The following is a 72,089-nucleotide window of genomic DNA, read 5'->3' as shown; positions in this document are numbered from 1 at the left end:
GATATGCTGTTACTTGGCTAGCAATGAGATCTTTTTATATACATTCTAATATAGGTGCTAGAGTTGTGTAGAGATTGGTAGCAAAGGAGGCTTCGGATTGAGAGAAGTATGCAAGGTTGAAAATAAAATTGAGATTTAAATTCTTTTTGAGCTGTGGATTTTCACAATATCACAGACGTCAAAGTACTGATTATTAACCCTTTATCAAAATCTGTTTGTTGTTGTGTTGCATTAGTTTGGAATAGACTAACAGTGGACTTTTCCATTTGCAGGTTATATTCAATGACCAGCAGGGGCAGTGCTGCAGACGAAAATTTCTAGGAGTTGCTGAGAACCAAAAAAAAACGTTCAGCAGCCGTCTGCTTGATTTACCAATTTACATGGTGAGTCAAACTCTCAATTTATCATTTTGCTTGTCCTTAAAAGAAGTTAATAGCATCTGACTGCTCTCAGCACCTTTTATTGGGGTCTTTCGCATGAATATTATTTGTCAAGACTGAAGCGATCAGGATGACGCTATGAGCATCATGAAAGCTTCTCAAAGATGCTGACTGTCTACAAGGCTGACAATCCTATTTTAGATACTTGTGCTAGCAATATAACATCAGAGGAAGTTTGTGTCTTTGAGGCTGGAATGAGGTGTCTCATGTTAGAGCAAATGACTTACTTTCACATGGAGGGAAGCTAATTTAACCTTCCTCCCTTCACTCTGAACGTGGGACTCTTATACTCAAGAAGGATTGCTCTTTAGGATAACCTTGTTCTTGTACCTCCTGCCCCCTTTCAAAAGGGGAGCACAATGCCTTCAATGTTGCAGAGTCCTTTCCCACTACACCTTCTACTTGCCATGCAGATATAATTACAGATTGTTACCTAGTGCGGAATTTCTAATGCCTCATTCTTCTGTGTAATTGTCACCCATGGCAATTGGTCAAGTGGTGCCCTGACATCATAAAGCTACAGCAGGATGTCATCTGACATGAGTGCAAGCAATAGGATACATTTATCGTGGTATAGAAATGGGTAGCAGGCTAGACAAGACTCCCAGCTGATGGCAAATATAGTGAGATAAAAGAAACAAGGGCATTATTTGAGACTTATTCATTTGTTTAAAGGTGTTGGTGATCATAATATTCTCAGGTTCTCTATAGGTTAACTGATAGGGATGTGCAAGAATGAAGATGTCAGAATCTGTTTTTCATAGTTTTTCTCATTACCAATAACTGTAGCATAAACCTTCCTCCATAAACCTATCAGATCACTTAATGGTTATTGGTGTACCATAAGCTCAAAGAATTGCAGTGAGCGGGATATGCTGTTACTTGGCTAGCAATGAGATCTTTTTATATACATTCTAATATAGGTGCTAGAGTTGTGTAGAGATTGGTAGCAAAGGAGGCTTCGGATTGAGAGAAGTATGCAAGGTTGAAAATAAAATTGAGATTTAAATTCTTTTTGAGCTGTGGATTTTCACAATATCACAGACGTCAAAGTACTGATTATTAACCCTTTATCAAAATCTGTTTGTTGTTGTGTTGCATTAGTTTGGAATAGACTAACAGTGGACTTTTCCATTTGCAGGTTATATTCAATGACCAGCAGGGGCAGTGCTGCAGACGAAAATTTCTAGGAGTTGCTGAGAACCAAAAAAAAACGTTCAGCAGCCGTCTGCTTGATTTACCAATTTACATGGTGAGTCAAACTCTCAATTTATCATTTTGCTTGTCCTTAAAAGAAGTTAATAGCATCTGACTGCTCTCAGCACCTTTTATTGGGGTCTTTCGCATGAATATTATTTGTCAAGACTGAAGCGATCAGGATGACGCTATGAGCATCATGAAAGCTTCTCAAAGATGCTGACTGTCTACAAGGCTGACAATCCTATTTTAGATACTTGTGCTAGCAATATAACATCAGAGGAAGTTTGTGTCTTTGAGGCTGGAATGAGGTGTCTCATGTTAGAGCAAATGACTTACTTTCACATGGAGGGAAGCTAATTTAACCTTCCTCCCTTCACTCTGAACGTGGGACTCTTATACTCAAGAAGGATTGCTCTTTAGGATAACCTTGTTCTTGTACCTCCTGCCCCCTTTCAAAAGGGGAGCACAATGCCTTCAATGTTGCAGAGTCCTTTCCCACTACACCTTCTACTTGCCATGCAGATATAATTACAGATTGTTACCTAGTGCGGAATTTCTAATGCCTCATTCTTCTGTGTAATTGTCACCCATGGCAATTGGTCAAGTGGTGCCCTGACATCATAAAGCTACAGCAGGATGTCATCTGACATGAGTGCAAGCAATAGGATACATTTATCGTGGTATAGAAATGGGTAGCAGGCTAGACAAGACTCCCAGCTGATGGCAAATATAGTGAGATAAAAGAAACGAGGGCATTATTTGAGACTTATTCATTTGTTTAAAGGTGTTGGTGATCATAATATTCTCAGGTTCTCTATAGGTTAACTGATAGGGATGTGCAAGAATGAAGATGTCAGAATCTGTTGTTCATAGTTTTTCTTATTACCAATAACTGTAGCATAAACCTTCCTCCATAAACCTATCAGATCACTTAATGGTTATTGGTGTACCATAAGCTAAAAGAATTGGAGTGAGCAGGGTATGCTGTTACTTGGCTAGCAATGAGATCTTTTTATATACATTCTAATATAGGTGCTAGAGTTGTGTAGAGATTGGTAGCAAAGGAAGCTTCGGATTGAGAGAAGTATGCAAGGTTGAAAATAAAATTGAGATTTAAATTCTTTTTGAGCTGTGGATTTTCACAATATCACAGACGTCAAAGTACTGATTATTAACCCTTTATCAAAATCTGTTTGTTGTTGTGTTGCATTAGTTTGGAATAGACTAACAGTGGACTTTTCCATTTGCAGAATATATTCAATGACCAGCAGGGGCAGTGCTGCAGACGAACATTTCTCGGAGTTGCTGAGAACCAAAAAAAAAATAATTCAGCAGCCGTCGGCTTGATTTACCAATTTACATGGTGAGTCAAACTCTCAATTTATCATTTTGCTTGTCCTTAAAAGAAGTTAATAGCATCTGACTGCTCTCAGCACCTTTTATTGGGGTCTTTCGCATGAATATTATTTGTCAAGACTGAAGCGATCAGGATGACGCTATGAGCATCATCAAAGCTTCACAAAGATGCTGACTGTCTACAAGGCTGACAATCCTACTTTAGATACTTGTGCTAGCAATATAACATCAGAGGAAGTTTGTGTCTTTGAGGCTGGAATGAGGTGTCTCATGTTAGAGCAAATGACTTACTTTCACATGGAGGGAAGCTAATTTAACCTTCCTCCCTTCACTCTGAACGTGGGACTCTTATACTCAAGAAGGATTGCTCTTTAGGATAACCTTGTTCTTGTACCTCCTGCCCCCTTTCAAAAGGGGAGCACAATGCCTTCAATGTTGCAGAGTCCTTTCCCACTACACCTTCTACTTGCCATGCAGATATAATTACAGATTGTTACCTAGTGCGGAATTTCTAATGCCTCATTCTTCTGTGTAATTGTCACCCATGGCAATTGGTCAAGTGGTGCCCTGACATCATAAAGCTACAGCAGGATGTCATCTGACATGAGTGCAAGCAATAGGATACATTTATCGTGGTATTGAAATGGGTAGCAGGCTAGACAAGACTCCCGGCTGATGGCAAAGATAGTGAGATAAAAGAAACGAGGGCATTATTTGAGACTTATTCATTTGTTTAAAGGTGTTGGTGATCATAATATTCTCAGGTTCTCTATAGGTTAACTGATAGGGATGTGCAAGAATGAAGATGTCAGAATCTGTTGTTCATAGTTTTTCTCATTACCAATAACTGTAGCATAAACCTTCCTCCATAAACCTATCAGATCACTTAATGGTTATTGGTGTACCATAAGCTAAAAGAATTGCAGTGAGCAGGGTATGCAGTTACTTGGCTAGCAATGAGATCTTTTTATATACATTCTAATATAGGTGCTAGAGTTGTGTAGAGATTGGTAGCAAAGGAGGCTTCGGATTGAGAGAAGTATGTAAGGTTGAAAATAAAATTGAGATTTAAATTCTTTTTGAGCTGTGGATTTTCACAATATCACAGACGTCAAAGTACTGATTATTAACCCTTTATCAAAATCTGTTTGTTGTTGTGTTGCATTAGTTTGGAATAGACTAACAGTGGACTTTTCCATTTGCAGGTTATATTCAATGACCAGCAGGGGCAGTGCTGCAGACGAAAATTTCTAGGAGTTGCTGAGAACCAAAAAAAAACGTTCAGCAGCCGTCTGCTTGATTTACCAATTTACATGGTGAGTCAAACTCTCAATTTATCATTTTGCTTGTCCTTAAAAGAAGTTAATAGCATCTGACTGCTCTCAGCACCTTTTATTGGGGTCTTTCGCATGAATATTATTTGTCAAGACTGAAGCGATCAGGATGACGCTATGAGCATCATGAAAGCTTCTCAAAGATGCTGACTGTCTACAAGGCTGACAATCCTATTTTAGATACTTGTGCTAGCAATATAACATCAGAGGAAGTTTGTGTCTTTGAGGCTGGAATGAGGTGTCTCATGTTAGAGCAAATGACTTACTTTCACATGGAGGGAAGCTAATTTAACCTTCCTCCCTTCACTCTGAACGTGGGACTCTTATACTCAAGAAGGATTGCTCTTTAGGATAACCTTGTTCTTGTACCTCCTGCCCCCTTTCAAAAGGGGAGCACAATGCCTTCAATGTTGCAGAGTCCTTTCCCACTACACCTTCTACTTGCCATGCAGATATAATTACAGATTGTTACCTAGTGCGGAATTTCTAATGCCTCATTCTTCTGTGTAATTGTCACCCATGGCAATTGGTCAAGTGGTGCCCTGACATCATAAAGCTACAGCAGGATGTCATCTGACATGAGTGCAAGCAATAGGATACATTTATCGTGGTATAGAAATGGGTAGCAGGCTAGACAAGACTCCCAGCTGATGGCAAATATAGTGAGATAAAAGAAACGAGGGCATTATTTGAGACTTATTCATTTGTTGAAAGGTGTTGGTGATCATAATATTCTCAGGTTCTCTATAGGTTAACTGATAGGGATGTGCAAGAATGAAGATGTCAGAATCTGTTGTTCATAGTTTTTCTTATTACCAATAACTGTAGCATAAACCTTCCTCCATAAACCTATCAGATCACTTAATGGTTATTGGTGTACCATAAGCTAAAAGAATTGGAGTGAGCAGGGTATGCTGTTACTTGGCTAGCAATGAGATCTTTTTATATACATTCTAATATAGGTGCTAGAGTTGTGTAGAGATTGGTAGCAAAGGAGGCTTCGGATTGAGAGAAGTATGCAAGGTTGAAAATAAAATTGAGATTTAAATTCTTTTTGAGCTGTGGATTTTCACAATATCACAGACGTCAAAGTACTGATTATTAACCCTTTATCTAAATCTGTTTGTTGTTTTGCATTAGTATGGAATAGACTAAAATAAAATTGAGATTTAAATTCTTTTTGAGCTGTGGATTTTCACAATATCACAGACGTCAAAGTACTGATTGTTAACCCTTTATCAAAATCTGTTTGTTGTTGTGTTGCATTAGTTTGGAATAGACTAACAGTGGACTTTTCCATTTGCAGGTTATATTCAATGACCAGCAGGGGCAGTGCTGCAGACGAAAATTTCTAGGAGTTGCTGAGAACCAAAAAAAAACGTTCAGCAGCCGTCGGCTTGATTTACCAATTTACATGGTGAGTCAAACTCTCAATTTATCATTTTGCTTGTCCTTAAAAGAAGTTAATAGCATCTGACTGCTCTCAGCACCTTTTATTGGGGTCTTTCGCATGAATATTATTTGTCAAGACTGAAGCGATCAGGATGACGCTATGAGCATCATGAAAGCTTCTCAAAGATGCTGACTGTCTACAAGGCTGACAATCCTATTTTAGATACTTGTGCTAGCAATATAACATCAGAGGAAGTTTGTGTCTTTGAGGCTGGAATGAGGTGTCTCATGTTAGAGCAAATGACTTACTTTCACATGGAGGGAAGCTAATTTAACCTTCCTCCCTTCACTCGGAACGTGGGACTCTTATACTCAAGAAGGATTGCTCTTTAGGATAACCTTGTTCTTGTACCTCCTGCCCCCTTTCAAAAGGGGAGCACAATGCCTTCAATGTTGCAGAGTCCTTTCCCACTACACCTTCTACTTGCCATGCAGATATAATTACAGATTGTTACCTAGTGCAGAATTTCTAATGCCTCATTCTTCTGTGTAATTGTCACCCATGGCAATTGGTCAAGTGGTGCCCTGACATCATAAAGCTACAGCAGGATGTCATCTGACATGAGTGCAAGCAATAGTATACATTTATCGTGGTATTGAAATGGGTAGCAGTCTAGACAAGACTCCCAGCTGATGGCAAAGATAGTGAGATAAAAGAAACGAGGGCATTATTTGAGACTTATTCATTTGTTTAAAGGTGTTGGTGATCATAATATTCTCAGGTTCTCTATAGGTTAACTGATAGGGATGTGCAAGAATGAAGATGTCAGAATCTGTTGTTCATAGTATTCTCATTACCAATAACTGTAGCATAAACCTTCCTCCATAAACCTATCAGATCACTTAATGGTTATTGGTGTACCATAAGCTAACAGAATTGCAGTGAGCGGGGTATGCTGTTACTTGGCTTGCAATGAGATCTTTTTATATACATTCTAATATAGGTGCTAGAGTTGTGTAGAGATTGGTAGCAAAGGAGGCTTCGGATTGAGAGAAGTATGCAAGGTTGAAAATAAAATTGAGATTTAAATTCTTTTTGAGCTGTGGATTTTCACAATATCACAGACGTCAAAGTACTGATTATTAACCCTTTATCAAAATCTGTTTGTTGTTTTGCATTAGTATGTAATAGACTAAAATAAAATTGAGATTTAAATTCTTTTTGAGCTGTGGATTTTCACAATATCACAGACGTCAAAGTACTGATTATTAACCCTTTATCAAAATCTGTTTGTTGTTGTGTTGCATTAGTTTGGAATAGACTAACAGTGGACTTTTCCATTTGCAGAATATATTCAATGACCAGCAGGGGCAGTGCTGCAGACGAACATTTCTCGGAGTTGCTGAGAACCAAAAAAAAAATAATTCAGCAGCCGTCGGCTTGATTTACCAATTTACATGGTGAGTCAAACTCTCAATTTATCATTTTGCTTGTCCTTAAAAGAAGTTAATAGCATCTGACTGCTCTCAGCACCTTTTATTGGGGTCTTTCGCATGAATATTATTTGTCAAGACTGAATCGATCAGGATGACGCTATGAGCATCATGAAAGCTTCTCAAAGATGCTGACTGTCTACAAGGCTGACAATCCTACTTTAGATACTTGTGCTAGCAATATAACATCAGAGGAAGTTTGTGTCTTTGAGGCTGGAATGAGGTGTCTCATGTTAGAGCAAATGACTTACTTTCACATGGAGGGAAGCTTATTTAACCTTCCTCCCTTCACTCTGAACGTGGGACTCTTATACTCAAGAAGGATTGCTCTTTAGGATAGCCTTGTTGTTGTACCTCCTGTCCCCTTTCAAAAGGGGAGCACAATGCCTTCAATGTTGCAGAGTCCTTTCCCACTACACCTTCTACTTGCCATGCAGATATAATGACAGATTGTTACCTAGTGCGGAATTTCTAATGCCTCATTCTTCTATGTAATTGTCACCCATGGCAATTGATCAAGTGGTGCCCTGACATCATAAAGCTACAGCAGGATGTCATCTGACAATAGTGCAAGCAATAGGATACATTTATCGTGGTATAGAAATGGGTAGCAGGCTAGACAAGACTCCCAGCTGATGGCAAATATAGTGAGATAAAAGAAACAAGGGCATTATTTGAGACTTATTAATTTGTTTAAAGGTGTTGGTGATCATAATATTCTCAGGTTCTCTATAGGTTAACTGATAGGGATGTGCAAGAATGAAGATGTCAGAATCTGTTTTTCATAGTTTTTCTCATTACCAATAACTGTAGCATAAACCTTCCTCCATAAACCAATCAGATCACTTAATGGTTATTGGTGTACCATAAGCTCAAAGAATTGCAGTGAGCGGGATATGCTGTTACTTGGCTAGCAATGAGATCTTTTTATATACATTCTAATATAGGTGCTAGAGTTGTGTAGAAATTGGTAGCAAAGGAGGCTTCGGATTGAGAGAAGTATGCAAGGTTGAAAATAAAATTGAGATTTAAATTCTTTTTGAGCTGTGGATTTTCACAATATCACAGACGTCAAAGTACTGATTATTAACCCTTTATCAAAATCTGTTTGTTGTTGTGTTGCATTAGTTTGGAATAGACTAACAGTGGACTTTTCCATTTGCAGAATATATTCAATGACCAGCAGGGGCAGTGCTGCAGACGAACATTTCTCGGAGTTGCTGAGAACAAAAAAAAAAAGTTCAGCAGCCGTCGGCTTGATTTACCAATTTATATGGTGAGTCAAACTCTCAATTTATCATTTAGCTTGTCCTTAAAAGAAGTTAATAGCATCTGACTGCTCTCTGCACCTTTTATTGGGGTCTTTCGCATGAATATTATTTGTCAAGACTGAAGCGATCAGGATGACGCTATGAGCATCATGAAAGCTTCTCAAAGATTCTGACTGTCTACAAGGCTGACAATCCTACTTTAGATACTTGTGCTAGCAATATGTCATCAGAGGAAGTTTGTGTCTTTGAGGATGGAATGAGGTGTCTCATGTTAGAGCAAATGACCTACTTTCACATGGAGGGAAGCTAATTTAACCTTCCTCCCTTCACTCTGAACGTGGGACTCTTATACTCAAGAAGGATTGCTCTTTACAATAACCTTGTTCTTGTACCTCCTGCCCCCTTGCAAAAGGGGAGCACAATGCCTTCAATGTTGCAGAGTCCTTTCCCACTACACCTTCTACTTGCCATGCAGATATAATTACAGATTGTTACCTCGTGCGGAATTTCTAATGCCTCATTCTTCTGTGTAATTGTCACCCATGGCAATTGGTTAAGTGGTGCCCTGACATCATAAAGCTACAGCAGGATGTCACCTGACATGAGTGCAAGCAATAGGATACATTTATCGTGGTATAGAAATGGGTAGCAGGCGAGACAAGACTCCCAGCTGATGGCAAATATAGTGAGATAAAAGAAACAAGGGCATTATTTGAGACTTATTCATTTGTTTAAAGGTGTTGGTGATCATAATATTCTCAGGTTCTCTATAGGTTAACTGATAGGGATGTGCAAGAATGAAGATGTCAGAATCTGTTGTTCATAGTTTTTCTTATTACCAATAACTGTAGCATAAACCTTCCTCCATAAACCTATCAGATCACTTAATGGTTATTGGTGTACCATAAGCTAAAAGAATTGGAGTGAGCAGGGTATGCTGTTACTTGGCTAGCAATGAGATCTTTTTATATACATTCTAATATAGGTGCTAGAGTTGTGTAGAGATTGGTAGCAAAGGAGGCTTCGGATTGAGAGAAGTATGCAAGGTTGAAAATAAAATTGAGATTTAAATTCTTTTTGAGCTGTGGATTTTCACAATATCACAGACGTCAAAGTACTGATTATTAACCCTTTATCAAAATCTGTTTGTTGTTGTGTTGCATTAGTTTGGAATAGACTAACAGTGGACTTTTCCATTTGCAGAATATATTCAATGACCAGCAGGGGCAGTGCTGCAGACGAACATTTCTCGGAGTTGCTGAGAACCAAAAAAAAAATAATTCAGCAGCCGTCGGCTTGATTTACCAATTTACATGGTGAGTCAAACTCTCAATTTATCATTTTGCTTGTCCTTAAAAGAAGTTAATAGCATCTGACTGCTCTCAGCACCTTTTATTGGGGTCTTTCGCATGAATATTATTTGTCAAGACTGAAGCGATCAGGATGACGCTATGAGCATCATCAAAGCTTCACAAAGATGCTGACTGTCTACAAGGCTGACAATCCTACTTTAGATACTTGTGCTAGCAATATAACATCAGAGGAAGTTTGTGTCTTTGAGGCTGGAATGAGGTGTCTCATGTTAGAGCAAATGACTTACTTTCACATGGAGGGAAGCTAATTTAACCTTCCTCCCTTCACTCTGAACGTGGGACTCTTATACTCAAGAAGGATTGCTCTTTAGGATAACCTTGTTCTTGTACCTCCTGCCCCCTTTCAAAAGGGGAGCACAATGCCTTCAATGTTGCAGAGTCCTTTCCCACTACACCTTCTACTTGCCATGCAGATATAATTACAGATTGTTACCTAGTGCGGAATTTCTAATGCCTCATTCTTCTGTGTAATTGTCACCCATGGCAATTGGTCAAGTGGTGCCCTGACATCATAAAGCTACAGCAGGATGTCATCTGACATGAGTGCAAGCAATAGGATACATTTATCGTGGTATTGAAATGGGTAGCAGGCTAGACAAGACTCCCGGCTGATGGCAAAGATAGTGAGATAAAAGAAACGAGGGCATTATTTGAGACTTATTCATTTGTTTAAAGGTGTTGGTGATCATAATATTCTCAGGTTCTCTATAGGTTAACTGATAGGGATGTGCAAGAATGAAGATGTCAGAATCTGTTGTTCATAGTTTTTCTCATTACCAATAACTGTAGCATAAACCTTCCTCCATAAACCTATCAGATCACTTAATGGTTATTGGTGTACCATAAGCTAAAAGAATTGCAGTGAGCAGGGTATGCAGTTACTTGGCTAGCAATGAGATCTTTTTATATACATTCTAATATAGGTGCTAGAGTTGTGTAGAGATTGGTAGCAAAGGAGGCTTCGGATTGAGAGAAGTATGCAAGGTTGAAAATAAAATTGAGATTTAAATTCTTTTTGAGCTGTGGATTTTCACAATATCACAGACGTCAAAGTACTGATTATTAACCCTTTATCAAAATCTGTTTGTTGTTGTGTTGCATTAGTTTGGAATAGACTAACAGTGGACTTTTCCATTTGCAGAATATATTCAATGACCAGCAGGGGCAGTGCTGCAGACGAACATTTCTCGGAGTTGCTGAGAACCAAAAAAAAAATAATTCAGCAGCCGTCGGCTTGATTTACCAATTTACATGGTGAGTCAAACTCTCAATTTATCATTTTGCTTGTCCTTAAAAGAAGTTAATAGCATCTGACTGCTCTCAGCACCTTTTATTGGGGTCTTTCGCATGAATATTATTTGTCAAGACTGAAGCGATCAGGATGACGCTATGAGCATCATCAAAGCTTCACAAAGATGCTGACTGTCTACAAGGCTGACAATCCTACTTTAGATACTTGTGCTAGCAATATAACATCAGAGGAAGTTTGTGTCTTTGAGGCTGGAATGAGGTGTCTCATGTTAGAGCAAATGACTTACTTTCACATGGAGGGAAGCTAATTTAACCTTCCTCCCTTCACTCTGAACGTGGGACTCTTATACTCAAGAAGGATTGCTCTTTAGGATAACCTTGTTCTTGTACCTCCTGCCCCCTTTCAAAAGGGGAGCACAATGCCTTCAATGTTGCAGAGTCCTTTCCCACTACACCTTCTACTTGCCATGCAGATATAATTACAGATTGTTACCTAGTGCGGAATTTCTAATGCCTCATTCTTCTGTGTAATTGTCACCCATGGCAATTGGTCAAGTGGTGCCCTGACATCATAAAGCTACAGCAGCATGTCATCTGACATGAGTGCAAGCAATAGGATACATTTATCGTGGTATTGAAATGGGTAGCAGGCTAGACAAGACTCCCAGCTGATGGCAAAGATAGTGAGATAAAAGAAACGAGGGCATTATTTGAGACTTATTCATTTGTTTAAAGGTGTTGGTGATCATAATATTCTCAGGTTCTCTATAGGTTAACTGATAGGGATGTGCAAGAATGAAGATGTCAGAATCTGTTGTTCATAGTTTTTCTCATTACCAATAACTGTAGCATAAACCTTCCTCCATAAACCTATCAGATCACTTAATGGTTATTGGTGTACCATAAGCTAAAAGAATTGGAGTGAGCAGGGTATGCTGTTACTTGGCTAGCAATGAGATCTTTTTATATACATTCTAATATAGGTGCTAGAGTTGTGTAGAGATTGGTAGCAAAGGAAGCTTCGGATTGAGAGAAGTATGCAAGGTTGAAAATAAAATTGAGATTTAAATTCTTTTTGAGCTGTGGATTTTCACAATATCACAGACGTCAAAGTACTGATTATTAACCCTTTATCAAAATCTGTTTGTTGTTGTGTTGCATTAGTTTGGAATAGACTAACAGTGGACTTTTCCATTTGCAGAATATATTCAATGACCAGCAGGGGCAGTGCTGCAGACGAACATTTCTCGGAGTTGCTGAGAACCAAAAAAAAAATAATTCAGCAGCCGTCGGCTTGATTTACCAATTTACATGGTGAGTCAAACTCTCAATTTATCATTTTGCTTGTCCTTAAAAGAAGTTAATAGCATCTGACTGCTCTCAGCACCTTTTATTGGGGTCTTTCGCATGAATATTATTTGTCAAGAATGAAGCGATCAGGATGACGCTATGAGCATCATCAAAGCTTCACAAAGATGCTGACTGTCTACAAGGCTGAAAATCCTACTTTAGATACTTGTGCTAGCAATATAACATCAGAGGAAGTTTGTGTCTTTGAGGCTGGAATGAGGTGTCTCATGTTAGAGCAAATGACTTACTTTCACATGGAGGGAAGCTAATTTAACCTTCCTCCCTTCACTCTGAACGTGGGACTCTAATACTCAAGAAGGATTGCTCTTTAGGATAACCTTGTTCTTGTACCTCCTGCCCCCTTTCAAAAGGGGAGCACAATGCCTTCAATGTTGCAGAGTCCTTTCCCACTACACCTTCTACTTGCCATGCAGATATAATTACAGATTGTTACCTAGTGCGGAATTTCTAATGCCTCATTCTTCTGTGTAATTGTCACCCATGGCAATTGGTTAAGTGGTGCCCTGACATCATAAAGCTACAGCAGGATGTCACCTGACATGAGTGCAAGCAATAGGATACATTTATCGTGGTATAGAAATGGGTAGCAGGCTAGACAAGACTCCCAGCTGATGGCAAATATAGTGAGATAAAAGAAACGAGGGCATTAGTTGAGACTTATTCATTTGTTTAAAGGTGTTGGTGATCATAATATTCTCAGGTTCTCTATAGGTTAACTAATAGGGATGTGCAAGAATGAAGATGTCAGAATCTGTTGTTCATAGTTTTTCTCATTACCAATAACTGTACCATAAACCTTCCTCCATAAACCTATCAGATCACTTAATGGTTATTGGTGTACCATAAGCTAAAAGAATTGCAGTGAGCAGGGTACGCTGTTACTTGGCTTGCAATGAGATCTTTTTATATACATTCTAATATAGGTGCTAGAGTTGTGTAGAGATTGGTAGCAAAGGAGGCTTCGGATTGAGAGAAGTATGCAAGGTTGAAAATAAAATTGAGATTTAAATTCTTTTTGAGCTGTGGATTTTCACAATATCACAGACGTCAAAGTACTGATTATTAACCCTTTATCAAAATCTGTTTGTTGTTTTGCATTAGTATGTAATAGACTAAAATAAAATTGAGATTTAAATTCTTTTTGAGCTGTGGATTTTCACAATATCACAGACGTCAAAGTACTGATTATTAACCCTTTATCAAAATCTGTTTGTTGTTGTGTTGCATTCGTTTGGAATAGACTAACAGTGGACTTTTCCATTTGCAGAATATATTCAATGACCAGCAGGGGCAGTGCTGCAGACGAACATTTCTCGGAGTTGCTGAGAACCAAAAAAATAATAATTCAGCAGCCGTCGGCTTGATTTACCAATTTACATGGTGAGTCAAACTCTCAATTTATCATTTTGCTTGTCCTTAAAAGAAGTTAATAGCATCTGACTGCTCTCAGCACCTTTTATTGGGGTCTTTCGCATGAATATTATTTGTCAAGACTGAAGCGATCAGGATGACGCTATGAGCATCATCAAAGCTTCACAAAGATGCTGACTGTCTACAAGGCTGACAATCCTATTTTAGATACTTGTGCTAGCAATATAACATCAGAGGAAGTTTGTGTCTTTGAGGCTGGAATGAGGTGTCTCATGTTAGAGCAAATGACTTACTTTCACATGGAGGGAAGCTAATTTAACCTTCCTCCCTTCACTCGGAACGTGGGACTCTTATACTCAAGAAGGATTGCTCTTTAGGATAACCTTGTTCTTGTACCTCCTGCCCCCTTTCAAAAGGGGAGCACAATGCCTTCAATGTTGCAGAGTCCTTTCCCACTACACCTTCTACTTGCCATGCAGATATAATTACAGATTGTTACCTAGTGCAGAATTTCTAATGCCTCATTCTTCTGTGTAATTGTCACCCATGGCAATTGGTCAAGTGGTGCCCTGACATCATAAAGCTACAGCAGGATGTCATCTGACATGAGTGCAAGCAATAGTATACATTTATCGTGGTATTGAAATGGGTAGCAGTCTAGACAAGACTCCCAGCTGATGGCAAAGATAGTGAGATAAAAGAAACGAGGGCATTATTTGAGACTTATTCATTTGTTTAAAGGTGTTGGTGATCATAATATTCTCAGGTTCTCTATAGGTTAACTGATAGGGATGTGCAAGAATGAAGATGTCAGAATCTGTTGTTCATAGTATTCTCATTACCAATAACTGTAGCATAAACCTTCCTCCATAAACCTATCAGATCACTTAATGGTTATTGGTGTACCATAAGCTAACAGAATTGCAGTGAGCGGGGTATGCTGTTACTTGGCTTGCAATGAGATCTTTTTATATACATTCTAATATAGGTGCTAGAGTTGTGTAGAGATTGGTAGCAAAGGAGGCTTCGGATTGAGAGAAGTATGCAAGGTTGAAAATAAAATTGAGATTTAAATTCTTTTTGAGCTGTGGATTTTCACAATATCACAGACGTCAAAGTACTGATTATTAACCCTTTATCAAAATCTGTTTGTTGTTTTGCATTAGTATGTAATAGACTAAAATAAAATTGAGATTTAAATTCTTTTTGAGCTGTGGATTTTCACAATATCACAGACGTCAAAGTACTGATTATTAACCCTTTATCAAAATCTGTTTGTTGTTGTGTTGCATTAGTTTGGAATAGACTAACAGTGGACTTTTCCATTTGCAGAATATATTCAATGACCAGCAGGGGCAGTGCTGCAGACGAACATTTCTCGGAGTTGCTGAGAACCAAAAAAAAAATAATTCAGCAGCCGTCGGCTTGATTTACCAATTTACATGGTGAGTCAAACTCTCAATTTATCATTTTGCTTGTCCTTAAAAGAAGTTAATAGCATCTGACTGCTCTCAGCACCTTTTATTGGGGTCTTTCGCATGAATATTATTTGTCAAGACTGAATCGATCAGGATGACGCTATGAGCATCATGAAAGCTTCTCAAAGATGCTGACTGTCTACAAGGCTGACAATCCTACTTTAGATACTTGTGCTAGCAATATAACATCAGAGGAAGTTTGTGTCTTTGAGGCTGGAATGAGGTGTCTCATGTTAGAGCAAATGACTTACTTTCACATGGAGGGAAGCTTATTTAACCTTCCTCCCTTCACTCTGAACGTGGGACTCTTATACTCAAGAAGGATTGCTCTTTAGGATAGCCTTGTTGTTGTACCTCCTGTCCCCTTTCAAAAGGGGAGCACAATGCCTTCAATGTTGCAGAGTCCTTTCCCACTACACCTTCTACTTGCCATGCAGATATAATGACAGATTGTTACCTAGTGCGGAATTTCTAATGCCTCATTCTTCTATGTAATTGTCACCCATGGCAATTGATCAAGTGGTGCCCTGACATCATAAAGCTACAGCAGGATGTCATCTGACAATAGTGCAAGCAATAGGATACATTTATCGTGGTATAGAAATGGGTAGCAGGCTAGACAAGACTCCCAGCTGATGGCAAATATAGTGAGATAAAAGAAACAAGGGCATTATTTGAGACTTATTAATTTGTTTAAAGGTGTTGGTGATCATAATATTCTCAGGTTCTCTATAGGTTAACTGATAGGGATGTGCAAGAATGAAGATGTCAGAATCTGTTTTTCATAGTTTTTCTCATTACCAATAACTGTAGCATAAACCTTCCTCCATAAACCAATCAGATCACTTAATGGTTATTGGTGTACCATAAGCTCAAAGAATTGCAGTGAGCGGGATATGCTGTTACTTGGCTAGCAATGAGATCTTTTTATATACATTCTAATATAGGTGCTAGAGTTGTGTAGAAATTGGTAGCAAAGGAGGCTTCGGATTGAGAGAAGTATGCAAGGTTGAAAATAAAATTGAGATTTAAATTCTTTTTGAGCTGTGGATTTTCACAATATCACAGACGTCAAAGTACTGATTATTAACCCTTTATCAAAATCTGTTTGTTGTTGTGTTGCATTAGTTTGGAATAGACTAACAGTGGACTTTTCCATTTGCAGAATATATTCAATGACCAGCAGGGGCAGTGCTGCAGACGAACATTTCTCGGAGTTGCTGAGAACAAAAAAAAAAAGTTCAGCAGCCGTCGGCTTGATTTACCAATTTATATGGTGAGTCAAACTCTCAATTTATCATTTAGCTTGTCCTTAAAAGAAGTTAATAGCATCTGACTGCTCTCTGCACCTTTTATTGGGGTCTTTCGCATGAATATTATTTGTCAAGACTGAAGCGATCAGGATGACGCTATGAGCATCATGAAAGCTTCTCAAAGATTCTGACTGTCTACAAGGCTGACAATCCTACTTTAGATACTTGTGCTAGCAATATGTCATCAGAGGAAGTTTGTGTCTTTGAGGATGGAATGAGGTGTCTCATGTTAGAGCAAATGACCTACTTTCACATGGAGGGAAGCTAATTTAACCTTCCTCCCTTCACTCTGAACGTGGGACTCTTATACTCAAGAAGGATTGCTCTTTACAATAACCTTGTTCTTGTACCTCCTGCCCCCTTGCAAAAGGGGAGCACAATGCCTTCAATGTTGCAGAGTCCTTTCCCACTACACCTTCTACTTGCCATGCAGATATAATTACAGATTGTTACCTCGTGCGGAATTTCTAATGCCTCATTCTTCTGTGTAATTGTCACCCATGGCAATTGGTTAAGTGGTGCCCTGACATCATAAAGCTACAGCAGGATGTCACCTGACATGAGTGCAAGCAATAGGATACATTTATCGTGGTATAGAAATGGGTAGCAGGCGAGACAAGACTCCCAGCTGATGGCAAATATAGTGAGATAAAAGAAACAAGGGCATTATTTGAGACTTATTCATTTGTTTAAAGGTGTTGGTGATCATAATATTCTCAGGTTCTCTATAGGTTAACTGATAGGGATGTGCAAGAATGAAGATGTCAGAATCTGTTGTTCATAGTTTTTCTTATTACCAATAACTGTAGCATAAACCTTCCTCCATAAACCTATCAGATCACTTAATGGTTATTGGTGTACCATAAGCTAAAAGAATTGGAGTGAGCAGGGTATGCTGTTACTTGGCTAGCAATGAGATCTTTTTATATACATTCTAATATAGGTGCTAGAGTTGTGTAGAGATTGGTAGCAAAGGAGGCTTCGGATTGAGAGAAGTATGCAAGGTTGAAAATAAAATTGAGATTTAAATTCTTTTTGAGCTGTGGATTTTCACAATATCACAGACGTCAAAGTACTGATTATTAACCCTTTATCAAAATCTGTTTGTTGTTGTGTTGCATTAGTTTGGAATAGACTAACAGTGGACTTTTCCATTTGCAGAATATATTCAATGACCAGCAGGGGCAGTGCTGCAGACGAACATTTCTCGGAGTTGCTGAGAACCAAAAAAAAAATAATTCAGCAGCCGTCGGCTTGATTTACCAATTTACATGGTGAGTCAAACTCTCAATTTATCATTTTGCTTGTCCTTAAAAGAAGTTAATAGCATCTGACTGCTCTCAGCACCTTTTATTGGGGTCTTTCGCATGAATATTATTTGTCAAGACTGAAGCGATCAGGATGACGCTATGAGCATCATCAAAGCTTCACAAAGATGCTGACTGTCTACAAGGCTGACAATCCTACTTTAGATACTTGTGCTAGCAATATAACATCAGAGGAAGTTTGTGTCTTTGAGGCTGGAATGAGGTGTCTCATGTTAGAGCAAATGACTTACTTTCACATGGAGGGAAGCTAATTTAACCTTCCTCCCTTCACTCTGAACGTGGGACTCTTATACTCAAGAAGGATTGCTCTTTAGGATAACCTTGTTCTTGTACCTCCTGCCCCCTTTCAAAAGGGGAGCACAATGCCTTCAATGTTGCAGAGTCCTTTCCCACTACACCTTCTACTTGCCATGCAGATATAATTACAGATTGTTACCTAGTGCGGAATTTCTAATGCCTCATTCTTCTGTGTAATTGTCACCCATGGCAATTGGTCAAGTGGTGCCCTGACATCATAAAGCTACAGCAGCATGTCATCTGACATGAGTGCAAGCAATAGGATACATTTATCGTGGTATTGAAATGGGTAGCAGGCTAGACAAGACTCCCAGCTGATGGCAAAGATAGTGAGATAAAAGAAACGAGGGCATTATTTGAGACTTATTCATTTGTTTAAAGGTGTTGGTGATCATAATATTCTCAGGTTCTCTATAGGTTAACTGATAGGGATGTGCAAGAATGAAGATGTCAGAATCTGTTGTTCATAGTTTTTCTCATTACCAATAACTGTAGCATAAACCTTCCTCCATAAACCTATCAGATCACTTAATGGTTATTGGTGTACCATAAGCTAAAAGAATTGGAGTGAGCAGGGTATGCTGTTACTTGGCTAGCAATGAGATCTTTTTATATACATTCTAATATAGGTGCTAGAGTTGTGTAGAGATTGGTAGCAAAGGAAGCTTCGGATTGAGAGAAGTATGCAAGGTTGAAAATAAAATTGAGATTTAAATTCTTTTTGAGCTGTGGATTTTCACAATATCACAGACGTCAAAGTACTGATTATTAACCCTTTATCAAAATCTGTTTGTTGTTGTGTTGCATTAGTTTGGAATAGACTAACAGTGGACTTTTCCATTTGCAGAATATATTCAATGACCAGCAGGGGCAGTGCTGCAGACGAACATTTCTCGGAGTTGCTGAGAACCAAAAAAAAAATAATTCAGCAGCCGTCGGCTTGATTTACCAATTTACATGGTGAGTCAAACTCTCAATTTATCATTTTGCTTGTCCTTAAAAGAAGTTAATAGCATCTGACTGCTCTCAGCACCTTTTATTGGGGTCTTTCGCATGAATATTATTTGTCAAGAATGAAGCGATCAGGATGACGCTATGAGCATCATCAAAGCTTCACAAAGATGCTGACTGTCTACAAGGCTGACAATCCTACTTTAGATACTTGTGCTAGCAATATAACATCAGAGGAAGTTTGTGTCTTTGAGGCTGGAATGAGGTGTCTCATGTTAGAGCAAATGACTTACTTTCACATGGAGGGAAGCTAATTTAACCTTCCTCCCTTCACTCTGAACGTGGGACTCTTATACTCAAGAAGGATTGCTCTTTAGGATAACCTTGTTCTTGTACCTCCTGCCCCCTTTCAAAAGGGGAGCACAATGCCTTCAATGTTGCAGAGTCCTTTCCCACTACACCTTCTACTTGCCATGCAGATATAATTACAGATTGTTACCTAGTGCGGAATTTCTAATGCCTCATTCTTCTGTGTAATTGTCACCCATGGCAATTGGTCAAGTGGTGCCCTGACATCATAAAGCTACAGCAGGATGTCATCTGACATGAGTGCAAGCAATAGGATACATTTATCGTGGTATTGAAATGGGTAGCAGGCTAGACAAGACTCCCGGCTGATGGCAAAGATAGTGAGATAAAAGAAACGAGGGCATTATTTGAGACTTATTCATTTGTTTAAAGGTGTTGGTGATCATAATATTCTCAGGTTCTCTATAGGTTAACTGATAGGGATGTGCAAGAATGAAGATGTCAGAATCTGTTGTTCATAGTTTTTCTCATTACCAATAACTGTAGCATAAACCTTCCTCCATAAACCTATCAGATCACTTAATGGTTATTGGTGTACCATAAGCTAAAAGAATTGCAGTGAGCAGGGTATGCAGTTACTTGGCTAGCAATGAGATCTTTTTATATACATTCTAATATAGGTGCTAGAGTTGTGTAGAGATTGGTAGCAAAGGAGGCTTCGGATTGAGAGAAGTATGCAAGGTTGAAAATAAAATTGAGATTTAAATTCTTTTTGAGCTGTGGATTTTCACAATATCACAGACGTCAAAGTACTGATTATTAACCCTTTATCAAAATCTGTTTGTTGTTGTGTTGCATTAGTTTGGAATAGACTAACAGTGGACTTTTCCATTTGCAGAATATATTCAATGACCAGCAGGGGCAGTGCTGCAGACGAACATTTCTCGGAGTTGCTGAGAACCAAAAAAAAAATAATTCAGCAGCCGTCTGCTTGATTTACCAATTTACATGGTGAGTCAAACTCTCAATTTATCATTTTGCTTGTCCTTAAAAGAAGTTAATAGCATCTGACTGCTCTCAGCACCTTTTATTGGGGTCTTTCGCATGAATATTATTTGTCAAGACTGAAGCGATCAGGATGACGCTATGAGCATCATCAAAGCTTCACAAAGATGCTGACTGTCTACAAGGCTGACAATCCTACTTTAGATACTTGTGCTAGCAATATAACATCAGAGGAAGTTTGTGTCTTTGAGGCTGGAATGAGGTGTCTCATGTTAGAGCAAATGACTTACTTTCACATGGAGGGAAGCTAATTTAACCTTCCTCCCTTCACTCTGAACGTGGGACTCTTATACTCAAGAAGGATTGCTCTTTAGGATAACCTTGTTCTTGTACCTCCTGCCCCCTTTCAAAAGGGGAGCACAATGCCTTCAATGTTGCAGAGTCCTTTCCCACTACACCTTCTACTTGCCATGCAGATATAATTACAGATTGTTACCTAGTGCGGAATTTCTAATGCCTCATTCTTCTGTGTAATTGTCACCCATGGCAATTGGTCAAGTGGTGCCCTGACATCATAAAGCTACAGCAGCATGTCATCTGACATGAGTGCAAGCAATAGGATACATTTATCGTGGTATTGAAATGGGTAGCAGGCTAGACAAGACTCCCAGCTGATGGCAAAGATAGTGAGATAAAAGAAACTAGGGCATTATTTGAGACTTATTCATTTGTTTAAAGGTGTTGGTGATCATAATATTCTCAGGTTCTCTATAGGTTAACTGATAGGGATGTGCAAGAATGAAGATGTCAGAATCTGTTGTTCATAGTTTTTCTCATTACCAATAACTGTAGCATAAACCTTCCTCCATAAACCTATCAGATCACTTAATGGTTATTGGTGTACCATAAGCTAAAAGAATTGGAGTGAGCAGGGTATGCTGTTACTTGGCTAGCAATGAGATCTTTTTATATACATTCTAATATAGGTGCTAGAGTTGTGTAGAGATTGGTAGCAAAGGAAGCTTCGCATTGAGAGAAGTATGCAAGGTTGAAAATAAAATTGAGATTTAAATTCTTTTTGAGCTGTGGATTTTCACAATATCACAGACGTCAAAGTACTGATTATTAACCCTTTATCAAAATCTGTTTGTTGTTGTGTTGCATTAGTTTGGAATAGACTAACAGTGGACTTTTCCATTTGCAGAATATATTCAATGACCAGCAGGGGCAGTGCTGCAGACGAACATTTCTCGGAGTTGCTGAGAACCAAAAAAAAAATAATTCAGCAGCCGTCGGCTTGATTTACCAATTTACATGGTGAGTCAAACTCTCAATTTATCATTTTGCTTGTCCTTAAAAGAAGTTAATAGCATCTGACTGCTCTCAGCACCTTTTATTGGGGTCTTTCGCATGAATATTATTTGTCAAGAATGAAGCGATCAGGATGACGCTATGAGCATCATCAAAGCTTCACAAAGATGCTGACTGTCTACAAGGCTGAAAATCCTACTTTAGATACTTGTGCTAGCAATATAACATCAGAGGAAGTTTGTGTCTTTGAGGCTGGAATGAGGTGTCTCATGTTAGAGCAAATGACTTACTTTCACATGGAGGGAAGCTAATTTAACCTTCCTCCCTTCACTCTGAACGTGGGACTCTAATACTCAAGAAGGATTGCTCTTTAGGATAACCTTGTTCTTGTACCTCCTGCCCCCTTTCAAAAGGGGAGCACAATGCCTTCAATGTTGCAGAGTCCTTTCCCACTACACCTTCTACTTGCCATGCAGATATAATTACAGATTGTTACCTAGTGCGGAATTTCTAATGCCTCATTCTTCTGTGTAATTGTCACCCATGGCAATTGGTTAAGTGGTGCCCTGACATCATAAAGCTACAGCAGGATGTCACCTGACATGAGTGCAAGCAATAGGATACATTTATCGTGGTATAGAAATGGGTAGCAGGCTAGACAAGACTCCCAGCTGATGGCAAATATAGTGAGATAAAAGAAACGAGGGCATTAGTTGAGACTTATTCATTTGTTTAAAGGTGTTGGTGATCATAATATTCTCAGGTTCTCTATAGGTTAACTAATAGGGATGTGCAAGAATGAAGATGTCAGAATCTGTTGTTCATAGTTTTTCTCATTACCAATAACTGTACCATAAACCTTCCTCCATAAACCTATCAGATCACTTAATGGTTATTGGTGTACCATAAGCTAAAAGAATTGCAGTGAGCAGGGTACGCTGTTACTTGGCTTGCAATGAGATCTTTTTATATACATTCTAATATAGGTGCTAGAGTTGTGTAGAGATTGGTAGCAAAGGAGGCTTCGGATTGAGAGAAGTATGCAAGGTTGAAAATAAAATTGAGATTTAAATTCTTTTTGAGCTGTGGATTTTCACAATATCACAGACGTCAAAGTACTGATTATTAACCCTTTATCAAAATCTGTTTGTTGTTTTGCATTAGTATGTAATAGACTAAAATAAAATTGAGATTTAAATTCTTTTTGAGCTGTGGATTTTCACAATATCACAGACGTCAAAGTACTGATTATTAACCCTTTATCAAAATCTGTTTGTTGTTGTGTTGCATTCGTTTGGAATAGACTAACAGTGGACTTTTCCATTTGCAGAATATATTCAATGACCAGCAGGGGCAGTGCTGCAGACGAACATTTCTCGGAGTTGCTGAGAACCAAAAAAATAATAATTCAGCAGCCGTCGGCTTGATTTACCAATTTACATGGTGAGTCAAACTCTCAATTTATCATTTTGCTTGTCCTTAAAAGAAGTTAATAGCATCTGACTGCTCTCAGCACCTTTTATTGGGGTCTTTCGCATGAATATTATTTGTCAAGACTGAAGCGATCAGGATGACGCTATGAGCATCATCAAAGCTTCACAAAGATGCTGACTGTCTACAAGGCTGACAATCCTACTTTAGATACTTGTGCTAGCAATATAACATCAGAGGAAGTTTGTGTCTTTGAGGCTGGAATGAGGTGTCTCATGTTAGAGCAAATGACTTACTTTCACATGGAGGGAAGCTAATTTAACCTTCCTCCCTTCACTCTGAACGTGGGACTCTTATACTCAAGAAGGATTGCTCTTTAGGATAACCTTGTTCTTGTACCTCCTGCCCCCTTTCAAAAGGGGAGCACAATGCCTTCAATGTTGCAGAGTCCTTTCCCACTACACCTTCTACTTGCCATGCAGATATAATTACAGATTGTTACCTAGTGCGGAATTTCTAATGCCTCATTCTTCTGTGTAATTGTCACCCATGGCAATTGGTCAAGTGGTGCCCTGACATCATAAAGCTACAGCAGGATGTCATCTGACAATAGTGCAAGCAATAGGATACATTTATCGTGGTATAGAAATGGGTAGCAGGCTAGACAAGACTCCCAGCTGATGGCAAATATAGTGAGATAAAAGAAACAAGGGCATTATTTGAGACTTATTAATTTGTTTAAAGGTGTTGGTGATCATAATATTCTCAGGTTCTCTATAGGTTAACTGATAGGGATGTGCAAGAATGAAGATGTCAGAATCTGTTTTTCATAGTTTTTCTCATTACCAATAACTGTAGCATAAACCTTCCTCCATAAACCAATCAGATCACTTAATGGTTATTGGTGTACCATAAGCTCAAAGAATTGCAGTGAGCGGGATATGCTGTTACTTGGCTAGCAATGAGATCTTTTTATATACATTCTAATATAGGTGCTAGAGTTGTGTAGAAATTGGTAGCAAAGGAGGCTTCGGATTGAGAGAAGTATGCAAGGTTGAAAATAAAATTGAGATTTAAATTCTTTTTGAGCTGTGGATTTTCACAATATCACAGACGTCAAAGTACTGATTATTAACCCTTTATCAAAATCTGTTTGTTGTTGTGTTGCATTAGTTTGGAATAGACTAACAGTGGACTTTTCCATTTGCAGAATATATTCAATGACCAGCAGGGGCAGTGCTGCAGACGAACATTTCTCGGAGTTGCTGAGAACAAAAAAAAAAAGTTCAGCAGCCGTCGGCTTGATTTACCAATTTATATGGTGAGTCAAACTCTCAATTTATCATTTAGCTTGTCCTTAAAAGAAGTTAATAGCATCTGACTGCTCTCTGCACCTTTTATTGGGGTCTTTCGCATGAATATTATTTGTCAAGACTGAAGCGATCAGGATGACGCTATGAGCATCATGAAAGCTTCTCAAAGATTCTGACTGTCTACAAGGCTGACAATCCTACTTTAGATACTTGTGCTAGCAATATGTCATCAGAGGAAGTTTGTGTCTTTGAGGATGGAATGAGGTGTCTCATGTTAGAGCAAATGACCTACTTTCACATGGAGGGAAGCTAATTTAACCTTCCTCCCTTCACTCTGAACGTGGGACTCTTATACTCAAGAAGGATTGCTCTTTACAATAACCTTGTTCTTGTACCTCCTGCCCCCTTGCAAAAGGGGAGCACAATGCCTTCAATGTTGCAGAGTCCTTTCCCACTACACCTTCTACTTGCCATGCAGATATAATTACAGATTGTTACCTCGTGCGGAATTTCTAATGCCTCATTCTTCTGTGTAATTGTCACCCATGGCAATTGGTTAAGTGGTGCCCTGACATCATAAAGCTACAGCAGGATGTCACCTGACATGAGTGCAAGCAATAGGATACATTTATCGTGGTATAGAAATGGGTAGCAGGCGAGACAAGACTCCCAGCTGATGGCAAATATAGTGAGATAAAAGAAACAAGGGCATTATTTGAGACTTATTCATTTGTTTAAAGGTGTTGGTGATCATAATATTCTCAGGTTCTCTATAGGTTAACTGATAGGGATGTGCAAGAATGAAGATGTCAGAATCTGTTGTTCATAGTTTTTCTTATTACCAATAACTGTAGCATAAACCTTCCTCCATAAACCTATCAGATCACTTAATGGTTATTGGTGTACCATAAGCTAAAAGAATTGGAGTGAGCAGGGTATGCTGTTACTTGGCTAGCAATGAGATCTTTTTATATACATTCTAATATAGGTGCTAGAGTTGTGTAGAGATTGGTAGCAAAGGAGGCTTCGGATTGAGAGAAGTATGCAAGGTTGAAAATAAAATTGAGATTTAAATTCTTTTTGAGCTGTGGATTTTCACAATATCACAGACGTCAAAGTACTGATTATTAACCCTTTATCAAAATCTGTTTGTTGTTGTGTTGCATTAGTTTGGAATAGACTAACAGTGGACTTTTCCATTTGCAGAATATATTCAATGACCAGCAGGGGCAGTGCTGCAGACGAACATTTCTCGGAGTTGCTGAGAACCAAAAAAAAAATAATTCAGCAGCCGTCGGCTTGATTTACCAATTTACATGGTGAGTCAAACTCTCAATTTATCATTTTGCTTGTCCTTAAAAGAAGTTAATAGCATCTGACTGCTCTCAGCACCTTTTATTGGGGTCTTTCGCATGAATATTATTTGTCAAGACTGAAGCGATCAGGATGACGCTATGAGCATCATCAAAGCTTCACAAAGATGCTGACTGTCTACAAGGCTGACAATCCTACTTTAGATACTTGTGCTAGCAATATAACATCAGAGGAAGTTTGTGTCTTTGAGGCTGGAATGAGGTGTCTCATGTTAGAGCAAATGACTTACTTTCACATGGAGGGAAGCTAATTTAACCTTCCTCCCTTCACTCTGAACGTGGGACTCTTATACTCAAGAAGGATTGCTCTTTAGGATAACCTTGTTCTTGTACCTCCTGCCCCCTTTCAAAAGGGGAGCACAATGCCTTCAATGTTGCAGAGTCCTTTCCCACTACACCTTCTACTTGCCATGCAGATATAATTACAGATTGTTACCTAGTGCGGAATTTCTAATGCCTCATTCTTCTGTGTAATTGTCACCCATGGCAATTGGTCAAGTGGTGCCCTGACATCATAAAGCTACAGCAGCATGTCATCTGACATGAGTGCAAGCAATAGGATACATTTATCGTGGTATTGAAATGGGTAGCAGGCTAGACAAGACTCCCAGCTGATGGCAAAGATAGTGAGATAAAAGAAACGAGGGCATTATTTGAGACTTATTCATTTGTTTAAAGGTGTTGGTGATCATAATATTCTCAGGTTCTCTATAGGTTAACTGATAGGGATGTGCAAGAATGAAGATGTCAGAATCTGTTGTTCATAGTTTTTCTCATTACCAATAACTGTAGCATAAACCTTCCTCCATAAACCTATCAGATCACTTAATGGTTATTGGTGTACCATAAGCTAAAAGAATTGGAGTGAGCAGGGTATGCTGTTACTTGGCTAGCAATGAGATCTTTTTATATACATTCTAATATAGGTGCTAGAGTTGTGTAGAGATTGGTAGCAAAGGAAGCTTCGGATTGAGAGAAGTATGCAAGGTTGAAAATAAAATTGAGATTTAAATTCTTTTTGAGCTGTGGATTTTCACAATATCACAGACGTCAAAGTACTGATTATTAACCCTTTATCAAAATCTGTTTGTTGTTGTGTTGCATTAGTTTGGAATAGACTAACAGTGGACTTTTCCATTTGCAGAATATATTCAATGACCAGCAGGGGCAGTGCTGCAGACGAACATTTCTCGGAGTTGCTGAGAACCAAAAAAAAAATAATTCAGCAGCCGTCGGCTTGATTTACCAATTTACATGGTGAGTCAAACTCTCAATTTATCATTTTGCTTGTCCTTAAAAGAAGTTAATAGCATCTGACTGCTCTCAGCACCTTTTATTGGGGTCTTTCGCATGAATATTATTTGTCAAGACTGAAGCGATCAGGATGACGCTATGAGCATCATCAAAGCTTCACAAAGATGCTGACTGTCTACAAGGCTGACAATCCTACTTTAGATACTTGTGCTAGCAATATAACATCAGAGGAAGTTTGTGTCTTTGAGGCTGGAATGAGGTGTCTCATGTTAGAGCAAATGACTTACTTTCACATGGAGGGAAGCTAATTTAACCTTCCTCCCTTCACTCTGAACGTGGGACTCTTATACTCAAGAAGGATTGCTCTTTAGGATAACCTTGTTCTTGTACCTCCTGCCCCCTTTCAAAAGGGGAGCACAATGCCTTCAATGTTGCAGAGTCCTTTCCCACTACACCTTCTACTTGCCATGCAGATATAATTACAGATTGTTACCTAGTGCGGAATTTCTAATGCCTCATTCTTCTGTGTAATTGTCACCCATGGCAATTGGTCAAGTGGTGCCCTGACATCATAAAGCTACAGCAGCATGTCATCTGACATGAGTGCAAGCAATAGGATACATTTATCGTGGTATTGAAATGGGTAGCAGGCTAGACAAGACTCCCAGCTGATGGCAAAGATAGTGAGATAAAAGAAACGAGGGCATTATTTGAGACTTATTCATTTGTTTAAAGGTGTTGGTGATCATAATATTCTCAGGTTCTCTATAGGTTAACTGATAGGGATGTGCAAGAATGAAGATGTCAGAATCTGTTGTTCATAGTTTTTCTCATTACCAATAACTGTAGCATAAACCTTCCTCCATAAACCTATCAGATCACTTAATGGTTATTGGTGTACCATAAGCTAAAAGAATTGGAGTGAGCAGGGTATGCTGTTACTTGGCTAGCAATGAGATCTTTTTATATACATTCTAATATAGGTGCTAGAGTTGTGTAGAGATTGGTAGCAAAGGAAGCTTCGGATTGAGAGAAGTATGCAAGGTTGAAAATAAAATTGAGATTTAAATTCTTTTTGAGCTGTGGATTTTCACAATATCACAGACGTCAAAGTACTGATTATTAACCCTTTATCAAAATCTGTTTGTTGTTGTGTTGCATTAGTTTGGAATAGACTAACAGTGGACTTTTCCATTTGCAGAATATATTCAATGACCAGCAGGGGCAGTGCTGCAGACGAACATTTCTCGGAGTTGCTGAGAACCAAAAAAAAAATAATTCAGCAGCCGTCGGCTTGATTTACCAATTTACATGGTGAGTCAAACTCTCAATTTATCATTTTGCTTGTCCTTAAAAGAAGTTAATAGCATCTGACTGCTCTCAGCACCTTTTATTGGGGTCTTTCGCATGAATATTATTTGTCAAGAATGAAGCGATCAGGATGACGCTATGAGCATCATCAAAGCTTCACAAAGATGCTGACTGTCTACAAGGCTGAAAATCCTACTTTAGATACTTGTGCTAGCAATATAACATCAGAGGAAGTTTGTGTCTTTGAGGCTGGAATGAGGTGTCTCATGTTAGAGCAAATGACTTACTTTCACATGGAGGGAAGCTAATTTAACCTTCCTCCCTTCACTCTGAACGTGGGACTCTAATACTCAAGAAGGATTGCTCTTTAGGATAACCTTGTTCTTGTACCTCCTGCCCCCTTTCAAAAGGGGAGCACAATGCCTTCAATGTTGCAGAGTCCTTTCCCACTACACCTTCTACTTGCCATGCAGATATAATTACAGATTGTTACCTAGTGCGGAATTTCTAATGCCTCATTCTTCTGTGTAATTGTCACCCATGGCAATTGGTTAAGTGGTGCCCTGACATCATAAAGCTACAGCAGGATGTCACCTGACATGAGTGCAAGCAATAGGATACATTTATCGTGGTATAGAAATGGGTAGCAGGCTAGACAAGACTCCCAGCTGATGGCAAATATAGTGAGATAAAAGAAACGAGGGCATTAGTTGAGACTTATTCATTTGTTTAAAGGTGTTGGTGATCATAATATTCTCAGGTTCTCTATAGGTTAACTAATAGGGATGTGCAAGAATGAAGATGTCAGAATCTGTTGTTCATAGTTTTTCTCATTACCAATAACTGTACCATAAACCTTCCTCCATAAACCTATCAGATCACTTAATGGTTATTGGTGTACCATAAGCTAAAAGAATTGCAGTGAGCAGGGTACGCTGTTACTTGGCTTGCAATGAGATCTTTTTATATACATTCTAATATAGGTGCTAGAGTTGTGTAGAGATTGGTAGCAAAGGAGGCTTCGGATTGAGAGAAGTATGCAAGGTTGAAAATAAAATTGAGATTTAAATTCTTTTTGAGCTGTGGATTTTCACAATATCACAGACGTCAAAGTACTGATTATTAACCCTTTATCAAAATCTGTTTGTTGTTTTGCATTAGTATGTAATAGACTAAAATAAAATTGAGATTTAAATTCTTTTTGAGCTGTGGATTTTCACAATATCACAGACGTCAAAGTACTGATTATTAACCCTTTATCAAAATCTGTTTGTTGTTGTGTTGCATTCGTTTGGAATAGACTAACAGTGGACTTTTCCATTTGCAGAATATATTCAATGACCAGCAGGGGCAGTGCTGCAGACGAACATTTCTCGGAGTTGCTGAGAACCAAAAAAATAATAATTCAGCAGCCGTCGGCTTGATTTACCAATTTACATGGTGAGTCAAACTCTCAATTTATCATTTTGCTTGTCCTTAAAAGAAGTTAATAGCATCTGACTGCTCTCAGCACCTTTTATTGGGGTCTTTCGCATGAATATTATTTGTCAAGACTGAAGCGATCAGGATGACGCTATGAGCATCATCAAAGCTTCACAAAGATGCTGACTGTCTACAAGGCTGACAATCCTATTTTAGATACTTGTGCTAGCAATATAACATCAGAGGAAGTTTGTGTCTTTGAGGCTGGAATGAGGTGTCTCATGTTAGAGCAAATGACTTACTTTCACATGGAGGGAAGCTAATTTAACCTTCCTCCCTTCACTCGGAACGTGGGACTCTTATACTCAAGAAGGATTGCTCTTTAGGATAACCTTGTTCTTGTACCTCCTGCCCCCTTTCAAAAGGGGAGCACAATGCCTTCAATGTTGCAGAGTCCTTTCCCACTACACCTTCTACTTGCCATGCAGATATAATTACAGATTGTTACCTAGTGCAGAATTTCTAATGCCTCATTCTTCTGTGTAATTGTCACCCATGGCAATTGGTCAAGTGGTGCCCTGACATCATAAAGCTACAGCAGGATGTCATCTGACATGAGTGCAAGCAATAGTATACATTTATCGTGGTATTGAAATGGGTAGCAGTCTAGACAAGACTCCCAGCTGATGGCAAAGATAGTGAGATAAAAGAAACGAGGGCATTATTTGAGACTTATTCATTTGTTTAAAGGTGTTGGTGATCATAATATTCTCAGGTTCTCTATAGGTTAACTGATAGGGATGTGCAAGAATGAAGATGTCAGAATCTGTTGTTCATAGTATTCTCATTACCAATAACTGTAGCATAAACCTTCCTCCATAAACCTATCAGATCACTTAATGGTTATTGGTGTACCATAAGCTAACAGAATTGCAGTGAGCGGGGTATGCTGTTACTTGGCTTGCAATGAGATCTTTTTATATACATTCTAATATAGGTGCTAGAGTTGTGTAGAGATTGGTAGCAAAGGAGGCTTCGGATTGAGAGAAGTATGCAAGGTTGAAAATAAAATTGAGATTTAAATTCTTTTTGAGCTGTGGATTTTCACAATATCACAGACGTCAAAGTACTGATTATTAACCCTTTATCAAAATCTGTTTGTTGTTTTGCATTAGTATGTAATAGACTAAAATAAAATTGAGATTTAAATTCTTTTTGAGCTGTGGATTTTCACAATATCACAGACGTCAAAGTACTGATTATTAACCCTTTATCAAAATCTGTTTGTTGTTGTGTTGCATTAGTTTGGAATAGACTAACAGTGGACTTTTCCATTTGCAGAATATATTCAATGACCAGCAGGGGCAGTGCTGCAGACGAACATTTCTCGGAGTTGCTGAGAACCAAAAAAAAAATAATTCAGCAGCCGTCGGCTTGATTTACCAATTTACATGGTGAGTCAAACTCTCAATTTATCATTTTGCTTGTCCTTAAAAGAAGTTAATAGCATCTGACTGCTCTCAGCACCTTTTATTGGGGTCTTTCGCATGAATATTATTTGTCAAGACTGAATCGATCAGGATGACGCTATGAGCATCATGAAAGCTTCTCAAAGATGCTGACTGTCTACAAGGCTGACAATCCTACTTTAGATACTTGTGCTAGCAATATAACATCAGAGGAAGTTTGTGTCTTTGAGGCTGGAATGAGGTGTCTCATGTTAGAGCAAATGACTTACTTTCACATGGAGGGAAGCTTATTTAACCTTCCTCCCTTCACTCTGAACGTGGGACTCTTATACTCAAGAAGGATTGCTCTTTAGGATAGCCTTGTTGTTGTACCTCCTGTCCCCTTTCAAAAGGGGAGCACAATGCCTTCAATGTTGCAGAGTCCTTTCCCACTACACCTTCTACTTGCCATGCAGATATAATGACAGATTGTTACCTAGTGCGGAATTTCTAATGCCTCATTCTTCTATGTAATTGTCACCCATGGCAATTGATCAAGTGGTGCCCTGACATCATAAAGCTACAGCAGGATGTCATCTGACAATAGTGCAAGCAATAGGATACATTTATCGTGGTATAGAAATGGGTAGCAGGCTAGACAAGACTCCCAGCTGATGGCAAATATAGTGAGATAAAAGAAACAAGGGCATTATTTGAGACTTATTAATTTGTTTAAAGGTGTTGGTGATCATAATATTCTCAGGTTCTCTATAGGTTAACTGATAGGGATGTGCAAGAATGAAGATGTCAGAATCTGTTTTTCATAGTTTTTCTCATTACCAATAACTGTAGCATAAACCTTCCTCCATAAACCAATCAGATCACTTAATGGTTATTGGTGTACCATAAGCTCAAAGAATTGCAGTGAGCGGGATATGCTGTTACTTGGCTAGCAATGAGATCTTTTTATATACATTCTAATATAGGTGCTAGAGTTGTGTAGAAATTGGTAGCAAAGGAGGCTTCGGATTGAGAGAAGTATGCAAGGTTGAAAATAAAATTGAGATTTAAATTCTTTTTGAGCTGTGGATTTTCACAATATCACAGACGTCAAAGTACTGATTATTAACCCTTTATCAAAATCTGTTTGTTGTTGTGTTGCATTAGTTTGGAATAGACTAACAGTGGACTTTTCCATTTGCAGAATATATTCAATGACCAGCAGGGGCAGTGCTGCAGACGAACATTTCTCGGAGTTGCTGAGAACAAAAAAAAAAAGTTCAGCAGCCGTCGGCTTGATTTACCAATTTATATGGTGAGTCAAACTCTCAATTTATCATTTAGCTTGTCCTTAAAAGAAGTTAATAGCATCTGACTGCTCTCTGCACCTTTTATTGGGGTCTTTCGCATGAATATTATTTGTCAAGACTGAAGCGATCAGGATGACGCTATGAGCATCATGAAAGCTTCTCAAAGATTCTGACTGTCTACAAGGCTGACAATCCTACTTTAGATACTTGTGCTAGCAATATGTCATCAGAGGAAGTTTGTGTCTTTGAGGATGGAATGAGGTGTCTCATGTTAGAGCAAATGACCTACTTTCACATGGAGGGAAGCTAATTTAACCTTCCTCCCTTCACTCTGAACGTGGGACTCTTATACTCAAGAAGGATTGCTCTTTACAATAACCTTGTTCTTGTACCTCCTGCCCCCTTGCAAAAGGGGAGCACAATGCCTTCAATGTTGCAGAGTCCTTTCCCACTACACCTTCTACTTGCCATGCAGATATAATTACAGATTGTTACCTCGTGCGGAATTTCTAATGCCTCATTCTTCTGTGTAATTGTCACCCATGGCAATTGGTTAAGTGGTGCCCTGACATCATAAAGCTACAGCAGGATGTCACCTGACATGAGTGCAAGCAATAGGATACATTTATCGTGGTATAGAAATGGGTAGCAGGCGAGACAAGACTCCCAGCTGATGGCAAATATAGTGAGATAAAAGAAACAAGGGCATTATTTGAGACTTATTCATTTGTTTAAAGGTGTTGGTGATCATAATATTCTCAGGTTCTCTATAGGTTAACTGATAGGGATGTGCAAGAATGAAGATGTCAGAATCTGTTGTTCATAGTTTTTCTTATTACCAATAACTGTAGCATAAACCTTCCTCCATAAACCTATCAGATCACTTAATGGTTATTGGTGTACCATAAGCTAAAAGAATTGGAGTGAGCAGGGTATGCTGTTACTTGGCTAGCAATGAGATCTTTTTATATACATTCTAATATAGGTGCTAGAGTTGTGTAGAGATTGGTAGCAAAGGAGGCTTCGGATTGAGAGAAGTATGCAAGGTTGAAAATAAAATTGAGATTTAAATTCTTTTTGAGCTGTGGATTTTCACAATATCACAGACGTCAAAGTACTGATTATTAACCCTTTATCAAAATCTGTTTGTTGTTGTGTTGCATTAGTTTGGAATAGACTAACAGTGGACTTTTCCATTTGCAGAATATATTCAATGACCAGCAGGGGCAGTGCTGCAGACGAACATTTCTCGGAGTTGCTGAGAACCAAAAAAAAAATAATTCAGCAGCCGTCGGCTTGATTTACCAATTTACATGGTGAGTCAAACTCTCAATTTATCATTTTGCTTGTCCTTAAAAGAAGTTAATAGCATCTGACTGCTCTCAGCACCTTTTATTGGGGTCTTTCGCATGAATATTATTTGTCAAGAATGAAGCGATCAGGATGACGCTATGAGCATCATCAAAGCTTCACAAAGATGCTGACTGTCTACAAGGCTGACAATCCTACTTTAGATACTTGTGCTAGCAATATAACATCAGAGGAAGTTTGTGTCTTTGAGGCTGGAATGAGGTGTCTCATGTTAGAGCAAATGACTTACTTTCACATGGAGGGAAGCTAATTTAACCTTCCTCCCTTCACTCTGAACGTGGGACTCTTATACTCAAGAAGGATTGCTCTTTAGGATAACCTTGTTCTTGTACCTCCTGCCCCCTTTCAAAAGGGGAGCACAATGCCTTCAATGTTGCAGAGTCCTTTCCCACTACACCTTCTACTTGCCATGCAGATATAATTACAGATTGTTACCTAGTGCGGAATTTCTAATGCCTCATTCTTCTGTGTAATTGTCACCCATGGCAATTGGTCAAGTGGTGCCCTGACATCATAAAGCTACAGCAGGATGTCATCTGACATGAGTGCAAGCAATAGGATACATTTATCGTGGTATTGAAATGGGTAGCAGGCTAGACAAGACTCCCGGCTGATGGCAAAGATAGTGAGATAAAAGAAACGAGGGCATTATTTGAGACTTATTCATTTGTTTAAAGGTGTTGGTGATCATAATATTCTCAGGTTCTCTATAGGTTAACTGATAGGGATGTGCAAGAATGAAGATGTCAGAATCTGTTGTTCATAGTTTTTCTCATTACCAATAACTGTAGCATAAACCTTCCTCCATAAACCTATCAGATCACTTAATGGTTATTGGTGTACCATAAGCTAAAAGAATTGCAGTGAGCAGGGTATGCAGTTACTTGGCTAGCAATGAGATCTTTTTATATACATTCTAATATAGGTGCTAGAGTTGTGTAGAGATTGGTAGCAAAGGAGGCTTCGGATTGAGAGAAGTATGCAAGGTTGAAAATAAAATTGAGATTTAAATTCTTTTTGAGCTGTGGATTTTCACAATATCACAGACGTCAAAGTACTGATTATTAACCCTTTATCAAAATCTGTTTGTTGTTGTGTTGCATTAGTTTGGAATAGACTAACAGTGGACTTTTCCATTTGCAGAATATATTCAATGACCAGCAGGGGCAGTGCTGCAGACGAACATTTCTCGGAGTTGCTGAGAACCCAAAAAAAAATAATTCAGCAGCCGTCGGCTTGATTTACCAATTTACATGGTGAGTCAAACTCTCAATTTATCATTTTGCTTGTCCTTAAAAGAAGTTAATAGCATCTGACTGCTCTCAGCACCTTTTATTGGGGTCTTTCGCATGAATATTATTTGTCAAGACTGAAGCGATCAGGATGACGCTATGAGCATCATCAAAGCTTCACAAAGATGCTGACTGTCTACAAGGCTGACAATCCTACTTTAGATACTTGTGCTAGCAATATAACATCAGAGGAAGTTTGTGTCTTTGAGGCTGGAATGAGGTGTCTCATGTTAGAGCAAATGACTTACTTTCACATGGAGGGAAGCTAATTTAACCTTCCTCCCTTCACTCTGAACGTGGGACTCTTATACTCAAGAAGGATTGCTCTTTAGGATAACCTTGTTCTTGTACCTCCTGCCCCCTTTCAAAAGGGGAGCACAATGCCTTCAATGTTGCAGAGTCCTTTCCCACTACACCTTCTACTTGCCATGCAGATATAATTACAGATTGTTACCTAGTGCGGAATTTCTAATGCCTCATTCTTCTGTGTAATTGTCACCCATGGCAATTGGTCAAGTGGTGCCCTGACATCATAAAGCTACAGCAGCATGTCATCTGACATGAGTGCAAGCAATAGGATACATTTATCGTGGTATTGAAATGGGTAGCAGGCTAGACAAGACTCCCAGCTGATGGCAAAGATAGTGAGATAAAAGAAACGAGGGCATTATTTGAGACTTATTCATTTGTTTAAAGGTGTTGGTGATCATAATATTCTCAGGTTCTCTATAGGTTAACTGATAGGGATGTGCAAGAATGAAGATGTCAGAATCTGTTGTTCATAGTTTTTCTCATTACCAATAACTGTAGCATAAACCTTCCTCCATAAACCTATCAGATCACTTAATGGTTATTGGTGTACCATAAGCTAAAAGAATTGGAGTGAGCAGGGTATGCTGTTACTTGGCTAGCAATGAGATCTTTTTATATACATTCTAATATAGGTGCTAGAGTTGTGTAGAGATTGGTAGCAAAGGAAGCTTCGGATTGAGAGAAGTATGCAAGGTTGAAAATAAAATTGAGATTTAAATTCTTTTTGAGCTGTGGATTTTCACAATATCACAGACGTCAAAGTACTGATTATTAACCCTTTATCAAAATCTGTTTGTTGTTGTGTTGCATTAGTTTGGAATAGACTAACAGTGGACTTTTCCATTTGCAGAATATATTCAATGACCAGCAGGGGCAGTGCTGCAGACGAACATTTCTCGGAGTTGCTGAGAACCAAAAAAAAAATAATTCAGCAGCCGTCGGCTTGATTTACCAATTTACATGGTGAGTCAAACTCTCAATTTATCATTTTGCTTGTCCTTAAAAGAAGTTAATAGCATCTGACTGCTCTCAGCACCTTTTATTGGGGTCTTTCGCATGAATATTATTTGTCAAGAATGAAGCGATCAGGATGACGCTATGAGCATCATCAAAGCTTCACAAAGATGCTGACTGTCTACAAGGCTGAAAATCCTACTTTAGATACTTGTGCTAGCAATATAACATCAGAGGAAGTTTGTGTCTTTGAGGCTGGAATGAGGTGTCTCATGTTAGAGCAAATGACTTACTTTCACATGGAGGGAAGCTAATTTAACCTTCCTCCCTTCACTCTGAACGTGGGACTCTAATACTCAAGAAGGATTGCTCTTTAGGATAACCTTGTTCTTGTACCTCCTGCCCCCTTTCAAAAGGGGAGCACAATGCCTTCAATGTTGCAGAGTCCTTTCCCACTACACCTTCTACTTGCCATGCAGATATAATTACAGATTGTTACCTAGTGCGGAATTTCTAATGCCTCATTCTTCTGTGTAATTGTCACCCATGGCAATTGGTTAAGTGGTGCCCTGACATCATAAAGCTACAGCAGGATGTCACCTGACATGAGTGCAAGCAATAGGATACATTTATCGTGGTATAGAAATGGGTAGCAGGCTAGACAAGACTCCCAGCTGATGGCAAATATAGTGAGATAAAAGAAACGAGGGCATTAGTTGAGACTTATTCATTTGTTTAAAGGTGTTGGTGATCATAATATTCTCAGGTTCTCTATAGGTTAACTAATAGGGATGTGCAAGAATGAAGATGTCAGAATCTGTTGTTCATAGTTTTTCTCATTACCAATAACTGTACCATAAACCTTCCTCCATAAACCTATCAGATCACTTAATGGTTATTGGTGTACCATAAGCTAAAAGAATTGCAGTGAGCAGGGTACGCTGTTACTTGGCTTGCAATGAGATCTTTTTATATACATTCTAATATAGGTGCTAGAGTTGTGTAGAGATTGGTAGCAAAGGAGGCTTCGGATTGAGAGAAGTATGCAAGGTTGAAAATAAAATTGAGATTTAAATTCTTTTTGAGCTGTGGATTTTCACAATATCACAGACGTCAAAGTACTGATTATTAACCCTTTATCAAAATCTGTTTGTTGTTTTGCATTAGTATGTAATAGACTAAAATAAAATTGAGATTTAAATTCTTTTTGAGCTGTGGATTTTCACAATATCACAGACGTCAAAGTACTGATTATTAACCCTTTATCAAAATCTGTTTGTTGTTGTGTTGCATTCGTTTGGAATAGACTAACAGTGGACTTTTCCATTTGCAGAATATATTCAATGACCAGCAGGGGCAGTGCTGCAGACGAACATTTCTCGGAGTTGCTGAGAACCAAAAAAATAATAATTCAGCAGCCGTCGGCTTGATTTACCAATTTACATGGTGAGTCAAACTCTCAATTTATCATTTTGCTTGTCCTTAAAAGAAGTTAATAGCATCTGACTGCTCTCAGCACCTTTTATTGGGGTCTTTCGCATGAATATTATTTGTCAAGACTGAAGCGATCAGGATGACGCTATGAGCATCATCAAAGCTTCACAAAGATGCTGACTGTCTACAAGGCTGACAATCCTACTTTAGATACTTGTGCTAGCAATATAACATCAGAGGAAGTTTGTGTCTTTGAGGCTGGAATGAGGTGTCTCATGTTAGAGCAAATGACTTACTTTCACATGGAGGGAAGCTAATTTAACCTTCCTCCCTTCACTCTGAACGTGGGACTCTTATACTCAAGAAGGATTGCTCTTTAGGATAACCTTGTTCTTGTACCTCCTGCCCCCTTTCAAAAGGGGAGCACAATGCCTTCAATGTTGCAGAGTCCTTTCCCACTACACCTTCTACTTGCCATGCAGATATAATTACAGATTGTTACCTAGTGCGGAATTTCTAATGCCTCATTCTTCTGTGTAATTGTCACCCATGGCAATTGGTCAAGTGGTGCCCTGACATCATAAAGCTACAGCAGGATGTCATCTGACATGAGTGCAAGCAATAGGATACATTTATCGTGGTATTGAAATGGGTAGCAGGCTAGACAAGACTCCCAGCTGATGGCAAAGATAGTGAGATAAAAGAAACGAGGGCATTATTTGAGACTTATTCATTTGTTTAAAGGTGTTGGTGATCATAATATTCTCAGGTTCGCTATAGGTTAACTGATAGGGATGTGCAAGAATGAAGATGTCAGAATCTGTTGTTCATAGTTTTTCTCATTACCAATAACTGTAGCATAAACCTTCCTCCATAAACCTATCAGATCACTTAATGGTTATTGGTGTACCATAAGCTAAAAGAATTGCAGTGAGCAGGGTATGCAGTTACTTGGCTAGCAATGAGATCTTTTTATATACATTCTAATATAGGTGCTAGAGTTGTGTAGAGATTGGTAGCAAAGGAGGCTTCGGATTGAGAGAAGTATGCAAGGTTGAAAATAAAATTGAGATTTAAATTCTTTTTGAGCTGTGGATTTTCACAATATCACAGACGTCAAAGTACTGATTATTAACCCTTTATCAAAATCTGTTTGTTGTTGTGTTGCATTAGTTTGGAATAGACTAACAGTGGACTTTTCCATTTGCAGAATATATTCAATGACCAGCAGGGGCAGTGCTGCAGACAAACATTTCTCGGAGTTGCTGAGAACCAAAAAAATAATAATTCAGCAGCCGTCGGCTTGATTTACCAATTTACATGGTGAGTCAAACTCTCAATTTATCATTTTGCTTGTCCTTAAAAGAAGTTAATAGCATCTGACTGCTCTCAGCACCTTTTATTGGGGTCTTTCGCATGAATATTATTTGTCAAGACTGAAGCGATCAGGATGACGCTATGAGCATCATCAAAGCTTCACAAAGATGCTGACTGTCTACAAGGCTGACAATCCTACTTTAGATACTTGTGCTAGCAATATAACATCAGAGGAAGTTTGTGTCTTTGAGGCTGGAATGAGGTGTCTCATGTTAGAGCAAATGACTTACTTTCACATGGAGGGAAGCTAATTTAACCTTCCTCCCTTCACTCTGAACGTGGGACTCTTATACTCATGAAGGATTGCTCTTTAGGATAACCTTGTTCTTGTACCTCCTGCCCCCTTTCAAAAGGGGAGCACAATGCCTTCAATGTTGCAGAGTCCTTTCCCACTACACCTTCTACTTGCCATGCAGATATAATTACAGATTGTTACCTAGTGCGGAATTTCTAATGCCTCATTCTTCTGTGTAATTGTCACCCATGGCAATTGGTTAAGTGGTGCCCTGACATCATAAAGCTACAGCAGGATGTCACCTGACATGAGTGCAAGCAATAGGATACATTTATCGTGGTATAGAAATGGGTAGCAGGCTAGACAAGACTCCCAGCTGATGGCAAATATAGTGAGATAAAAGAAACGAGGGCATTAGTTGAGACTTATTCATTTGTTTAAAGGTGTTGGTGATCATAATATTCTCAGGTTCTCTATAGGTTAACTGATAGGGATGTGCAAGAATGAAGATGTCAGAGTCTGTTGTTCATAGTTTTTCTCATTACCAATAACTGTAGCATAAACCTTCCTCCATAAACCTATCAGATCACTTAATGGTTATTGGTGTACCATAAGCTAAAAGAATTGCAGTGAGCAGGGTACGCTGTTACTTGGCTAGCAATGAGATATTTTTATATACATTCTAATATAGGTGCTAGAGTTGTGTAGAGATTGGTAGCAAAGGAGGCTTCGGATTGAGAGAAGTATGCAAGGTTGAAAATAAAATTGAGATTTAAATTCTTTTTGAGCTGTGGATTTTCACAATATCACAGACGTCAAAGTACTGATTATTGACCCTTTATCAAAATCTGTTTGTTGTTGTGTTGCATTAGTTTGGAATAGACTAACAGTGGACTTTTCCATTTGCAGAATATATTCAATGACCAGCAGGGGCAGTGCTGCAGACGAAAACTTCTCGGAGTTGCTGAGAACAAAAAAAAAAAAGTTCAGCAGCCGTCGGCTTGATTTACCAATTTATATGGTGAGTCAAACTCTCAATTTATCATTTTGCTTGTCCTTAAAAGAAGTTAATAGCATCTGACTGCTCTCTGCACCTTTTATTGGGGTCTTTCGCATGAATATTATTTGTCAAGACTGAAGCGATCAGGATGACGCTATGAGCATCATGAAAGCTTCTCAAAGATTCTGACTGTCTACAAGGCTGACAATCCTATTTTAGATACTTGTGCTAGCAATATAACATCAGAGGAAGTTTGTGTCTTTGAGGCTGGAATGAGGTGCCTCATGTTAGAGCAAATGACTTACTTTCACATGGAGGGAAGATAATTTAACCTTCCTCCCTTCACTCTGAACGTGGGACTCTTATACTCAAGAAGGATTGCTCTTTAGGATAACCTTGTTCTTGTACCTCCTGCCCCCTTTCAAAAGGGGAGCACAATGCCTTCAATGTTGCAGAGTCCTTTCCCACTACACCTTCTACTTGCCATGCAGATATAATTACAGATTGTTACCTAGTGCGGAATTTCTAATGCCTCATTCTTCTGTGTAATTGTCACCCATGGCAATTGGTTAAGTGGTGCCCTGACATCATAAAGCTACAGCAGGATGTCATCTGACAATAGTGCAAGCAATAGGATACATTTATCGTGGTATAGAAATGGGTAGCAGGCTAGACAAGACTCCAAGCTGATGGCAAATATAGTGAGATAAAAGAAACGAGGGCATTAGTTGAGACTTATTCATTTGTTTAAAGGTGTTGGTGATCATAATATTCTCAGGTTCTCTATAGGTTAACTGATAGGGATGTGCAAGAATGAAGATGTCAGAATCTGTTGTTCATAGTATTCTCATTACCAATAACTGTAGCATAAACCTTCCTCCATAAACCTATCAGATCACTTAATGGTTATTGGTGTACCATAAGCTAACAGAATTGCAGTGAGCGGGGTATGCTGTTACTTGGCTTGCAATGAGATCTTTTTATATACATTCTAATATAGGTGCTAGAGTTGTGTAGAGATTGGTAGCAAAGGAGGCTTCGGATTGAGAGAAGTATGCAAGGTTGAAAATAAAATTGAGATTTAAATTCTTTTTGAGCTGTGGATTTTCACAATATCACAGACGTCAAAGTACTGATTATTAACCCTTTATCAAAATCTGTTTGTTGTTGTGTTGCATTAGTTTGGAATAGACTAACAGTGGACTTTTCCATTTGCAGAATATATTCAATGACCAGCAGGGGCAGTGCTGCAGACAAACATTTCTCGGAGTTGCTGAGAACCAAAAAAATAATAATTCAGCAGCCGTCGGCTTGATTTACCAATTTACATGGTGAGTCAAACTCTCAATTTATCATTTTGCTTGTCCTTAAAAGAAGTTAATAGCATCTGACTGCTCTCAGCACCTTTTATTGGGGTCTTTCGCATGAATATTATTTGTCAAGACTGAAGCGATCAGGATGACGCTATGAGCATCATCAAAGCTTCACAAAGATGCTGACTGTCTACAAGGCTGACAATCCTACTTTAGATACTTGTGCTAGCAATATAACATCAGAGGAAGTTTGTGTCTTTGAGGCTGGAATGAGGTGTCTCATGTTAGAGCAAATGACTTACTTTCACATGGAGGGAAGCTAATTTAACCTTCCTCCCTTCACTCTGAACGTGGGACTCTTATACTCATGAAGGATTGCTCTTTAGGATAACCTTGTTCTTGTACCTCCTGCCCCCTTTCAAAAGGGGAGCACAATGCCTTCAATGTTGCAGAGTCCTTTCCCACTACACCTTCTACTTGCCATGCAGATATAATTACAGATTGTTACCTAGTGCGGAATTTCTAATGCCTCATTCTTCTGTGTAATTGTCACCCATGGCAATTGGTTAAGTGGTGCCCTGACATCATAAAGCTACAGCAGGATGTCACCTGACATGAGTGCAAGCAATAGGATACATTTATCGTGGTATAGAAATGGGTAGCAGGCTAGACAAGACTCCCAGCTGATGGCAAATATAGTGAGATAAAAGAAACGAGGGCATTAGTTGAGACTTATTCATTTGTTTAAAGGTGTTGGTGATCATAATATTCTCAGGTTCTCTATAGGTTAACTGATAGGGATGTGCAAGAATGAAGATGTCGGGGAGGAGCCTAGCGCGCATCCAAGATGGTCGCGTGAGCACAGGGCTCCCCGGACCCTCTCTGCTCCTCGGAATTTATCCTGAGAATATCCTGACGTGGCTTATGGAATCTGGGAGATAAAGACCAGCTGAGCGTATATCTCTTTTCGAAACTCAAATCGGACCTGGGAATCCTGAGTTGTCGTCGTCGGAACTTTTGGGACCCACCCGACGGAGGTGACCGGGGTGAAGGTGACCCGAGGGACCGGGCTGCAATTGAACAACAGCGGCTTCAGCGCGGTGCCAGCTGCCGATCCACCACTTTCGGTTTCGGTTTTGCACTTCAGGAGACCGGCAGGGAGGTGCGCTCGGGGTGGAGAGGTGCTTCCTGGGCCTCTGCATGAGGTTTTCTTTCATCTGCCACTAGAGCGCCTATCGCCTCGGACCCCCTATACCGACATTTTGTGGTCTTCTTGCTGGTGCCTTACACCTCTTGATTGGAGGTCCCCTCGGGTGACCGTGTTCACATGGGGGGCAAAGGGGGTCCCGAGGGCCGCAAGACCAAGGCTTCCCTCCGCGGGGGGGCAGTCCAGAGCAATAACATGGACCGCTACACCCAGGGCAGGGGGCCCTCTGGCGCTGCTGGCCTCCCCTCGGATACTGCGGAAGGAGGCGCGACCGCCACTACGGAACTATCCTTGCAGGACATTATGGGCGCCATTGATGGCATCAGGGAAACCATCGCGACGCAATATGAGGCCCTGGCCCGTAAGATTGACACTGTCGCGATCGATGTCACCCTGATCCGGGCCGACCTCTCCAAAACTAACGAGAAGGTCCAGGCTCTCGACGCACGGACCTCCACCCTCGGTGCGGATGTGTCGGATCTGCGGGCCGCGCTTGGAGACATCAGGGTGGTTAACGACCATATGGCCCGGCGGCTTGAGGACTTCGAGGGACGGGCCCGACGCAACAACATCCGCGTCATAGGTGTACCGGAGTCCTCTGACGGCCGCCCGGTTGACCTCGTGGTCGAGGAACTTATCCTGAAACAGTTGTCCTCGGCTGGCCTAAGTAAGTTCTTTGCCGTGGAGCGGGCCCATCGAGTTCCGGGCGGTCGGCCACGGCCGGGGGCCCCCCCGAGGCCTATCGTGGCCAAACTGTTCTACTACAGGGACCGCGACGCTATTCTGCAGGCCTCACGGACCCATGGCCCGGTTCGTCATGAGAACTCGACCATCAATTTTTACCCGGACTTCACGCAACTGGTCCAGAAACAACGGATGGGATTCCAAGGGGTGAAGCGTCGTCTCCGTGAGCTGGGCCTAAAGTATTCGATGCTCTACCCTGCAAAACTCCGAGTGGAACATGGGGATCGGACAGCCTTTTTTGACTCTCCTGTGGCTGCAAGTGACTGGCTGGACTCTCTGCCGGACGGAGGTGGCCGTCCCGGACCCTCTGCGGGCACCGCAGGTGATGGGTCCCCTTTAGAATGACTTTTGGTCCTTGATTTTGCCTTTTTGCACTGTACAGTCGGGTCTTATTTCATTTGCATATTGTGTTTTACCAGGACCAGTGAGGGGGGCGGGCGGGGACGGGTCCCTTACCTCCTCTGGGTTCTTTTCGTAGAATGGGGTTAGGGGGGCGACAGGCACACTGCAAGTTGGGGGGGTTTTTTGGCCCGCAGGGGTGCAGGGTGGGGGGAGTTGGTCCTGGGGTGGGGTTGGGGGGGAGGAGGGTTTGTTTTGCTGTGTGTTTTTTGTTTACAGGGCGAGGTACTGATTTTTGTCCACATTTGGGAACTGTGCTGCAGGCTGGGGGACCCTTGATCTATTGGGGGGGATGGGGGGGGACGGGTTGAGGCTTATGTCATGGAACGTCAATGGGTTGGGGGACCGTATCAAGCGGGGTGTAGTACTGCAATATTTGCGTCGTTTGACTCCTGATGTGGTGTTTCTCCAGGAGACGCATCTGGTTGGCAATGTTTGTCATGCAATGAACAGGGGGGGATACCGCCTCGTGGCCCATTCTGGTTTCACAACTGGTTCCAGGGGGGTGGGCATTCTGCTGCGAACCTCACTTCCGGTGGAGATCACTAAGATAGTCTCGGATGACAGAGGGCGCTATGTGTGTTTGATTGGGAGGTGGGAGGGGCAGCCCCTTGCCCTGGTTTCAGTTTACGTCCCCCCGGGCCTCCAGAACTCCACCTTCACTGACTTGGGTCGAATGCTGCTTGACCTCCCGGACAGCCTCCTGCTCATGGGCGGGGACTTTAATTCTGTGGTTTCGGGTGAACTGGATCGTCACCCACCAAGAACCCTCCCCGCTGCCCAGGCATGGCTGGGTGGGATGCTGGAGACCTTCGGCCTGGTGGATAGTTGGAGATTAATGCATCCGACCCAATGTCAATTCACCTTTCACTCGGGGGCGCATGGGAGTCTCTCTAGGTTAGACTACTTCCTTATGCCCGCGGCGCAGACTGGTCGGATTCGAGAGGTCAGGCACCTGGCGCGGGGTATCTCCGACCATTCTCCGCTGTGGCTTGTTTTTGACACCGGGCCGCGGTCTGCAGGGCGGATCGCTCCCATTAACCCATGGTACCTGCGAGACCCTACGACTCGTGACAGCCTGGTTAAGGCTATGGACCAATACTTCTTGGATAACGAGGGGTCGGTGTCTTCTGCAATGTCCCTGTGGGAAGCCTTTAAAACCGTGATCCGCGGACACGCCCTTTCCCAGATAGTGGTGGCTAAGAGGGTCAAGAGTGAGGCAGTGGTGAGGCTGGAGACTGACATCTTGGGGCTGGAGTCGGCCTTGGAGGCGAATGTTACTCCGGACGGGCTCCATGCCCTCAGCCTGAAACAGTTTGAATATAGGTCCCTGGTCACTGACGCGGCCAAAACTATGTATAGGGAGCAGCAGGGTCGACTGTACGATGCCGGGGACAAGGCGGGAAAGTTGATCGCGTGGCTGGACAGGAAGGAGAGAGTGAATCGTGTGGTCCCGGAGTTGCGTGCTGCGGATGGTGTGTGTGTGACGGAGCCTGACGAGATTGTGGAATGTTTTGCCGACCACCTCCGGGCTGTGTACTCCCCAGTGACTGACAGGGATGAGGACGACTCTCGCCTTCTACTGAGGGATATCGCCTTGCCCTGCCTGTCCGTTGAGGACCGTGAGCGGCTGGACGCCCCCTTGTCGGTGGATGAAATAGCGACCGCGATCCGCTCCCTTCGCTCGGGCAAGGCTATGGGTCCCAACGGTCTGCCCATTGAGCTATATAAATTGCGCCCTGACAAGCTTGCGCCCTTCCTCAGTCGCATGTTCCGTGAGTCTCTGGCGGCGGGTTCCCTCCCGGCCGATCAGCGTTTGGCCACGATAGTCGTTATCCCCAAGGAGGACAAGCCGCGAGATCGCTGTACTTCTTACCGGCCTATTTCACTGCTAAATGCGGAGCCTAAGATCCTGGCGAAAGTCCTTGCCAATCGTCTGTTGAGCGTCGTGTGCGATCTGATTCATCCGGACCAATGTGGATTCATCCCGCATCGTAACACCGCTCTTAACTTGCGGCGTCTTCATGGCGCCCTTGCCAGGGCGGAGCTCCTCTCCGAACCGGCCGTGCTGGTTTCTTTGGATGCCACGATGGCTTTTGACACCATCGAGTGGCCATTCCTCTGGGCTGTCTTGGCTAAATTTGGCTTTGGAGAAGGATTTATTGGCTGGGTGAAGCTTCTGTACACGGGACCCATGGCTCAGGTGGTGGTGAACGGGCGGGTCTCTCGGCCCTTTGCCCTCGGCAGGGGCACGAGGCAGGGATGCCCGTTGTCCCCTTTGCTCTTCGCTCTCGCCCTGGAGCCACTCGCGGCTTGGCTCCGCTGGGAGCCCTCGCTTCGAGGGATCCGGTGGGCCCCGGGCTTTGAAGATCGGGTTTCGCTGTATGCGGACGATATTCTCCTATATCTCACCTCACCGCGGCAGTCGCTCAACGTCCTCTTTGACGTTCTGACTTCCTTTGGGAATAATTCGGGTCTCACGATCAATTGGTCTAAATCCTGCGTCTATCCGATCTCCGGTGGTCCTCCACTCCTACCGCCTCGGCTTCCGATCCAGGTATCACTGAGCGGCTTTAAGTACCTGGGGATATACGTTTCGCTGGACCCGGTGGCTCGCTATGAGCTGAATCTCCTGCGTCCGCTTCGGCGATTGCGAGAGGATACGGCCCGGTGGTGCAGGCTGCCCCTGTCCCCGCTGGGTCGGGCCGCGCTGTTCAAAATGATGTCCCTTCCCAGGTTCCTCTATGCACTCCAGAATTCCTTCGATGTCATCCCAGTGGCCTACTTTCGGGAGGTAGAGAGCCTGCAGAGGAGACTGGTGTGGGACGGGCGGGCGCGTATTGCTCTTGCTAAGCTTACTCTCCCCTGGTATGACGGGGGCATCGCGCTTCCCGACATTCGCAGGTATTACTGGGCCGCGCAGCTTTCGGCCATCAACCATGCCACGTATGCGCCTGGCCTGAACCCGGCGTATGAGATGGACAAGTTCCTGCTTCCCGGCGGGGACTATAACAGGGCGCTGTACTCCCGCTCGGCTGGCCGGACCCTTACGGGTCCTACTAAGATTGCTGTGCGGACCTGGAGGGCCGCCACTGCGGCCACGGGCTGGGGTGAGCGACTGACATGTGCTACTCCTTTGTTTGCCTCCGATCGCCTGGGGAGCCTCTGGACTACGAAGGGGTTTGACCAGTGGGACACGATTGGTATCAGCAAAGTGGGAGACCTGTGGCATAAGGGCGCGGTTAAGACTTTCGCGGCCCTTCAGGCCGAATATGAGCTTACGGACAGGGAGTTCTTCCGCTATGCCCAGGTTCGACACGCCCTTCTCTCGGTCTTTCGAGAGGGGACCACGATCCCGGTTTCCTCGCCCCTCGAGGACCGCATACTTGACGGACATGTCCCGGACAGCACTATTTCTTTAATTTATAAGAAACTGATTAATCATCGGGCTGACCTCTTGGTGCGCCTTCGGGAGGCTTGGACGGGGGATGGGGTGGAATTGGACGACGAGGACTGGCAGTCTGCACTGTCGTCCCCCAAAGAGGTCGCCATTCCAGCCCGTCTCCGGTTGGTACAGCTTAAGATTCTTCACCGGGTGTATGTGACGGGTCCTCGCTTGGTCTCGATGGGATATTCCGACGATGGGCTCTGTAAGCGGGGTTGTGGGCTCAGTGCCACCTTTCTCCATATCCTGTGGGAGTGCCGCGAGGTGGCGGACTACTGGCGCCGGGTACATACGGTTATGGGACAGGTCACTGGGGTTGTGCTGCTGCCGGAGGTGCGTCGCTGTGTCCTGAATGTGTGGGAGCCCAATGATTATAGCGCGGCTCAGACTCGGTGGGCGGCCCTGGGGAACATGATTGCCAAGAGAGATATAGCGCAGCTTTGGGGTGCCCAGCGGCCGCCCACCGTGTCAGTATGGAAGGAGAATATGGACTGGTGTATGTTCAGGGAGAAGACTGTGTATGTTGCCCGTGGTAAGCCGGGGGCATGGGGCAGAATCTGGGGGCAATGGAATGCTTATCGCGGGGGTATCTGTACGCCCCCCCGGGTGGACACCGATATCGCCATGTCCCCCTGACCCTTGACGGTTCCGGGCACCTTTTGGAATGACTACATATGGACGTTCAGTTCCCTTGGCCCCCCCCCCCCGTCCCAAGCCTCCCGGTACTCCTTCCTTTCGTGTGCTGCTTAATGGTCTGACCTGGAGTTCCCCGGAGGAAGCCTGACCTGCGCCGTTTGTCTTTATGCCTCGCCTTTTGTTTTTCTTTTAGTTTTCTGTGTTTGTTTGATCTAAGTCTCCTGTGCCTCTAGAACTATCCGGACTCACTACGGGGCCGACCCCCGGGAACCGACTGCAGCTTTGATAAATGTATATTTCATTCTGTACTTAGCGGCCGGCCCTGGTGGTTGTAGGCCCGTGCTTGTAATCGAATTATTGTTCAATAAAACTTTTATAAAAAAAAAAAAAAAAAAAAAAAGATGTCAGAGTCTGTTGTTCATAGTTTTTCTCATTACCAATAACTGTAGCATAAACCTTCCTCCATAAACCTATCAGATCACTTAATGGTTATTGGTGTACCATAAGCTCAAAGAATTGCAGTGAGCAGGGTACGCTGTTACTTGGCTAGCAATGAGATATTTTTATATACATTCTAATATAGGTGCTAGAGTTGTGTAGAGATTGGTAGCAAAGGAGGCTTCGGATTGAGAGAAGTATGCAAGGTTGAAAATAAAATTGAGATTTAAATTCTTTTTGAGCTGTGGATTTTCACAATATCACAGACGTCAAAGTACTGATTATTGACCCTTTATCAAAATCTGTTTGTTGTTGTGTTGCATTAGTTTGGAATAGACTAACAGTGGACTTTTCCATGTGCAGAATATATTCAATGACCAGCAGGGGCAGTGCTGCAGACGAAAACTTCTCGGAGTTGCTGAGAACAAAAAAAAAAAAGTTCAGCAGCCGTCGGCTTGATTTACCAATTTATATGGTGAGTCAAACTCTCAATTTATCATTTAGCTTGTCCTTAAAAGAAGTTAATAGCATCTGACTGCTCTCTGCACCTTTTGTTGGGGTCTTTCGCATGAATATTATTTGTCAAGACTGAAGCGATCAGGATGACGCTATGAGCATCATGAAAGCTTCTCAAAGATTCTGACTGTCTACAAGGCTGACAATCCTACTTTAGATACTTGTGCTAGCAATATAACATCAGAGGAAGTTTGTGTCTTTAAGGCTGGAATGAGGTGCCTCATGTTAAAGCAAATGACTTACTTTCACATGGAGGGAAGCTAATTTAACATTCCTCCCTTCACTCTGAACGTGGGACTCTTATACTCAAGAAGGATTGCTCTTTAGGATAACCTTGTTCTTGTACCTCCTGCCCCCTTTCAAAAGGGGAGCACAATGCCTTCAATGTTGCAGAGTCCTCTCCCACTACACCTTCTACTTGCCATGCAGATATAATGACAGATTGTTACCTAGTGCGGAATTTCTAATGCCTCATTCTTCTATGTAATTGTCACCCATGGCAATTGGTCAAGTGGTGCCCTGACATCATAAAGCTACAGCAGGATGTCATCTGACAATAGTGCAAGCAATAGGATACATTTATCGTGGTATTGAAATGAGTAGCAGGCTAGACAAGACTCCAAGCTGATGGCAAATATAGTGAGATAAAAGAAACGAGGGCATTAGTTGAGACTTATTCATTTGTTTAAAGGTGTTGGTGATCATAATATTCTCAGGTTCTCTATAGGTTAACTGATAGGGATGTGCAAGAATGAAGATGTCAGAATCTGTTTTTCATAGTTTTTCTCATTACTAATAACTGTAGCATAAACCTTCCTCCATAAACCTATCAGATCACTTAATGGTTATTGGTGTACCATAAGCTAAAAGAATTGCAGTGAGCAGGGTATGCTGTTACTTGGCTAGCAATGAGATCTTTTTATATACATTCTAATATAGGTGCTAGAGTTGTGTAGAGATTGGTAGCAAAGGAAGCTTCCGATTGAGAGAAGTATGCAAGGTTGAAAATAAAATTGAGATTTAAATTCTTTTTGAGCTGTGGATTTTCACAATATCACAGACGTCAAAGTACTGATTATTAACCCTTTATCAAAATCTGTTTGTTGTTGTGTTGCATTAGTTTGGAATAGACTAACAGTGGACTTTTCCATTTGCAGAATATATTCAATGACCAGCAGTGGCAGTGCTGCAGACGAAAATTTCTCGGAGTTGCTGAGAACAAAAAAAAAACTTTCAGCAGCCGTCGGCTTGATTTACCAATTTACATGGTTAGTCATACTCTCAATTTATCATTTTGCTTGTCCTTAAAAGAAGTTAATAGCATCTGACTGCTCTCAGCACCTTTTATTGGGGTCTTTCGCATGAATATTATTTGTCAAGACTGAAGCGATCAGGATGACGCTATGAGCATCATGAAAGCTTCTCAAAGATGCTGACTGTCTACAAGGCTGACAATCCTATTTTAGATACTTGTGCTAGCAATATAACATCAGAGGAAGTTTGTGTCTTTGAGGCTGGAATGAGGTGTCTCATGTTAGAGCAAATGACTTACTTTCACATGGAGGGAAGATAATTTAACCTTCCTCCCTTCACTCTGAACGTGGGCCTCTTATACTCAAGAAGGATTGCTCTTTAGGATAACCTTGTTCTTGTACCTCCTGCCCCCTTTCAAAAGGGGAGCACAATGCCTTCAATGTTGCAGAGTCCTCTCCCACTACACCTTCTACTTGCCATGCAGATATAATGACAGATTGTTACCTAGTGCGGAATTTCTAATGCCTCATTCTTCTATGTAATTGTCACCCATGGCAATTGGTCAAGTGGTGCCCTGACATCATAAAGCTACAGCAGGATGTCATCTGACAATAGTGCAAGCAATAGGATACATTTATCGTGGTATTGAAATGAGTAGCAGGCTAGACAAGACTCCCAGCTGATGGCAAAGATAGTGAGATAAAAGAAACTAGGGCATTATTTGAGACTTATTCATTTGTTTAAAGGTGTTGGTGATCATAATATTCTCAGGTTCTCTGTAGGTTAACTGATAGGGATGTGCAAGAATGAAGATGTCAGAATCTCTTGTTCATAGTTTTTCTCATTACCAATAACTGTAGCATAAACCTTCCTCCATAAACCTATCAGATCACTTAATGGTTATTGGTGTACCATAAGCTAAAAGAATTGCAGTGAGCGGGGTATGCTGTTACTTGGCTAGCAATGAGATCTTTTTATATACATTCTAATATAGGTGCTAGAGTTGTGTAGAGATTGGTAGCAAAGGAGGCTTCGGATTGAGAGAAGTATGCAAGGTTGAAAATAAAATTGAGATTTAAATTCTTTTTGAGCTGTGGATTTTCACAATATCACAGACGTCAAAGTACTGATTATTAACCCTTTATCAAAATCTGTTTGTTGTTGTGTTGCATTAGTTTGGAATAGACTAACAGTGGACTTTTCCATTTGCAGAATATATTCAATGACCAGCAGTGGCAGTGCTGCAGACGAAAATTTCTCGGAGTTGCTGAGAACAAAAAAAAAACTTTCAGCAGCCGTCGGCTTGATTTACCAATTTACATGGTTAGTCATACTCTCAATTTATCATTTTGCTTGTCCTTAAAAGAAGTTAATAGCATCTGACTGCTCTCAGCACCTTTTATTGGGGTCTTTCGCATGAATATTATTTGTCAAGACTGAAGCGATCAGGATGACGCTATGAGCATCATGAAAGCTTCTCAAAGATGCTGACTGTCTACAAGGCTGACAATCCTATTTTAGATACTTGTGCTAGCAATATAACATCAGAGGAAGTTTGTGTCTTTGAGGCTGGAATGAGGTGTCTCATGTTAGAGCAAATGACTTACTTTCACATGGAGGGAAGATAATTTAACCTTCCTCCCTTCACTCTGAACGTGGGCCTCTTATACTCAAGAAGGATTGCTCTTTAGGATAACCTTGTTCTTGTACCTCCTGCCCCCTTTCAAAAGGGGAGCACAATGCCTTCAATGTTGCAGAGTCCTCTCCCACTACACCTTCTACTTGCCATGCAGATATAATGACAGATTGTTACCTAGTGCGGAATTTCTAATGCCTCATTCTTCTATGTAATTGTCACCCATGGCAATTGGTCAAGTGGTGCCCTGACATCATAAAGCTACAGCAGGATGTCATCTGACAATAGTGCAAGCAATAGGATACATTTATCGTGGTATTGAAATGAGTAGCAGGCTAGACAAGACTCCCAGCTGATGGCAAAGATAGTGAGATAAAAGAAACTAGGGCATTATTTGAGACTTATTCATTTGTTTAAAGGTGTTGGTGATCATAATATTCTCAGGTTCTCTGTAGGTTAACTGATAGGGATGTGCAAGAATGAAGATGTCAGAATCTCTTGTTCATAGTTTTTCTCATTACCAATAACTGTAGCATAAACCTTCCTCCATAAACCTATCAGATCACTTAATGGTTATTGGTGTACCATAAGCTAAAAGAATTGCAGTGAGCGGGGTATGCTGTTACTTGGCTAGCAATGAGATCTTTTTATAAACATTCTAATATAGGTGCTAGAGTTGTGTATGGATTGGTAGCAAAGGAGGCTTCGGATTGAGAGAAGTATGCAAGGTTGAAAATAAAATTGAGATTTAAATTCTTTTTGAGCTGTGGATTTTCACAATATCACAGACGTCAAAGTACTGATTATTAACCCTTTATCAAAATCTGTTTGTTGTTGTGTTGCATTAGTTTGGAATAGACTAACAGTGGACTTTTGCATTTGCAGGTTATATTCAATGACCAGCAGGGGCAGTGCTGCAGACGAAAATTTCTAGGAGTTGCTGAGAACAAAAAAAAAACGTTCAGCAGCCGTCGGCTTGATTTACCAATTTACATGGTGAGTCAAACTCTCAATTTATCATTTTGCTTGTCCTTAAAAGAAGTTAATAGCATCTGACTGCTCTCAGCACCTTTTATTGGGGTCTTTCGCATGAATATTATTTGTCAAGACTGAAGCGATCAGGATGACGCTATGAGCATCATGAAAGCTTCTCAAAGATGCTGACTGTCTACAAGGCTGACAATCCTACTTTAGATACTTGTGCTAGCAATATGTCATCAGAGGAAGTTTGTGTCTTTGAGGATGGAATGAGGTGCCTCATGTTAAAGCAAATGACTTACTTTCACATGGAGGGAAGCTAATTTAACCTTCCTCCCTTCACTCTGAACGTGGGACTCTTATACTCAAGAAGGATTGCTCTTTAGGATAACCTTGTTCTTGTACCTCCTGCCCCCTTTCAAAAGGGGAGCACAATGCCTTCAATGTTGCAGAGTCCTTTCCCACTACACCTTCTACTTGCCATGCAGATATAATGACAGATTGTTACCTAGTGCGGAATTTCTAATGCCTCATTCTTCTATGTAATTGTCACCCATGGCAATTGGTCAAGTGGTGCCCTGACATCATAAAGCTACAGCAGGATGTCATCTGACAATAGTGCAAGCAATAGGATACATTTATCGTGGTATTGAAATGAGTAGCAGGCTAGACAAGACTCCCAGCTGATGGCAAAGATAGTGAGATAAAAGAAACTAGGGCATTATTTGAGACTTATTCATTTGTTTAAAGGTGTTGGTGATCATAATATTCTCAGGTTCTCTATAGGTTAACTGATAGGGATGTGCAAGAATGAAGATGTCAGAATCTCTTGTTCATAGTTTTTCTCATTACCAATAACTGTAGCATAAACCTTCCTCCATAAACCTATCAGATCACTTAATGGTTATTGGTGTACCATAAGCTAAAAGAATTGCAGTGAGCGGGGTATGCTGTTACTTGGCTAGCAATGAGATCTTTTTATAAACATTCTAATATAGGTGCTAGAGTTGTGTATGGATTGGTAGCAAAGGAGGCTTCGGATTGAGAGAAGTATGCAAGGTTGAAAATAAAATTGAGATTTAAATTCTTTTTGAGCTGTGGATTTTCACAATATCACAGACGTCAAAGTACTGATTGTTAACCCTTTATCAAAATCTGTTTGTTGTTGTGTTGCATTAGTTTGGAATAGACTAACAGTGGACTTTTGCATTTGCAGGTTATATTCAATGACCAGCAGGGGCAGTGCTGCAGACGAAAATTTCTAGGAGTTGCTGAGAACAAAAAAAAAACGTTCAGCAGCCGTCGGCTTGATTTACCAATTTACATGGTGAGTCAAACTCTCAATTTATCATTTTGCTTGTCCTTAAAAGAAGTTAATAGCATCTGACTGCTCTCAGCACCTTTTATTGGGGTCTTTCGCATGAATATTATTTGTCAAGACTGAAGCGATCAGGATGACGCTATGAGCATCATGAAAGCTTCTCAAAGATGCTGACTGTCTACAAGGCTGACAATCCTACTTTAGATACTTGTGCTAGCAATATGTCATCAGAGGAAGTTTGTGTCTTTGAGGATGGAATGAGGTGTCTCATGTTAGAGCAAATGACCTACTTTCACATGGAGGGAAGCTAATTTAACCTTCCTCCCTTCACTCTGAACGTGGGACTCTTGTACTCAAGAAGGATTGCTCTTTACGATAACCTTGTTCTTGTACCTCCTGCCCCCTTGCAAAAGGGGAGCACAATGCCTTCAATGTTGCAGAGTCCTTTCCCACTACACCTTCTACTTGCCATGCAGATATAATTACAGATTGTTACCTAGTGCGGAATTTCTAATGCCTCATTCTTCTGTGTAATTGTCACCCATGGCAATTGGTTAAGTGGTGCCCTGACATCATAAAGCTACAGCAGGATGTCATCTGACAATAGTGCAAGCAATAGGATACATTTATCGTGGTATAGAAATGGGTAGCAGGCTAGACAAGACTCCAAGCTGATGGCAAATATAGTGAGATAAAAGAAACGAGGGCATTAGTTGAGACTTATTCATTTGTTTAAAGGTGTTGGTGATCATAATATTCTCAGGTTCTCTATAGGTTAACTGATAGGGATGTGCAAGAATGAAGATGTCAGAATCTGTTTTTCATAGTTTTTCTCATTACTAATAACTGTAGCATAAACCTTCCTCCATAAACCTATCAGATCACTTAATGGTTATTGGTGTACCATAAGCTAAAAGAATTGCAGTGAGCAGGGTATGCTGTTACTTGGCTAGCAATGAGATCTTTTTATATACATTCTAATATAGGTGCTAGAGTTGTGTAGAGATTGGTAGCAAAGGAAGCTTCGGATTGAGAGAAGTATGCAAGGTTGAAAATAAAATTGAGATTTAAATTCTTTTTGAGCTGTGGATTTTCACAATATCACAGACGTCAAAGTACTGATTGTTAACCCTTTATCGAAATCTGTTTGTTGTTGTGTTGCATTAGTTTGGAATAGACTAACAGTGGACTTTTGCATTTGCAGGTTATATTCAATGACCAGCAGGGGCAGTGCTGCAGACGAAAATTTCTAGGAGTCGCTGAGAACAAAAAAAAAACGTTCAGCAGCCGTCGGCTTGATTTACCAATTTACATGGTGAGTCAAACTCTCAATTTATCATTTTGCTTGTCCTTAAAAGAAGTTAATAGCATCTGACTGCTCTCAGCACCTTTTATTGGGGTCTTTCGCATGAATATTATTTGTCAAGACTGAAGCGATCAGGATGACGCTATGAGCATCATGAAAGCTTCTCAAAGATGCTGACTGTCTACAAGGCTGACAATCCTACTTTAGATACTTGTGCTAGCAATATGTCATCAGAGGAAGTTTGTGTCTTTGAGGATGGAATGAGGTGCCTCATGTTAAAGCAAATGACTTACTTTCACATGGAGGGAAGCTAATTTAACCTTCCTCCCTTCACTCTGAACGTGGGACTCTTATACTCAAGAAGGATTGCTCTTTAGGATAACCTTGTTCTTGTACCTCCTGCCCCCTTGCAAAAGGGGAGCACAATGCCTTCAATGTTGCAGAGTCCTTTCCCACTACACCTTCTACTTGCCATGCAGATATAATTACAGATTGTTACCTAGTGCGGAATTTCTAATGCCTCATTCTTCTGTGTAATTGTCACCCATGGCAATTGGTTAAGTGGTGCCCTGACATCATAAAGCTACAGCAGGATGTCATCTGACAATAGTGCAAGCAATAGGATACATTTATCGTGGTATAGAAATGGGTAGCAGGCTAGACAAGACTCCAAGCTGATGGCAAATATAGTGAGATAAAAGAAACGAGGGCATTAGTTGAGACTTATTCATTTGTTTAAAGGTGTTGGTGATGATAATATTCTCAGGTTCTCTATAGGTTAACTGATAGGGATGTGCAAGAATGAAGATGTCAGAATCTGTTGTTCATAGTTTTTCTCATTACCAATAACTGTAGCATAAACCATCCTCCATAAACCTATCAGATCACTTAATGGTTATTGGTGTACCATAAGCTAAAAAAATTGCAGTGAGTAGGGTACGCTGTCACTTGGCTAGCAATGAGATCTTTTTATAAACATTCTAATATAGGTGCTAGAGTTGTGTAGAGATTGGTAGCAAAGGAGGCTTCGGATTGAGAGAAGTATGCAAGGTTGAAAATAAAATTGAGATTTAAATTCTTTTTGAGCTGTGGATTTTCACAATATCACAGACGTCAAAGTACTGATTGTTAACCCTTTATCAAAATCTGTTTGTTGTTGTGTTGCATTAGTTTGGAATAGACTAACAGTGGACTTTTCCATTTGCAGAATATATTCAATGACCAGCAGGGGCAGTGCTGCAGACGAAAATTTCTCGGAGTTGCTGAGAACAAAAAAAAAACTTTCAGCAGCCGTCGGCTTGATTTACCAATTTACATGGTTAGTCAAACTCTCAATTTATCATTTTGCTTGTCCTTAAAAGAAGTTAATAGCATCTGACTGCTCTCAGCACCTTTTATTGGGGTCTTTCGCATGAATATTATTTGTCAAGACTGAAGCGATCAGGATGACGCTATGAGCATCATGAAAGCTTCTCAAAGATGCTGACTGTCTACAAGGCTGACAATCCTATTTTAGATACTTGTGCTAGCAATATAACATCAGAGGAAGTTTGTGTCTTTGAGGCTGGAATGAGGTGTCTCATGTTAGAGCAAATGACTTACTTTCACATGGAGGGAAGATAATTTAACCTTCCTCCCTTCACTCTGAACGTGGGCCTCTTATACTCAAGAAGGATTGCTCTTTAGGATAACCTTGTTCTTGTACCTCCTGCCCCCTTTCAAAAGGGGAGCACAATGCCTTCAATGTTGCAGAGTCCTCTCCCACTACACCTTCTACTTGCCATGCAGATATAATGACAGATTGTTACCTAGTGCGGAATTTCTAATGCCTCATTCTTCTGTGTAATTGTCACCCATGGCAATTGGTCAAGTGGTGCCCTGACATCATAAAGCTACAGCAGGATGTCATCTGACAATAGTGCAAGCAATAGGATACATTTATCGTGGTATTGAAATGAGTAGCAGGCTAGACAAGACTCCCAGCTGATGGCAAAGATAGTGAGATAAAAGAAACTAGGGCATTATTTGAGACTTATTCATTTGTTTAAAGGTGTTGGTGATCATAATATTCTCAGGTTCTCTATAGGTTAACTGATAGGGATGTGCAAGAATGAAGATGTCAGAATCTCTTGTTCATAGTTTTTCTCATTACCAATAACTGTAGCATAAACCTTCCTCCATAAACCTATCAGATCACTTAATGGTTATTGGTGTACCATAAGCTAAAAGAATTGCAGTGAGCGGGGTATGCTGTTACTTGGCTAGCAATGAGATCTTTTTATAAACATTCTAATATAGGTGCTAGAGTTGTGTATGGATTGGTAGCAAAGGAGGCTTCGGATTGAGAGAAGTATGCAAGGTTGAAAATAAAATTGAGATTTAAATTCTTTTTGAGCTGTGGATTTTCACAATATCACAGACGTCAAAGTACTGATTGTTAACCCTTTATCAAAATCTGTTTGTTGTTGTGTTGCATTAGTTTGGAATAGACTAACAGTGGACTTTTGCATTTGCAGGTTATATTCAATGACCAGCAGGGGCAGTGCTGCAGACGAAAATTTCTAGGAGTTGCTGAGAACAAAAAAAAAACGTTCAGCAGCCGTCGGCTTGATTTACCAATTTACATGGTGAGTCAAACTCTCAATTTATCATTTTGCTTGTCCTTAAAAGAAGTTAATAGCATCTGACTGCTCTCAGCACCTTTTATTGGGGTCTTTCGCATGAATATTATTTGTCAAGACTGAAGCGATCAAGATGACGCTATGAGCATCATGAAAGCTTCTCAAAGATGCTGACTGTCTACAAGGCTGACAATCCTACTTTAGATACTTGTGCTAGCAATATGTCATCAGAGGAAGTTTGTGTCTTTGAGGATGGAATGAGGTGCCTCATGTTAAAGCAAATGACTTACTTTCACATGGAGGGAAGCTAATTTAACCTTCCTCCCTTCACTCTGAACATGGGACTCTTATACTCAAGAAGGATTGCTCTTTAGGATAACCTTGTTCTTGTACCTCCTGCCCCCTTTCAAAAGGGGAGCACAATGCCTTCAATGTTGCAGAGTCCTTTCCCACTACACCTTCTACTTGCCATGCAGATATAATTACAGATTGTTACCTAGTGCGGAATTTCTAATGCCTCATTCTTCTGTGTAATTGTCACCCATGGCAATTGGTTAAGTGGTGCCCTGACATCATAAAGCTACAGCAGGATGTCATCTGACAATAGTGCAAGCAATAGGATACATTTATCGTGGTATAGAAATGGGTAGCAGGCTAGACAAGACTCCAAGCTGATGGCAAATATAGTGAGATAAAAGAAACGAGGGCATTAGTTGAGACTTATTCATTTGTTTAAAGGTGTTGGTGATCATAATATTCTCAGGTTCTCTATAGGTTAACTGATAGGGATGTGCAAGAATGAAGATGTCAGAATCTGTTTTTCATAGTTTTTCTCATTACTAATAACTGTAGCATAAACCTTCCTCCATAAACCTATCAGATCACTTAATGGTTATTGGTGTACCATAAGCTAAAAGAATTGCAGTGAGCAGGGTATGCTGTTACTTGGCTAGCAATGAGATCTTTTTATATACATTCTAATATAGGTGCTAGAGTTGTGTAGAGATTGGTAGCAAAGGAAGCTTCGGATTGAGAGAAGTATGCAAGGTTGAAAATAAAATTGAGATTTAAATTCTTTTTGAGCTGTGGATTTTCACAATATCACAGACGTCAAAGTACTGATTGTTAACCCTTTATCGAAATCTGTTTGTTGTTGTGTTGCATTAGTTTGGAATAGACTAACAGTGGACTTTTGCATTTGCAGGTTATATTCAATGACCAGCAGGGGCAGTGCTGCAGACGAAAATTTCTAGGAGTCGCTGAGAACAAAAAAAAAACGTTCAGCAGCCGTCGGCTTGATTTACCAATTTACATGGTGAGTCAAACTCTCAATTTATCATTTTGCTTGTCCTTAAAAGAAGTTAATAGCATCTGACTGCTCTCAGCACCTTTTATTGGGGTCTTTCGCATGAATATTATTTGTCAAGACTGAAGCGATCAGGATGACGCTATGAGCATCATGAAAGCTTCTCAAAGATGCTGACTGTCTACAAGGCTGACAATCCTACTTTAGATACTTGTGCTAGCAATATGTCATCAGAGGAAGTTTGTGTCTTTGAGGATGGAATGAGGTGTCTCATGTTAGAGCAAATGACCTACTTTCACATGGAGGGAAGCTAATTTAACCTTCCTCCCTTCACTCTGAACGTGGGACTCTTGTACTCAAGAAGGATTGCTCTTTACGATAACCTTGTTCTTGTACCTCCTGCCCCCTTGCAAAAGGGGAGCACAATGCCTTCAATGTTGCAGAGTCCTTTCCCACTACACCTTCTACTTGCCATGCAGATATAATTACAGATTGTTACCTAGTGCGGAATTTCTAATGCCTCATTCTTCTGTGTAATTGTCACCCATGGCAATTGGTTAAGTGGTGCCCTGACATCATAAAGCTACAGCAGGATGTCACCTGACATGAGTGCAAGCAATAGGATACATTTATCGTGGTATAGAAATGGATAGCAGGCTAGACAAGACTCCCAGCTGATGGCAAATATAGTGAGATAAAAGAAACGAGGGCATTAGTTGAGACTTATTCATTTGTTTAAAGGTGTTGGTGATCATAATATTCTCAGGTTCTCTATAGGTTAACTGATAGGGATGTGCAAGAATGAAGATGTCAGAATCTGTTGTTCATAGTTTTTCTCATTACCAATAACTGTAGCATAAACCATCCTCCATAAACCTATCAGATCACTTAATGGTTATTGGTGTACCATAAGCTAAAAGAATTGCAGTGAGTAGGGTACGCTGTCACTTGGCTAGCAATGAGATCTTTTTATAAACATTCTAATATAGGTGCTAGAGTTGTGTAGAGATTGGTAGCAAAGGAGGCTTCGGATTGAGAGAAGTATGCAAGGTTGAAAATAAAATTGAGATTTAAATTCTTTTTGAGCTGTGGATTTTCAGAATATCACAGACGTCAAAGTACTGATTGTTAACCCTTTATCAAAATCTGTTTGTTGTTGTGTTGCATTAGTTTGGAATAGACTAACAGTGGACTTTTCCATTTGCAGAATATATTCAATGACCAGCAGGGGCAGTGCTGCAGACGAAAATTTCTCGGAGTTGCTGAGAACAAAAAAAAAACTTTCAGCAGCCGTCGGCTTGATTTACCAATTTACATGGTTAGTCAAACTCTCAATTTATCATTTTGCTTGTCCTTAAAAGAAGTTAATAGCATCTGACTGCTCTCAGCACCTTTTATTGGGGTCTTTCGCATGAATATTATTTGTCAAGACTGAAGCGATCAGGATGACGCTATGAGCATCATGAAAGCTTCTCAAAGATGCTGACTGTCTACAAGGCTGACAATCCTATTTTAGATACTTGTGCTAGCAATATAACATCAGAGGAAGTTTGTGTCTTTGAGGCTGGAATGAGGTGTCTCATGTTAGAGCAAATGACTTACTTTCACATGGAGGGAAGATAATTTAACCTTCCTCCCTTCACTCTGAACGTGGGCCTCTTATACTCAAGAAGGATTGCTCTTTAGGATAACCTTGTTCTTGTACCTCCTGCCCCCTTTCAAAAGGGGAGCACAATGCCTTCAATGTTGCAGAGTCCTCTCCCACTACACCTTCTACTTGCCATGCAGATATAATGACAGATTGTTACCTAGTGCGGAATTTCTAATGCCTCATTCTTCTATGTAATTGTCACCCATGGCAATTGGTCAAGTGGTGCCCTGACATCATAAAGCTACAGCAGGATGTCATCTGACAATAGTGCAAGCAATAGGATACATTTATCGTGGTATTGAAATGAGTAGCAGGCTAGACAAGACTCCCAGCTGATGGCAAAGATAGTGAGATAAAAGAAACTAGGGCATTATTTGAGACTTATTCATTTGTTTAAAGGTGTTGGTGATCATAATATTCTCAGGTTCTCTATAGGTTAACTGATAGGGATGTGCAAGAATGAAGATGTCAGAATCTCTTGTTCATAGTTTTTCTCATTACCAATAACTGTAGCATAAACCTTCCTCCATAAACCTATCAGATCACTTAATGGTTATTGGTGTACCATAAGCTAAAAGAATTGCAGTGAGCGGGGTATGCTGTTACTTGGCTAGCAATGAGATCTTTTTATAAACATTCTAATATAGGTGCTAGAGTTGTGTATGGATTGGTAGCAAAGGAGGCTTCGGATTGAGAGAAGTATGCAAGGTTGAAAATAAAATTGAGATTTAAATTCTTTTTGAGCTGTGGATTTTCACAATATCACAGACGTCAAAGTACTGATTGTTAACCCTTTATCAAAATCTGTTTGTTGTTGTGTTGCATTAGTTTGGAATAGACTAACAGTGGACTTTTGCATTTGCAGGTTATATTCAATGACCAGCAGGGGCAGTGCTGCAGACGAAAATTTCTAGGAGTTGCTGAGAACAAAAAAAAAAACGTTCAGCAGCCGTCGGCTTGATTTACCAATTTACATGGTGAGTCAAACTCTCAATTTATCATTTTGCTTGTCCTTAAAAGAAGTTAATAGCATCTGACTGCTCTCAGCACCTTTTATTGGGGTCTTTCGCATGAATATTATTTGTCAAGACTGAAGCGATCAGGATGACGCTATGAGCATCATGAAAGCTTCTCAAAGATGCTGACTGTCTACAAGGCTGACAATCCTACTTTAGATACTTGTGCTAGCAATATGTCATCAGAGGAAGTTTGTGTCTTTGAGGATAGAATGAGGTGCCTCATGTTAAAGCAAATGACTTACTTTCACATGGAGGGAAGCTAATTTAACCTTCCTCCCTTCACTCTGAACGTGGGACTCTTATACTCAAGAAGGATTGCTCTTTAGGATAACCTTGTTCTTGTACCTCCTGCCCCCTTTCAAAAGGGGAGCACAATGCCTTCAATGTTGCAGAGTCCTTTCCCACTACACCTTCTACTTGCCATGCAGATATAATTACAGATTGTTACCTAGTGCGGAATTTCTAATGCCTCATTCTTCTGTGTAATTGTCACCCATGGCAATTGGTTAAGTGGTGCCCTGACATCATAAAGCTACAGCAGGATGTCATCTGACAATAGTGCAAGCAATAGGATACATTTATCGTGGTATAGAAATGGGTAGCAGGCTAGACAAGACTCCAAGCTGATGGCAAATATAGTGAGATAAAAGAAACGAGGGCATTAGTTGAGACTTATTCATTTGTTTAAAGGTGTTGGTGATCATAATATTCTCAGGTTCTCTATAGGTTAACTGATAGGGATGTGCAAGAATGAAGATGTCAGAATCTGTTTTTCATAGTTTTTCTCATTACTAATAACTGTAGCATAAACCTTCCTCCATAAACCTATCAGATCACTTAATGGTTATTGGTGTACCATAAGCTAAAAGAATTGCAGTGAGCAGGGTATGCTGTTACTTGGCTAGCAATGAGATCTTTTTATATACATTCTAATATAGGTGCTAGAGTTGTGTAGAGATTGGTAGCAAAGGAAGCTTCGGATTGAGAGAAGTATGCAAGGTTGAAAATAAAATTGAGATTTAAATTCTTTTTGAGCTGTGGATTTTCACAATATCACAGACGTCAAAGTACTGATTATTGACCCTTTATCAAAATCTGTTTGTTGTTGTGTTGCATTAGTTTGGAATAGACTAACAGTGGACTTTTCCATTTGCAGAATATATTCAATGACCAGCAGGGGCAGTGCTGCAGACGAAAATTTCTCGGAGTTGCTGAGAACAAAAAAAAAACTTTCAGCAGCCGTCGGCTTGATTTACCAATTTACATGGTTAGTCAAACTCTCAATTTATCATTTTGCTTGTCCTTAAAAGAAGTTAATAGCATCTGACTGCTCTCAGCACCTTTTATTGGGGTCTTTCGCATGAATATTATTTGTCAAGACTGAAGCGATCAGGATGACGCTATGAGCATCATGAAAGCTTCTCAAAGATGCTGACTGTCTACAAGGCTGACAATCCTATTTTAGATACTTGTGCTAGCAATATAACATCAGAGGAAGTTTGTGTCTTTGAGGCTGGAATGAGGTGTATCATGTTAGAGCAAATGACTTACTTTCACATGGAGGGAAGATAATTTAACCTTCCTCCCTTCACTCTGAACGTGGGCCTCTTATACTCAAGAAGGATTGCTCTTTAGGATAACCTTGTTCTTGTACCTCCTGCCCCCTTTCAAAAGGGGAGCACAATGCCTTCAATGTTGCAGAGTCCTCTCCCACTACACCTTCTACTTGCCATGCAGATATAATGACAGATTGTTACCTAGTGCGGAATTTCTAATGCCTCATTCTTCTATGTAATTGTCACCCATGGCAATTGGTCAAGTGGTGCCCTGACATCATAAAGCTACAGCAGGATGTCATCTGACAATAGTGCAAGCAATAGGATACATTTATCGTGGTATTGAAATGAGTAGCAGGCTAGACAAGACTCCCAGCTGATGGCAAAGATAGTGAGATAAAAGAAACTAGGGCATTATTTGAGACTTATTCATTTGTTTAAAGGTGTTGGTGATCATAATATTCTCAGGTTCTCTGTAGGTAAACTGATAGGGATGTGCAAGAATGAAGATGTCAGAATCTCTTGTTCATAGTTTTTCTCATTACCAATAACTGTAGCATAAACCTTCCTCCATAAACCTATCAGATCACTTAATGGTTATTGGTGTACCATAAGCTAAAAGAATTGCAGTGAGCGGGGTATGCTGTTACTTGGCTAGCAATGAGATCTTTTTATAAACATTCTAATATAGGTGCTAGAGTTGTGTATGGATTGGTAGCAAAGGAGGCTTCGGATTGAGAGAAGTATGCAAGGTTGAAAATAAAATTGAGATTTAAATTCTTTTTGAGCTGTGGATTTTCACAATATCACAGACGTCAAAGTACTGATTGTTAACCCTTTATCAAAATCTGTTTGTTGTTGTGTTGCATTAGTTTGGAATAGACTAACAGTGGACTTTTGCATTTGCAGGTTATATTCAATGACCAGCAGGGGCAGTGCTGCAGACGAAAATTTCTAGGAGTTGCTGAGAACAAAAAAAAAACGTTCAGCAGCCGTCGGCTTGATTTACCAATTTACATGGTGAGTCAAACTCTCAATTTATCATTTTGCTTGTCCTTAAAAGAAGTTAATAGCATCTGACTGCTCTCAGCACCTTTTATTGGGGTCTTTCGCATGAATATTATTTGTCAAGACTGAAGCGATCAGGATGACGCTATGAGCATCATGAAAGCTTCTCAAAGATGCTGACTGTCTACAAGGCTGACAATCCTACTTTAGATACTTGTGCTAGCAATATGTCATCAGAGGAAGTTTGTGTCTTTGAGGATGGAATGAGGTGCCTCATGTTAAAGCAAATGACTTACTTTCACATGGAGGGAAGCTAATTTAACCTTCCTCCCTTCACTCTGAACGTGGGACTCTTATACTCAAGAAGGATTGCTCTTTAGGATAACCTTGTTCTTGTACCTCCTGCCCCCTTTCAAAAGGGGAGCACAATGCCTTCAATGTTGCAGAGTCCTTTCCCACTACACCTTCTACTTGCCATGCAGATATAATTACAGATTGTTACCTAGTGCGGAATTTCTAATGCCTCATTCTTCTGTGTAATTGTCACCCATGGCAATTGGTTAAGTGGTGCCCTGACATCATAAAGCTACAGCAGGATGTCATCTGACAATAGTGCAAGCAATAGGATACATTTATCGTGGTATAGAAATGGGTAGCAGGCTAGACAAGACTCCCAGCTGATGGCAAATATAGTGAGATAAAAGAAACGAGGGCATTAGTTGAGACTTATTCATTTGTTTAAAGGTGTTGGTGATCATAATATTCTCAGGTTCTCTATAGGTTAACTGATAGGGATGTGCAAGAATGAAGATGTCAGAATCTGTTGTTCATAGTTTTTCTCATTACCAATAACTGTAGCATAAACCATCCTCCATAAACCTATCAGATCACTTAATGGTTATTGGTGTACCATAAGCTAAAAGAATTGCAGTGAGTAGGGTACGCTGTCACTTGGCTAGCAATGAGATCTTTTTATAAACATTCTAATATAGGTGCTAGAGTTGTGTAGAGATTGGTAGCAAAGGAGGCTTCGGATTGAGAGAAGTATGCAAGGTTGAAAATAAAATTGAGATATAAATTCTTTTTGAGCTGTGGATTTTCACAATATCACAGACGTCAAAGTACTGATTGTTAACCCTTTATCAAAATCTGTTTGTTGTTGTGTTGCATTAGTTTGGAATAGACTAACAGTGGACTTTTCCATTTGCAGGTTATATTCAATGACCAGCAGGGGCAGTGCTGCAGACGAAAATTTCTAGGAGTTGCTGAGAACCAAAAAAAAACGTTCAGCAGCCGTCTGCTTGATTTACCAATTTACATGGTGAGTCAAACTCTCAATTTATCATTTTGCTTGTCCTTAAAAGAAGTTAATAGCATCTGACTGCTCTCAGCACCTTTTATTGGGGTCTTTCGCATGAATATTATTTGTCAAGACTGAAGCGATCAGGATGACGCTATGAGCATCATGAAAGCTTCTCAAAGATTCTGACTGTCTACAAGGCTGACAATCCTACTTTAGATACTTGTGCTAGCAATATAACATCAGAGGAAGTTTGTGTCTTTAAGGCTGGAATGAGGTGCCTCATGTTGGAGCAAATGACTTACTTTCACATGGAGGGAAGCTAATTTAACCTTCCTCCCTTCACTCTGAACGTGGGACTCTTATACTCAAGAAGGATTGCTCTTTAGGATAACCTTGTTCTTGTACCTCCTGCCCCCTTTCAAAAGGGGAGCACAATGCCTTCAATGTTGCAGAGTCCTTTCCCACTACACCTTCTACTTGCCATGCAGATATAATTACAGATTGTTACCTAGTGCGGAATTTCTAATGCCTCATTCTTCTGTGTAATTGTCACCCATGGCAATTGGTTAAGTGGTGCCCTGACATCATAAAGCTACAGCAGGATGTCACCTGACATGAGTGCAAGCAATAGGATACATTTATCGTGGTATAGAAATGGGTAGCAGGCTAGACAAGACTCCCAGCTGATGGCAAATATAGTGAGATAAAAGAAACAAGGGCATTAGTTGAGACTTATTCATTTGTTTAAAGGTGTTGGTGATCATAATATTCTCAGGTTCTCTATAGGTTAACTGATAGGGATGTGCAAGAATGAAGATGTCAGAATCTGTTGTTCATAGTTTTTCTCATTACCAATAACTGTAGCATAAACCATCCTCCATAAACCTATCAGATCACTTAATGGTTATTGGTGTACCATAAGCTAAAAGAATTGCAGTGAGTAGGGTACGCTGTCACTTGGCTAGCAATGAGATCTTTTTATAAACATTCTAATATAGGTGCTAGAGTTGTGTAGAGATTGGTAGCAAAGGAGGCTTCGGATTGAGAGAAGTATGCAAGGTTGAAAATAAAATTGAGATTTAAATTCTTTTTGAGCTGTGGATTTTCACAATATCACAGACGTCAAAGTACTGATTGTTAACCCTTTATCAAAATCTGTTTGTTGTTGTGTTGCATTAGTTTGGAATAGACTAACAGTGGACTTTTCCATTTGCAGAATATATTCAATGACCAGCAGGGGCAGTGCTGCAGACGAAAATTTCTCGGAGTTGCTGAGAACAAAAAAAAAACTTTCAGCAGCCGTCGGCTTGATTTACCAATTTACATGGTTAGTCAAACTCTCAATTTATCATTTTGCTTGTCCTTAAAAGAAGTTAATAGCATCTGACTGCTCTCAGCACCTTTTATTGGGGTCTTTCGCATGAATATTATTTGTCAAGACTGAAGCGATCAGGATGACGCTATGAGCATCATGAAAGCTTCTCAAAGATGCTGACTGTCTACAAGGCTGACAATCCTATTTTAGATACTTGTGCTAGCAATATAACATCAGAGGAAGTTTGTGTCTTTGAGGCTGGAATGAGGTGTCTCATGTTAGAGCAAATGACTTACTTTCACATGGAGGGAAGATAATTTAACCTTCCTCCCTTCACTCTGAACGTGGGACTCTTATACTCAAGAAGGATTGCTCTTTAGGATAACCTTGTTCTTGTACCTCCTGCCCCCTTTCAAAAGGGGAGCACAATGCCTTCAATGTTGCAGAGTCCTCTCCCACTACACCTTCTACTTGCCATGCAGATATAATTACAGATTGTTACCTAGTGCGGAATTTCTAATGCCTCATTCTTCTGTGTAATTGTCACCCATGGCAATTGGTTAAGTGGTGCCCTGACATCATAAAGCTACAGCAGGATGTCATCTGACAATAGTGCAAGCAATAGGATACATTTATCGTGGTATTGAAATGGGTAGCAGGCTAGACAAGACTCCCAGCTGATGGCAAAGATAGTGAGATAAAATAAACTAGGGCATTATTTGAGACTTATTCATTTGTTTAAAGGTGTTGGTGATCATAATATTCTCAGGTTCTCTATAGGTTAACTGATAGGGATGTGCAAGAATGAAGATGTCAGAATCTGTTTTTCATAGTTTTTCTCATTACCAATAACTGTAGCATAAACCTTCCTCCATACACCTATCAGATCACTTAATGGTTATTGGTGTACCATAAGCTAAAAGAATTGCAGTGAGCAGGGTATGCAGTTACTTGGCTAGCAATGAGATCTTTTTATATACATTCTAATATAGGTGCTAGAGTTGTGTAGAGATTGGTAGCAAAGGAGGCTTCGGATTGAGAGAAGTATGCAAGGTTGAAAATAAAATTGAGATTTAAATTCTTTTTGAGCTGTGGATTTTCACAATATCACAGTCGTCAAAGTACTGATTATTAACCCTTTATCAAAATCTGTTTGTTGTTGTGTTGCATTAGTTTGGAATAGACTAACAGTGGACTTTTCCATTTGCAGGTTATATTCAATGACCAGCAGGGGCAGTGCTGCAGACGAAAACTTCTCGGAGTTGCTGAGAACAAAAAAAAAAAACATTCAGCAGCCGTCTGCTTGATTTACCAATTTACATGGTGAGTCAAACTCTCAATTTATCATTTTGCTTGTCCTTAAAAGAAGTTAATAGCATCTGACTGCTCTCAGCACCTTTTATTGGGGTCTTTCGCATGAATATTATTAGTCAAGACTGAAGCGATCAGGATGACGCTATGAGCATCATGAAAGCTTCTCAAAGATTCTGACTGTCTACAAGGCTGACAATCCTACTTTAGATACTTGTGCTAGCAATATGTCATCAGAGGAAGTTTGTGTCTTTGAGGATGGAATGAGGTGTCTCATGTTAGAGCAAATGACCTACTTTCACATGGAGGGAAGCTAATTTAACCTTCCTCCCTTCACTCTGAACGTGGGACTCTTATACTCAAGAAGGATTGCTCTTTACAATAACCTTGTTCTTGTACCTCCTGCCCCCTTGCAAAAGGGGAGCACAATGCCTTCAATGTTGCAGAGTCCTTTCCCACTACACCTTCTACTTGCCATGCAGATATAATTACAGATTGTTACCTAGTGCGGAATTTCTAATGCCTCATTCTTCTGTGTAATTGTCACCCATGGCAATTGGTTAAGTGGTGCCCTGACATCATAAAGCTACAGCAGGATGTCACCTGACATGAGTGCAAGCAATAGGATACATTTATCGTGGTATAGAAATGGGTAGCAGGCGAGACAAGACTCCCAGCTGATGGCAAATATAGTGAGATAAAAGAAACAAGGGCATTATTTGAGACTTATTCATTTGTTTAAAGGTGTTGGTGATCATAATATTCTCAGGTTCTCTATAGGTTAACTGATAGGGATGTGCAAGAATGAAGATGTCAGAATCTGTTGTTCATAGTTTTTCTTATTACCAATAACTGTAGCATAAACCTTCCTCCATAAACCTATCAGATCACTTAATGGTTATTGGTGTACCATAAGCTAAAAGAATTGGAGTGAGCAGGGTATGCTGTTACTTGGCTAGCAATGAGATCTTTTTATATACATTCTAATATAGGTGCTAGAGTTGTGTAGAGATTGGTAGCAAAGGAAGCTTCGGATTGAGAGAAGTATGCAAGGTTGAAAATAAAATTGAGATTTAAATTCTTTTTGAGCTGTGGATTTTCACAATATCACAGACGTCAAAGTACTGATTATTAACCCTTTATCTAAATCTGTTTGTTGTTTTGCATTAGTATGGAATAGACTAAAATAAAATTGAGATTTAAATTCTTTTTGAGCTGTGGATTTTCACAATATCACAGACGTCAAAGTACTGATTGTTAACCCTTTATCGAAATCTGTTTGTTGTTGTGTTGCATTAGTTTGGAATAGACTAACAGTGGACTTTTGCATTTGCAGGTTATATTCAATGACCAGCAGGGGCAGTGCTGCAGACGAAAATTTCTAGGAGTTGCTGAGAACCAAAAAAAAACGTTCAGCAGCCGTCTGCTTGATTTACCAATTTACATGGTGAGTCAAACTCTCAATTTATCATTTTGCTTGTCCTTAAAAGAAGTTAATAGCATCTGACTGCTCTCAGCACCTTTTATTGGGGTCTTTCGCATGAATATTATTTGTCAAGACTGAAGCGATCAGGATGACGCTATGAGCATCATGAAAGCTTCTCAAAGATGCTGACTGTCTACAAGGCTGACAATCCTATTTTAGATACTTGTGCTAGCAATATAACATCAGAGGAAGTTTGTGTCTTTGAGGCTGGAATGAGGTGTCTCATGTTAGAGCAAATGACTTACTTTCACATGGAGGGAAGCTAATTTAACCTTCCTCCCTTCACTCTGAACGTGGGACTCTTATACTCAAGAAGGATTGCTCTTTAGGATAACCTTGTTCTTGTACCTCCTGCCCCCTTTCAAAAGGGGAGCACAATGCCTTCAATGTTGCAGAGTCCTTTCCCACTACACCTTCTACTTGCCATGCAGATATAATTACAGATTGTTACCTAGTGCGGAATTTCTAATGCCTCATTCTTCTGTGTAATTGTCACCCATGGCAATTGGTTAAGTGGTGCCCTGACATCATAAAGCTACAGCAGGATGTCATCTGACAATAGTGCAAGCAATAGGATACATTTATCGTGGTATTGAAATGGGTAGCAGGCTAGACAAGACTCCCAGCTGATGGCAAAGATAGTGAGATAAAATAAACTAGGGCATTATTTGAGACTTATTCATTTGTTTAAAGGTGTTGGTGATCATAATATTCTCAGGTTCTCTATAGGTTAACTGATAGGGATGTGCAAGAATGAAGATGTCAGAATCTGTTGTTCATAGTTTTTCTCATTACCAATAACTGTAGCATAAACCTTCCTCCATAAACCTATCAGATCACTTAATGGTTATTGGTGTACCATAAGCTAAAAGAATTGCAGTGAGCAGGGTATGCTGTTACTTGGCTAGCAATGAGATCTTTTTATAAACATTCTAATATAGGTGCTAGAGTTGTGTAGAGATTGGTAGCAAAGGAGGCTTCGGATTGAGAGAAGTATGCAAGGTTGAAAATAAAATTGAGATTTAAATTCTTTTTGAGCTGTGGATTTTCACAATATCACAGACGTCAAAGTACTGATTGTTAACCCTTTATCAAAATCTGTTTGTTGTTGTGTTGCATTAGTTTGGAATAGACTAACAGTGGACTTTTCCATTTGCAGGTTATATTCAATGACCAGCAGGGGCAGTGCTGCAGACGAAAATTTCTAGGAGTTGCTGAGAACCAAAAAAAAACGTTCAGCAGCCGTCTGCTTGATTTACCAATTTACATGGTGAGTCAAACTCTCAATTTATCATTTTGCTTGTCCTTAAAAGAAGTTAATAGCATCTGACTGCTCTCAGCACCTTTTATTGGGGTCTTTCGCATGAATATTATTTGTCAAGACTGAAGCGATCAGGATGACGCTATGAGCATCATGAAAGCTTCTCAAAGATTCTGACTGTCTACAAGGCTGACAATCCTACTTTAGATACTTGTGCTAGCAATATAACATCAGAGGAAGTTTGTGTCTTTAAGGCTGGAATGAGGTGCCTCATGTTGGAGCAAATGACTTACTTTCACATGGAGGGAAGCTAATTTAACCTTCCTCCCTTCACTCTGAACGTGGGACTCTTATACTCAAGAAGGATTGCTCTTTAG

This window comes from Triturus cristatus, chromosome 11, assembly GCF_964204655.1.
Source record: "Triturus cristatus chromosome 11, aTriCri1.1, whole genome shotgun sequence".
Lineage (NCBI taxonomy): Eukaryota > Metazoa > Chordata > Amphibia > Caudata > Salamandridae > Triturus > Triturus cristatus.
Note: the sequence above shows the minus strand (reverse complement) of the source record.